Here is a 72,089-nt window from a genome sequence, read left to right as displayed (position 1 = left end):
GCAAGAAATCCAGATCCAGTCTCCTGGGGGGCAGATTTTCTGACTTGTCCTGGTTGGAAAAAAAAAACAAAAAACTGACTAAGCACAGGAATTCCGGCGAGTACAGAGAGTCACAGCTCAATATGTCAGTCAATCATACGACTGCCTTCTCTCTGTGAGGGCTCAGATCGCCTGGGATACACCGAACATCCTTTTTTTCTGACTGTTTCCTGTTTTTTGACGAAAAAAAAAACTGTCAGAAAACAGGAAGTGCTGAGTTTTCCATGATAACGAAAAAATAAATGAATATAAATTGCAAACTTGCTTTATATCACATCTACTGTTGTTTTAGATTTTTAAAGTTATAACGACAGTGAGACTTTAAGAAGTCAATCTGCTCAGCTGCTATGATGCTTGCAGATTAGGTTGCATTTTGATGGTGACAGGTTCCCTTTTCCCAGTCTCATATGTACCACATCACAGTGGATTTCTCTGTGTTCTGCAGCGAAATCCTTTGCGTTGTTCTGTAGTGTAATTTCCCATGTCTGGCAGCGGTGGGTTAAGTGGGCAGGGGTTCCATTTTCATTCCGCTGCATGAATGTAGATTCATAGGAAAGGACACTACAGAGCATCGCTGTGGAACTTGCAACATGAAATTCATTGAGGTACATGTGAAACTGACCTAAAACTGGAAAAGATTTTACCTATGGAAAAACTGAGTTAGGGGGCATTCACACATTTTGCGCATGGTTTATAAATACAGATGTCATACGGAACGGAATTCAGAGTTCCTGGTATCATGGTTCATATTGATTCCAGGAGCTTTGAAACTGTTTAAATCTTTGCACTACTGTACTGACTCAGCTCTTTAAAGGAGTTATCCTAAGCTCAAAAGCTATTGGTGTAGGTGATAAAGAGCTGATTGGGTCCAACTGCTTAAAGGGGTATTCTACCAAAGAGCTAAAAAAAAATGAAATTCTCCCAAACCTAGCTGGACTTAATCACCAAGTCCCCCTGCGTATTTATGAGCAGTTTCCCATCTTTCTAGCTGCCACTGTTCCTGCGCTGCAAGTTTTTCTAAAAGCCAGTCTATATCCAAGATGGCTCCAGCTGGGAAATTGCATTTCCCAGCATGCTTTGCACCTTAGAGCCAACTGCCAAGTATCCACCTCATTTTGTAGTATCTTATCGCTGGCTCAATCTGCTTTTGCTTTACACTATAAACAAAATATCTATCTATTTTAATCTGTGAAAGGATAGAGAGATAAAACAACTGTTTCCTTTCCTCTATACTGCACAGAAGGCTGTCGCTGTTCTGTTGTTTTCCTGCCCCTTGGCCTGGTGCTCACTGATTGGTGTGATGTTAATGGTGGGCGAAATTACAGATGAGATGTTCCAGCTTGCCTGACAACAGGAGAGACAGAGGTCATGTGACTTGTCTCAGAAGCAAGAGGGAGGAGACAGAGTGGAACAGGCAGTGAGGATTTTTAGCAGCTTTCAGGGTGTGAGTCAGGATGTGCTACAGACAAATGGACCAATTTATGTAATAGAAACCTGTTACACACAAACTTAGGTTATGGGTGGGGATTGAACGGGGTTAAATCTAAGTGGAGTTCCCCTTTAAATGCATGTGATCAGATACTAGAGGTCCCTTGTCTAGGTGCATGGAGTGATGGCCAGGTGTGTGAATTGCCACGCCATTCAAGGGACCTTCATTCTTGTGACTGGTGGGGGTCCCAACAGTCGGACCTCCACCAATCAGCAAGTTATCTTGTAGATAGGTGAAAGCTTACAATCAGAGATGACCATATAACATTCATCTATGTGCCACCACCTCCTGTAGTTGCCATTTTCAAAGCAGAAATTAAATGTCCTTTTCTGTTCATTTCCAAAATCTCAGGTGACGAAACACAGACTGGAATACAGTGACTCTGAGGATGAAGAGGAACACAAGAATTACTATGGGGAATCTGGTAAAGCACATCTTATGCTATTTAACATAAAGTATAAACTGTTACCCCAGAATCAACCTTTTTCCTTAAACCAGTCTGGTGGGAACATACATGTTTTTTTTATATACTGTATATAGTGTGTGTGTGTATGTATATAATATCAGTGTGTGTGTTTATGTGTATTTGTAAATTGACCACTAAATATAGATCATATAAAATCATAAAAAAACTGTAGTGGTCGCTCCCCCATGTCAACTTCTGTGTGTTTGCATACAATATGTTCCCAAACTACATTTTCATGTATATAATTACATTTCCAAGTACTCAATCCTTTGTTGGAATCCCAACAGATGAAATGAGGATTATTACACAGGTAGTGTGATGGTTGTAAAATGACATTGACCTGGGATGGCTTACTAGGACTCAGTTTCACTAATGTAGTAGGGATCTCTGAAGGGGTTTCAGGGAAGCACAAGTGCTCTGCAAGACTTCTAACATCCCCTAAGGTTCAGCTTCTTATAGGGTGGCAAAAAGAGGGTTGCGGAGGCAACCTGAATAAGTGGAGGACCAAGTGTGACGGAAAGAAGCCCACGATGCAAAGAAATAGCAAGGTACACACCTCATGCTCTAAAGAAGGGTGTAAGGCCATATACTATAATGTTAGCTCAACTTAATGAATTGGGTGGGACCAGCTGTCTTTCCAATGAGCATGGAGGCCTGCTGACTCCCCCGATGGTAGATCGTGGAGGAAGAGGATGATTGCGGAATTCGATTTCAACATGATCCTGTTTGATCCTTTTGTATTTAGAGTAAACGCCTCCCAATGGAGAAAGAAAACCCGAAAACAGGCATGCCCCTCCAAATATGCTAGCAGATAGCCACCAGCCAAAAAAAATCACTTGGCCGACTGCTACCTAATGTTTACGGCCAGCTTATCACATGTATGAATGTGAAAGTTATAATGAGATCACTAAAAGTAGGTTCAGTAAAAGAGGCATTTTAGTTTGTACCAACATAACTGAAAGTTGAGCAAGCGTCCAGCTTAACATTGTTACCGCTATCTAGTAACTACAGCTTTTTATTAAAGGCCTAGGAATAAATTGAGGATTTGTCGTCTTTTAGATGTTTAATATAACACAACTATAGCTCTAGCTAGTAGCAGGGTGGCCCTCCTCATTTATGGGCATATGCTGCTGTGCCCATCCACAACTTTCCGCAAATAAAGCCTTTCTGATGGCCATGAAAAGTGTAGAAAATGGTCAATAAGGCAGCACTTTTTTAATTGAAATTTTAAAGGGAGTCTGAACAAGGCTCTCTGCACACTGGTAGTATAACTTTCACATTATAATTATAAATCCGTCTGTAAAGAGGGCCCTGAAATTGAGGTGGTCCCGAGTATAGGCTTCCGCTGGCCCTGATTTACAAAGTATTTTCATTATAAAATAACGTGGAGAGGAAAGCGGGCAACGAGCTAGGTTAGAAGCGTGCCGGAGGAGACACCGTAAGTCCTTGTCAGTCCATTTTCTGGCTGCCCCTGATTTGATTGATCGATCACTGTATATAGTAAAAGATCGAACAATCGGTGGGAAGGGGAGAAGCTGCCAGGGACTGCCTCAGTGGTCATAATGCTGGCTGGAATGCTAAAGTGTTTCAGAGGGAATCATGTATCACTGTACAGAAGGAGCCTGCCTTGGTTAGGACTTGTTCCCTTTTTTGAATTGGTTCTTGAGGTTTGGAGAAAATGCTGCCAGTAAAATTTTTTTTATTTGTAATTGACATATCTGATCTAAAACAGACCTTTTTAAAATAATAAAGTAGTAGTTACCGTGACCGTGGCTTAGTCCATATTGAGGTTCGACAGCCTCTGACAGTATGCAGTGCCAAAGGACTAAAGCAGAATGTTTACAGTAAGTTGGTATATAGACATGAGCGAACCTCAGGCGTGGGGCATTTGATTGGCTGGATGCAGCCCTAAGGCTCAGTATTTTGCAACCAAAACCAGGAGTAGATTGAAAATACAGAAAGGCCATGCTCACTCCCTGTAGAAACTGAGTGGATGGCTGCCATTACATGGCAAGTAAATGCTGTTTTAAAACAACGGCCGTTGTTTTGAAATAACTGTAATTATGTCATTAAATGACGGCCATCCACTCAGTTTCTACAGTGTGTGAACATGGCCTTTCTGTAGTTTCAGTCCACTCCTGGTTTTGGTTGCAAAATACTGAGCAAAAATGCTCGGTGGGAACATAGCCCTAGACTGTAACCATGGTTTCCCGGATTCCCTAGGGCTGACTATATGGGGATGTCTGATATCAGGGAAGTATGAATTAAACCTTTGCTATACTTCACCACAGTACATAGCTCAGATTTACCAAAAATAGATTTCCAAATGTTAGTAGATTATAAAGGGGACTAAAACACAGATTGTGGGGGTCAAGCTCTTTGGTCTGGGCTGATTTTATTTTATCCTGATTACTGGTGGATGTCGGGCAATGTATGCATTGGCCTGTCTCACACAGACGTCTCAAAGATTTTGATTGGTTGGAGTCTGGGTGTTCCGCTCTTCACCGATTGCTAGCTAGAGCTGGGAGAAGCCTGCAGCTGAGCGCTTCATTCCCTGACGTACTGCTGTATCATTCTCATTGCAGAAGTCTGGTTCTAAGTTTATATGGATTGACTCCTGCATTGAGTGATCAGCTGTGCTTCTTCCAGCCTTGTTTAGACCCCCACCGAATCCCCGACCAATCACAACTTTTGACATGTAAAAAATTTATTTTTAAGGTGATTTGTACAAGGAGTTATATAACGCAATCTCTTTTTAACACTACTGTGAAGGCCACTATATAGAAGTGTTCTTATTTATTTTTGTGTTTTATATTCTAAATAAATGTATACTTTATTTTATAGGCTCTGTAAAGAAGACAGATAAATCATGCAGAATATCCTGTGCCAAAATGGGACGAATGCTGAAGCGAATTCATCGGGACAATACTCTACTGAGTGAGAAAGTTCTGCATGTGGAGCAGCAGTCCTTCCAGAAACTTTCTGAAATCTCCACAGTATTGACCAGTTTAGCTACTTACATGATGAGCATGCAAAATTCTCAAAGACCCGGACGTCCGACGACTTTGGATTCTGCGAGGAGCCATGCGAATGATAAATACAACTCCCAGAGACATAGTCACGGATTGTGGTCTGACGCAACTAAGAAAGAGTATGACTCGTAGCTTCCATCCTGGACATATATATGACTATACGTGCATTGGACATAATCCTAATCAATATGTGTCATAGTAGGCACCGTGTAAGTCTTTTAGCTGTATCTAGTAGTAGTGATTTTAAACTTGCCAGAGAGCCAGTTTTCAGCGGATTGAAAGGCAAGAATTGCTTTCAATGGAAAGAGTTGAGATTTTAATACGTAACTATATGCAACAAGAGAGAGGTTTATCCTTCAGTGTTGGTCATCACTGTGGAAGGATGGCAATGGACAAGGACATAAGACAGTATGGCTGAAAGGTTCTCCTGCAATGAAATCCTCTTAGTCCTGCATATATGGAACATAAAATCGGGAAGTACGCGATAGCCCAGAAAGAAGCCGTGCTACAGCAGGAATAAGCCAAAACACTACGTAGAACTGGACTGCTCTGGCCACCTGAGGTCCTCTACCCATGAGATCTGCCCTTCTTGTTGTTTTAATGTTCTGATAATCTGGATGGTGTCTGGTCCCATTCATGCATGATTATCAGAGTTTTATTGTATTCACATGCGTCAAATCAGACTGTCCTAGTGGATGTTTTACAATGCTTTCCTACACAGTAGTGAAGTTTTTATTTTGTAATTTCTTAGTTCATTCAAGACTTTTTAGCTTTGCAGCAGAGCTTAGACTTGAACGATTGCGTTAGTTACATAATAGATAAGAGTATGCACTGGACTATACGTCTCTGTGGTACTGTTGTTTATCACTGCTTATCTGATGCATATTATGTAGCTCTATCGGTTCTGTGGTTGCTTTCTGGACACTATGCCCATAAAAGTGTTTTATTATCCAGTTAGTATTTTTTTTTTTCTGTGGTATATTGAAGTGCGTAGATTTCTTTTGGAATGGATGAAGTTTTGACACTGGCCACACACAACCTGAGTTAAAGAGGTCCAGAGGAAAAAAACTTTTTAAAAATCTCAAGTCTTCCACTACTTATCAGCTGCTGCATGTCCTGCAAGAAGTGGTGTATTCTCTCCAGTCTGACAGTGATTTCTGCCACTACCTATGTCTGACAGAAACTTTCCAGAGCAGTAGAGGATCTGGACAGTTACTGGTACAGACAGAGGTAACAGCAGAGATCACTGTGTCTGACTGGAGAGAGTACACAACATTCTGCAGGGCATACAGGGGCTGATAAGTACTGGAAGACTTGAGATTTTTGAATGGTAGTAATTTACAAATCTATATAACTTTCAAATATCAGTTGATTTTTTTTTTTTTTTCTCCAGAGTATCCCTTTAATACGACCTATTTCAGCAATCGCTGCATGGTCCTTAAACGACTGTGAAGTATTCCCTTTTCATCCTACATAAAATACTGAAACACTGGATCCCTGCATTGCATGGGGCATTTGAGAGCAAACAACCTTGGTAAATGTTTTACCTATCCCAGTTTCTTACCTTCAGTTAACAGCTTATTAAAAGAATGCAGAGCATTGTATATTAATCATCATCGCTTTACAGCGTCTGCACTATTAGTGTGGAGTTATCATAATAAGAAGTTAATGGGGGTTGTCTGAGGACAGGATTAGATAGAGCACCCTTTAATGCGACTCTGTACCCACAATCTGTCCCCCCCCCCAAACCTCTTGTACCTTCAGATAGCTGATAATCCAAGATCTGTCCTGGGGTCCGTTTTGCAGGTGATGCAGTTATTGTCCTAAAAGCAACTTTTAAACTGGCAGCTCTATGTCAAATTGGCGTGGCCTAGAGTGTCTGTGCATTAGACTTGCACCAGCCCTCCTCCCTGCACTCTTCATCATTAGGAATGCCCTGGGCAGGAGTTCTCCTATTCATCACCTGTCTGAACACTGCACATGAGCTGGATCGTTAAGGCATCTGTGCAGTGTTCAACAAGTGATGAATAGAAAAAATACTGCCATGAGGCATTCCTAATGATGAGGAAGGTGGGGAGGAGGGATGGAGAGGTGGTGCACACACTCTAGACCACACCGATTTGACACAGGGCTGCAAGTTTAAAAGTTGTTTTTTTAGTACAATAAGGCTGGGTTCACACTACATTTTTGCAATCCGTGTTTTTCATCCGTTTTTTTTGCAAAAAAAAAACTGATGATGACAAAGGATGCATTTGAGTGCATCCGTTTTGATCCATTTTTCCATTGATTTCCATTATAAAAAAAACTGATCCGCTTTTGATCCGGATTGCAAAAACAAAGTGTGGCCCTAGCCTAACTGCCTCACCTGCCAAATGGACCTCAGGACAGATCTTGGATTAACCCCTTGCCGCAAAATGACGTTCCTGGAACGTCATGTAAAGCAGGTAGTTCCCGCAACATGACGTTCCAGGAATGTCATGGCTTCCCTGCCTCCCCCCGCTGTCCCTATGTAAGATCGGGCAGCAGGAGGAGGCTGTGTCACACAGCATCCCCCTGCTGCCTCTGCCCGGAGGGGAGCCGTGCTCCCCCCGGGCAGTTAACCCCATAAACGCCGCGGTCAATGCGACCGCAGCGTCTATGGGGAGATTTGTCATATGCCGGCGATCGGGCGGCGGGGGGAGGCTGCAGCACGTTGCCTCCCCCTACCGCCACAACTAGTATGTCCCCCGTCCCCCCTCCCCTCGTCCCCCGATACCGGAGATCACCGCTATTACCGTTATAGCGGTGATCTCCGGTACCGGGAATTACCGGCGCCGCCGAGAGCTTTCATCTCCCCCCACCGTGAATCCATGGTGGGGGGAGATGAAAAATGTCCCCTCAGACCCCAGATCAGACCCCAGATCACCGTACCTGGGCGGCCATCAGATCCAAGATGGCCACCCCCATCCCTGCGAACAAACGATGTTTGTTCGCAGGGATGGAAATAAAATAATGATCAAAGCCCCATGCTCTCCGCCACCGGAGGTAGCGGAGAGCATGGGGCAGTGATCGGGGACCCCCCCTGTGTGGTCCCGGAGCAGGCGATCGGCGGTATATACTATATACCGCCGATCGCCTGTTCCCAGTGCAAAGAAGCACTTTTTATCCCCTGTCACCATAAATCATTGGTGACAGGGGATAAAAAGTGATGTCAACCCCCCTTCCCCTTATACGTTACCTGATCCTGGAGCTCCTTCCCCCTCGACTGGCTGGTTATGAAGTGCACATGCGCTTCACAACCAGCCAACTCTGAAAATTTTAAGTGAAAGAGACCAATTTGATCTCTGTCACTGAACTATGATTACTGTGATAGAAAATATCACAGTAATCATAGTAATACAGTGAAACTAATGTGTAAAAGTAAAAAAAGTGACAAACACACAAAAAAATAAAACACACACTTTTTTTTTTATTATAGTAATAACTGCAGTTTACTCCCAGATTACCCCTAACCCCCCCAGATTACCCGTAACCGCCCCAGGTTGTCCGTAATCACGCCAGATTGCACGTAACCGCCCCAGATTGCAGGCAACCACCGCACGTCGCCCGTAACCACCGCACGTCGCCCGTAACCACCGCACGTCGCCCCTGACCACCGCACGCCGCCCCTGACCACCGCACGCCGCCCCTGACCACCGCAAATTGCCAATGACCCCCTCCAGATTGGCCGTAACCACCCCAAATTGCCAATGACCCCCTCCAGATTGGCCGTAATCACCTCAAGATTACCCGTAACCACAGCAGGTTGCCCGTAAACCACCCCGCATTACCTGTAATCTTTTTTTTTTTTTTTTTTTATTGTATTTTAGTAACTGCGCTATTCTAATAACTATTACTAGCTGTGGTTTTGCTCCAGCAAATTGGCGCTCCCTTCCTTCTGAGCCCTGCTGTGTGCCCATACAGTGGTTTATGCCCACATATGGGGTACCGTTCTACTCAGGAGAACCTGCGTTACAGATTTTGGGGTGAATTTTTTTCTCCTATTCCTCGTGAAATTTAGAAATTTTAAACTAAACCAACATATTATTGGAAAAATTCGAGTTTTTCATTTTTACTGTCTACTTTTGAATACTTTCCTCTAATACCTGTGTGGTCAAAATGCTCACCACACCCCAAAATGAATTCTTTGAGGGGTGTACTTTCCAAAATGGAGTGACTTTTGGTGAGATTTTACTCCGCTGGCACTACAGGGGCTCTGCAAACGCACCTGGCGCTCAGAAACTTCTGCAAAATCTGCACTGAAAATGCTAATTGGTGCTCCTTCCCTTCTGAGCCCGGCTGTGTGCCCATACAGAGGTTTATGCCCACATATGGGGTACCGTTCTACTCAGGAGAACCTGCGTTACAGATTTTGGGGTACTTTTTTTCTTCTGTTCCTTGTGAAATTGAGAAATTTCAAACTAAACTAACATATTATTGGAAAAATTCAGGTTTTTCATTTTAACTGTCTAATTCTGAATACTTTCCTCTTAACACTTGTGGGGTCAAAATGGTCACCACACACCAAGATGAATTCTTTGAGGGGTGTACTTTCGAAAATGGGGTGACTTATGGGGGTTTCTCTCTGCTGACACTACAGGGGCACTGCAAACACACCTGGCGCTTGGAAACTTCTTCAGCAAAATCTGCATTAAAAAAGCTAATTGGCGCTCCCTTCTGAGCCCTGCTGTGTGCCCATACAGTGGTTTACGCCCACATATGGGGTACTGTTGTACTCAAGAAAACCTGCGTTACAAATTTTGGGGTGCTTTTTTTCTCATGTTCCTTTTGAAAATTAGAAACTTTAATCTAAACGTATATATTATTGGAAAATTTAAACTTCCATTTTTTTACGGCCTAATGGTGAATATTTTCCTCCAGCCCCTGTAGGGTTAAAATGCTCATTATACCCCTAGATTAATTCTTTAAGGTGTCTAGTTTCCAAAATGGGGTCACTTATGGGGGTTTCCAGTATACAAGCCTCCTGAATCAATTTAAAAAAAGAACTGGTCCCTAAAAAAATCCATTTTGGAAATTTCATGAAAATTTGATATATTGCTGATAAATTTCTAAGCCCCGTAACACCTTAAAAAAGTAAAATATGTTTACAAAATTATGCCAGAATAAAGAAGACATATTGATAATGTGATTTAGTAACTAATTTATGTGCTATGACTTCCTTTTTTAAGAAGCAGAGAATTTCAAAGTTCATAAAATGCAAATTTTTCAAATTTTTCATGATATTTTGATGTGTTTCACAAAAAAAACACAAAGTAGTGACCAAATTTTGCCACTAACATAAAGTGCCATATGTGACGAAAAAACAGAATCGCTAGCATACGTTAAAGCATCACTGAGCTATAAGCGCATAAAGTGAGACAGGTCAGATTTTAAAAAATTAGCCTGGTCATGAAGGCCCAAACAGGCTTTAGAGGCAAGGGGTTAAAAGCAGCTATCCAAAGGTAAAAGTGGTTGGGGGGGGGAGATAGATTGTGGGTTCAGAGTAGCTTTAATAAAGTTTTTTTTTCCAGGGGAATGGTAGTATGGTTCTCTATTTGATGCTGCGCGAGGACATGCCTAGGTAAGTTTTAATTGATGAAATTTAACTTTTATGCTGAATCTGCCAGATTTTAGGGAACCCTGTCTTAAAGGGTTAGTAGGTCTAAACATATTTCTCTCCTCACCTTCACGACGGCACCACAGGAGTTAACTCATGCCCTAGGGACAGGAAAAGCACAAACACGAGAGGTTAAAAGCCCCTCCCCTTCCTGCTAGCACCAGTGCTTTTCCTGTCCCTGTAGGGCAGGCACGAGAGGTGGGGGATCCATGGTGAAGCTGAGAAGATCCCCCTGTTTGAAGATTTATTTCCCCTTACCAGCAGGGATCGATCGGGGTTTAACCTCCTTCCTTCCCATGGAGGCGGCTGGCTGATCTTCGGATCTGGGGTAAGGGATGGCCCGCTGGTTCTCCTCGCGCCATCCCTGACGTGGCGGGGGCGCGCAGAGAGTTTCCGTTGCTGCAACCTCCGGACCTCTCCTTTGCATACGCGCGTCCTGGGACTGGTCGTGCTGTGGCAGACGCTGTGGCCTAGTGGTCCGCGTTTGCGGCCTACTTCCGGCCGCAATGTACGGGCGTTCGGCGGAGGTCAGGCCTGAGGCCTAGTCTTTCAGCAGTGCCTTCAGTGGGGGGAGCACGCTGACGCCATGTGCCGGAAGAGACAGAACTCCTGGTCTTCCGAGGACGCCGGGCGGCAAGTTTGGAAAATCTGCAGAGTTGTGTGTCATCAGTCTTCTGAGGTCTGATCGACTGCATCACCTATGAGGAATTCTGCTGCAGACTAGCCTCCTCTGCCGCTGCCGGTGGTAAGTGTGCTAACTAAAGTCTGCTACACTTGGGGGAGAGTGCTAGCGGTCAGCTTGTATAGTTCTGACTCTCAGTTTTCTATCTCCCTCTCTTCTTCCCTATACCTTTCAGGGTGATATATAATTACTCTGTGTGGGCACCAGCGTGCTGTATTCACCTTGGTGTTTAGGCCTGTGATATATATACTTATGTATGTATGGATAAGGTTTTGCTCCTAGCTTTATTTTGCGAGAAGGAGTTTTTCCTCTTAGGAGATTTACCTGTTACTATGCGGGCCTCTCTCCTTTATTAACAAGAACATAAAACATCCTGTGTTTAATGTCATCATTATAGAGGATGTTTAAATGGATGGAAGATCTGGCCAATCAGATGTTGCATTTCACCTGTTAAACACTTGCATAACTTAATGTAACTGTCATCCTCTGCGCTGTTTTCTCTCCTCATCTTCCTTCCTATCTGTTCGGTCAGATAATGAAGGATGATATGGCAGCTGCTACACCTATTGCTATACCTTCTTATGGCTTTAGCAGCTTTCAGCGTACCAGAGGTACCTGTTAAAATCTAGGAGTCACAGGTCCTGTCCTTTTGCTTCTAGGCTTGAGTCTTGTACATTATCTGATTCAACTATTTGAATCCAGTAATTTATCTCTAGGCTTCTCTGCTCTATCAGATTGATGCACAGAGTCTAGGGAACATATTTTGCCATTTGATCTTACCTTCTCTCTGTCAGACTTCCACTGGGATGGAGGATACACAAGAGGTGTGATCTATTGGAGATGAGTTGTTTGCTGGGGTTAGCATGTGGAAGCTAGTTCCTATTCAGCAGACCTTTCAGGCCTCATCACTGATGATTAACAAAACCTGGGAAGAATGGGATTTAGACACCCAGGTGGTTAGTTACTAGCAATCACCTTGCCATTTGTAGGCTCTTCAACTGAGGCCAGGAGGATTTGTACAAGTCTTATAGACTGTTACTTTTCTCTTGTGAGAGATGTTGCTGCTACATGTGTTCTTGTGCAGTACATATGGGAATCAATCAGAGACGACCATCAAAATAAATAAATATATATAAAGGTTCCCTCGGGAACACATTATTGATGTGTCTTTTCTTTGTGGCAATTCCTTAGCCTTCTTGGCTGATTCCTCAGCAGTGATGGTCCATATGGTTGCCAGGAATTGGGTTCTACCTTTTCTGCCATTAGTCACACAAAAAAAAAAAAAAAAAAATCTGACAATCCCATTCTATGCAAGGTCTTCAGTTTGCCCTTTATAGTATCTGGGAAATTCTTCTGTTCTAATAGACCTTCAGTAGTTAAGAAGTATGGGTTCAATGTAGCACCATAGAATTCAGGAGCATTATAGGAGGGATGTCTATTGACCTCTCCCAGGACTACACCAGGTCACTATCCTGGAGGTGGGGGGAGATTCTGGAGTTCAGGAGGCTTGGATGTGTGTCACCCAAGTCATCTGGATCCTGGACGTTATTCTCCAGGACTTCAATATAGTCATCTTCTCCCCCCAAATGTTTCCTAGTCCACCTACCTTCTCAGCTCCTTTAATCAGGACTCTTCTACAGTGTCTAGAAGCTGATAAAGCCCTGTGTTGTGACCTCTGTCCTAGTGCCAGAGTTAGAGAAGGGGCACTTTTCAGCTATTCCTTATTTAGAAACTGAACGGAACATACAGGCTTAGTATAAACCTGGAACCCATCAAAATGTATCTGATACAGAGGATTCAAGATGGAATCCATGTAGTCTACTACTCAACTTAATCTATAGGATGCTATGAGGGCGTTAATTGACTTAAAAAGATGCGTCTACTATGTTTCAACTCTTGTCTTTAGTAGTAGTTTGCATGGGCAGTTGTGTCCAGCATTATCAATGCAGTGCTCTCTCCTTCGGGATTCATCAGCCCTTTTGCATCTTCTTTAGTTTATGGGGAAGTTGATTCCCTACCTTCATCGGTTTGGGATAAATATTCCGCCTGTCTGGTTGAGTTTTCATCTTTTGACAGATTCCACATAGAAGCTGTTCAGAAAATAACGACAGCCAGTGGGGATCTTTATTCCTGGGGGTGTCCGATAAACAATCAGTAATCGGATCTCAACCCAGACACCCAAAATATATTTGGGGATTCTCCGGATTCCTAGGTAATGTCCTCTCTCCCCTCAGATTGGGTATCTCTGGTGGAGAAGACTAGACTGTTCCCAGGGAGGCCTGGTTACACTTGAGGACTATGTCCATTTGGAATCCATGACTACTTATTCTCCAGTGACACCTTAGAATCAGGCTCATTCTAGATTCTTACTGTAATAAACCAATAGACTTGTCATTCTGAATCAGGCACAGATATCCTTTTCTCCACAGGTCTGGTGGTCTCTATATGCTGGCCTACATGGCTTACTTGAAGATGGGGTTATCTTTGTATCCCTCTTCCTAAGATAAGATTAGTCACAGACGTTGGCCAGTTTCTGCTATCTCCAAGGACAGCAGCAAGGTCTTCAGGCCTTAAAGAGCTGCAGGCAGTCGGGTGCCTTACAGCAGGCGAATAATATCTGGAATCTAACAATTCACATCTTATTGGACAACAGTACCACTGTGGCACATCTGAGACACCAGGATAGTGCAAAGCAGAATCCACTTCAATCCATTCAGATTGGATCTTCACCTAGGGGAGCGACATATTTATCCCCAACAGCCACATATCTTACAATTCACATGGTTTATCTTAGCAGTCAATCCATTTTCATGAGTGAAGGGTGTCTCAAGGAGGAAGGCCCAGATTTTATCCCTCAATTGGGTCTGCCTCTGATTTGTTCGCAGATTTATCAGAACAATTAGGTATAGAAGTTCTTTCCAAGCGATGTTCCAGTGGCGGTGGATGTACTTGAACAGCCTTGATTTTCAGTCTTGTATACAATCCTTTATCTTTTGGCTCTTTCCTGGGACACTACAGGAAATCCTAACAGTGGAAATGGCTGTAAGAAGGTAGTCAGGCCTTGTATGAAGACTGGTCCTGGAGCCTCTGGGCTCTTCAACTTTTGGATTTGAGCCTTCGCCTTCTACTTCTTCAGGGACCAGTTCCGTCCGGATCTGTCAAGACTCAAGATGTCAACCTGAATCCTGAGTCTATGTTTAGGAGCAGAGGCCTCTCTGAGGCTGTAATTCCTACAGTCTAGGAAAATGAGGCCATTCTCTTCTAGGATATATCAGAAGGTCTCAAGTTGGCCACTTAGGTGCATGTTGCAACCTTATCCGCTATTTATTGTTATATGATATATCATCTGCTATTTATCATATATCTTCTGCTATTACTCATTATATCATATATCATCTGTTATTTATCATTATATCATATATCTGCTATTAATCATTATATGATACATCATCTGCTATGTATCATTATCATATATCATTTGCAATTAATCATTGTATCCATATATCTGCTATTTATCATTATATTGATCATGAATCATAGATGTGTTTAGAACTTATGATGAACGCTTTTAAACAGGAATCCTACTTTTAATCGACATTTCCCTTGGGATTTTAACTTTGTACTTGAAGACCTTAGTCGTCTTCCTTCCAAACCTATTTGGAGTACAGTCTCAAGTTCCTGTTCTACAAGACAGCCATCCTGTGACCATAATCTTAGATAAGACGAATCAGAGACCCACACACTGATTATCCGTGACTCTTACTGTCTTTTCCAGAGGGACAGAATAGTGTCACACTGATCCCGATTTGTTTCCGTGGTAGTTTCATCTTTCTTGGTCTTATGATCATTCTGTATCAACTCCAAAGATGATTAAGGATGGAAGTTTTATTCCTGGACCGTAGGGAAACTGTAATATAGTTCCTGGAATCCTGTAACACCTGGATTGATCTTCATTCAATTCCAGAGGAAGAATATACTGAAGAGATTTCCAGCAATTTGTAGCTGGTGGAATCCGGAATGCTGTATGGAAGCGTAGGTATAGGACTTACCTTTACCTTTATTGATCAAGGCCCTTTCATTCAGGGCTGCGTTCACTTCTTGGGCGGAGAAGGCTTACACATCTTTAGATCAGATTGCAGAGCTATCACCTGATCTACTACTATTGCCATGTATCGTGGTTGGCAGTTTCAGCTCAGTGAAGACCTGGTTGGTAAGAAAGATCTTCAGGCTGTGGCCCCGCCCTAGGGGAAATTGTTGGTATTTCTCCTGTGGTGCCGTCGTGAAGGTGAGGAGAGAAAATAGTATTAGTCTTACCGGTAAGACGTTTTCTCCGAAACCTTCACGACGGCACCAACATCCCTCCCTACATTGTATTGTTGAATATAATACTCACGTGGTGCTCAGAAATTGTTATAATGCACTGGTGCTAGCAGGAAGGGGAGGGGCTTTTAACCTCTCGTGTTTGTGCTTTTCCTGTCCCTAGGGCATGAGTTAACTCCTGTGGTGCCGTCGTGAAGGTTTCGGAGAAAACGTCTTACCGGTAAGACTAATACTATTTTACGGTGTTAAAATACACACAGCTCAAATATACAAGTCGGGCTGGCCGATATATCCTAAAAATAAAATCTTTTTTTTTTTTTTTTTTCTTTTTTAGATGGATAGAGTTTTTTTTTTTTTTTTTTCTTTTTTAGATGGATAGAGGTGAACTGCAGTCAGTTCAAAAGTCTTAAGTCAAGCCAAATTGAGTAGTCTTTTATGCTGCGTTTACACGGAACGATTATGGTGCAAATTTGCATGATAACGATAGAATTCGAAAGATAATCGTACATGTAAACGCAGCAAACGATCAAGCGACGAGTGAGAAATTGTTCATTTTGATCTTTGAACATGTTCTCAAATCGTCGTTGGTAATTAGCAGATCGTTCCATGTAAACAGTGGTTCACCGATTTAACCTTTGTGCGAGTTAGGCTTAAGTGATCGCAAAAAGATTTTTCCATACGATATATTGTTCCGTCTAAATGCTGATCGTTATAAAAAAAAAAAATAATTACTTCGAAACTTGTAAATATAGCTGAGAAGAGCCTCATAGCTTTGAGGGAACTTTTCAAAATGTTTGGGTTCGGCAATGTTAGCCAAACCCTCAGCATTTGATTCCCTGCAGCTGCAGAAGTTGGATGCTGCCCTAGGGCGTCCTGAAAAACATGGATACAGTCTGTGGCTGCATCCTATGTTATTCAGGACTCCCTAGGATGTCATCTAACTTAAGCAGCCATGGGGAATAAAACACAGAGCATTTGGGTTCGGTCAACGTTGCCAAACCTGAACATTTTGACAGCTCCACACAACACTACTTAGACTTACTTTAGCGGGTCAGGAGATACAGCTGGGAGGTGAATGGTGCTGCTGCTGCACCCTCCCTGGCTATGCCTTCTGATCACAGCAGCCTTCAGCAGTAAAACCCGCTACGATCAATAACTTTTGACATCTTTTCTGCTGAGCTGACAGGGCTGTCATGAAGCTTTAACGGTTTCAGAGCTCCCAGCATCATAATAAATCATCATGCAGAGAGTTTCATAGGAGGTCAAGGCCGTGACATACAGTTCACTTGGAGACTACATATCGTGGGCATATACAGTGGTGTCTTGGATTACGAGCATAATTTGTTCCAGGACCATGCTTATAATCCAAATCTACTCTTGTACCAAAGCAAATTTTCCCTTAAAAAAAAAAAATCACTGACGCAGACAGTTGGTTCTACCCCCCCCCCCCCATTTTTTTTTTTTAATTATTCTGAATAACTTAGAATAGACTAAACAAACTATGAGAAACAGCTGAATGTGTGATTATTATAAGTTACTGTACAGTATAGCAATCAGCATGTGGAGTATAGGAGGACAGTGACAGAAACTTTATATACAGGAGTGTGAATGGCTGAGTGTAAGTGCAGGCACATTATAGCAGTTTGTATAGCGGAGTGTGAGTGCAGGCACATTATAGCAGTAGTGTGTATAGCTGAGTGTAAGTGCAGGCATATTATAGCAGGAATGGAGAGGATGGGAAACACAAGGGCTGACAGAGACTGCAGGGAGAAATGAACAGGACATATCTGGGCACACTCCACAGTCCTGTCCCCTGATGAAAACCCCAGCCTGAAGTGGATCTGCTATGATGTGGAAGGTGAGGGGGACTCCCTGGGTCAGAGTACAGTGCTGTAGACCACACTATGCAAACCCTGCCCCTCCCACCCAGGACAGGATGCTCCTAAACAAAGTTACAATTTTAAAAAACAGCTCTTCTTGCAAAACGCTCTTAGGGTGCCTTCACACCTACCGGATCCGCAGCAGATTTTTATGCTGCGAGTTTGCAGCTAAATCAGCTGCGGATCCTGTACTTTGAAGCTCAATGGGTCCCATACACGCAGCGGATCTGCTGCCTGCATGGGACCCAGCCCCTTTAACCCCTGTGCTGCTGGCCGCCCGCAGCTTACAGCCCCGGCCCCCTTAAACTTAAAATTAGCTGGGAGTCAATGAGGAAATAAGACATGCTCTACCTACATGGCATTTTGTTTGTGGTGGTGGTGTGGCAGCATGCCACAGGCTCAGTGCAGACTGCTACACCAATGCACTTGAATGGAGTCTGACAGACCGCCCCCCTCCCCCGTTGACTTTAATGGGGTCTGTGAGGTTTTCCGCTTGTGCCCCTCATTTTAACGGAAGAAACGGGAGCACTGTTTCTTGTCCATCTCCCTCTGTGAAGGAGATTTTGAGTGATCTCTGATGCAGTGTAACCCCTAGCCTATGGGGCCATTCACATGTTCCCAAATGCAGACTGCACCTCTGTTAATATTGGCACTACTGTACTGACGTTGTGTCCTTTTGTCATCCAATTAAAACAGATGTCATTTTGATAGTGTGTGAACATAAAGTACTCATGACTGTGGCCCATCATCTGTACATATGCACTTTCGGAGGGGAAATAGTTGATGCTTTTTTAGAGATGAGGGCAACTTGGGCATGTTCAAGTCCGATTGTTCGGCATTTAAATACCAGTGGCTGAAGAAGTTGGATGACTCTTGCTTGAGTTGTGCTCTAATGCTTTTAGTGAAAGAGTGAAAAGGTCACACGTTAACTTTTGTGTAATGATCTCTAATATTTGCACTACACACAGCAAAGCTATTTTTTGATTATGTATAAGGCCGGGTTTACACTATGTAAAAAAAAAGTCTGTATTTCATAAAACTGGCCATAGTTGCGCTAACAATGGCCGTTATTTGTACAAATACGGCCGTTTTTACGAAATACGGACGTGTTTTTTACGTAGTGTGAACCCGGCCTAAATATGCAACAATTATACACCAAAACCATTCCTAAATTCCCTTGTCCCTATACAGTATGTTAAATAAAAAAAAAAAGGTCACAATTAGACTCAATAGTCAGCGACCACATCAGCTCCCTGTTTTGACCACCTCCTGATGTAGAGCCTGAGTGAGCAGTGTAACCGTGATGTGAATGCAGCTAATGGTGGCTCTCACTGCTTAAATGGTGGTGAATGCAGCTTATGGCTCTCACCACATTGCTGGTTTACATCCCCGCTAGAAGAAGATGCTGTCACATACTGTGGCTTTCTGCAGCCGACCACTTACATTTCGTTGGCCCAAGTGACTATAGTCGGACTGCCTCCTGTATTCTAGCAGCCCCATTCAGTCCTTTAAATGAGCGTTTACCCAGGGCCGTATTACCAGCTGCTGCTGCCCTAGGCACTAAACCTGCAGACGCCCCATCTTCACTCACCAATTAGCATCAGGATTTTCTAGTTTCTTAGCATCATATTGATATCTGATCAGTCTTAGGCCAGGTTCACACACACAATGTGACACTGGAGTTGTCACAGAACGGCTGGAGTCAGTGAAGTTCATCCCGCCAGCACTGCATTACTGGCCAGATGAACTTAATTTCTTTAGAACTGGGATGCGGGCACATTCAGGTGTGCCCGCATCCCAGTTACCCATAGCACACTATGTAAAGTGCGGCCACAGCTGCATTCTGTATTGTGTGACCTGTCGGCGTTCATTGCCGCTTGGAATCCCGGCCAGAGGGTATACTATTGGGGAGATTTATCAACGGGTGTTAAATTTAGACTAGTGCAGATTGGCCACAGCAACCAATCACAGCTCAGCTTTCAGCTCAGCAGTTTGCACCAGTCTAAATGTTGTGTGTATACACTCTGGCCGGGATTCCATTGACTTCAGTGCAATGTAAATTTTCAATAAATCACATCCGGTCTTGCAATTTTCAACAACGGCCGTGATTAGTTGAATATTTACGTTATGTGAACATAGCCTTAGGCTGCGTTCCCACATTTAGAATTAGGAGCCTGGTTTCAGCCACATGCATTTTTATACATGTAGAAACATTGTCTGAATTGCGTTTTTCATGTTTTTAACGGCTTTAAACATAAACAAATTTCCACATGTGATTAGAGCCGTCTGCATATTGTCTGACCAAATTCTCCCCACTGGATTGGTAGGTAATAGCTCCAGGTGTCACATTTACCACTGCCACATCAGACCTGACCAATGCTACCATACTGTGACTGGATAACACCGCCATACCAGACCAATACCACCATACTGTTGCTGGATAACACCGCCATACCAGACCTGACCAATACTGCCACACTGTGACTGGATAACACCTCCATACCAGACCAATACCACCATACTGTGACTGGATAACACCGCCATACCAGACCAATACCACCATACTGTGACTGGATAACAACGCTATACCAGACCAATACTGCCATACTGTTACTGGATAACACCCCCATACCAGACTAATACTGCCATACTGTTACTGGATAACTCCGCCATACCAGACTAATACTGCCATACTGTTACTGGATAACTCCGCCATACTAGACCTGACCAATACTGCCACACTGTGACTGGATAACACCCCCATACCAGACCAATACTGCCATACTGTTACTGGATAACTCCGCCATACCAGACCCGACCAATACCACCATACTTTGACGGGATAAAACTGCCATACCAGACCTGACCAAAACCGCCATACTGTGACTGGATAACACTGCCAGACCTGACCAATACCGCCATACTGTGACTGGATAACACCGCCATACCAGACAAGACCAATACCACCATACTGTGACTGGATAACACCACCATACTAGACCTGACCAATAGTGCCATACTGTGACTGGATAACACCGCCATACCAGACCTGACCAATACCACCATACTAGACCTGACCAATACCGCCATACTGTGACTGGATAACACTGCCCTAACTGACCAATACCACCATACTAGACCTGACCAATACCGCCATACTGTTACTGGATAACACTGCCATACCTGACCAATACCACCATACTGTGACTAGATAACACCGCCATACCAAACCTGACCAATACTGCCATACTGTGACTGGATAACACCACCATACCAGACCTGACCAAAACCGCCATACTGTGACTGGATAACACCTCCATACCTGACCAATACCACCATACTGTGACTGGACACCACCACCATACCAGACCTGACCAATACCGCCATACTGTGACTGGACACCACCACCATACCAGACCTGACCAATACCGCCATACTGTGACTGGATAACACTGCCATACCTGACCTGAGCAATACTGCCATACTGTGACTGGATAACACCACCATACCAGACCAATACTGCCATACTGTTACTGGATAACACCGCCATACCCCCCCTGCAAAAGTTTTTTTTTTTTTTTTTCCTTCCCTTTGTTCCCTGGTGCTGCATGGGGCCACATGCCCAGTGGTAAATACGTCCCTGTATACACCAGTGGGGGTCAGGCTAAGCACGGGGTAGTTACCAGCTCTCTTTGCTGTAAGACCCCCTGGGTTGTCCATAGCAACCAGTTAAAGCTCGGCTTTGCGCTAGTAAAATGAAAGCTGAGCTGTGATTGGTTGCTATGGGTCCCAAAGAGAATCTTACTTCAGAACTGGTTACCAAATCTTCCTCCTTGACACTATGGAATTACATCCGGGCCATTAGTACGCCATGGTAGACGTCTGCATCACTTTCATAAACGCAGTGTGAACACAGCCTAGTGGAGAGATTTGCCCCTATTTCTGTGAGAGCCCTGCGCCCTACTCTTCCTGTGTCCTGGACCACCCCCTCCCCCACAGCAGCTCACTGTACCCCCAGCTTCAGTCATTTCATTGGCCATAGTAATTCCTGGCATCTATCCAGCTGTCCAATCAGCAGCAGTGGTCGCCGAGAGCCCGCCCCCCACCTGTCCCTCCACGTGAGACAGTTCCGTTATGTAAGGCGGGGCTCCGGCCGCTAGCCGTCTCCTGGCTCCAGCCAGTGTGAGCCGGCTGCGTCACCACGGAGGGGCGTTCCTTAGAGGCAGCGTCGCTAAGGTATACAGTTCGCGCATGCGCTCTGCGTACGTCTACTTCACTCATTCTACGGGCGACATTGTGTTTACTTCTCAGCGGACATCGGGACAATGAAGCAAAACTCCAACGTTCCGGCGTTCCTGAGCAAACTGTGGACGCTGGTGGAGGATTCCGACACCAACGAGTTCATAACGTGGAGCCAGGTAATGGCCTGTGGCGGTGGGCGCGGATGTGGCACGGCTACTATGTTGGGGCACAGGCCCGACGTGACTGCCTGCCTCTGTGTGTGTGAGGGGAGGCCGTGAGCCGCCATCTCCTCCAGTGCTGGGGTGACGGCTGATGTCTCTATAATAAGCTTCCTCCATCCCGCCCATATAAGGCACAAGGCCGCCCGCTCTACCAGGGCGCTATGTCCCCATTCACACCCCGCGCTACCGTGTAACTGGTGTCCCTAGTTCTGTGCGGTCTTAAAGGGGTAGTGTCACAAAATAACCGAATGCATTATGGTAAATGAAACCTATTTCCATTGTACAAGCAGTGTTATAATATATCACCTGAGAGATATAGGGGGAGCGTTATCAAACATGGGGTAAAGTGAAACTGGCTCAGTTGCCCCTAGCAACCAGTCAGAATCCACCTTTCATTCCTCACAGACTCTTTGGAAAATGAAAGGTGGAATCCGATTGGTTGCTAGGGGCAACTGAGCCAGTTTCACTTTACACCATGTTTGATAAATCTCCCCCATGTGCTGCTTTGTTTTTATAACCTTGGTTATGGCCCACCAGGCATTCACTATCTTGGGTCACACATGCTCAGTCACATGATCTGGCCTATTAGTACTGGCAGTTGCTTTTCACATGACATGTAGCAAGGGGGATTGTGGGAAAATGGCTGCAGATTCGCATGGCAACCGCAGGGTGACCGTTCAGAGAGGAAACCAGAAAGTGACTAGATCCATGAGGGAGAAAAATGGTACAGTGATGTAGGTTACTTTACTAAAATCACATATATTCTCTTTCACATATATATGTGGTCCACGTCTGATTTACCTCCTTTGCTTGGTGACACAACCTCTTAAAGGGGTTATCCAGCGCTACAAAAACATGGCCACTTTCCCCCTACTGTTGTCTCCAGTTTGGGTGGGGTTTTGAAACTCCGTTCCATTGAAGTAAATGGAGCTTAATTGCAAACTGCACCTGAACTGGAGACAACAGTAGGGGGAAAAGTGGCCATGTTTTTGTAGCGCTGGATAACCCCTTTAAAGGAGTCCCTTTTTTTTTTTTTTGCTCCAATGTTATCCTCTTTTTCAGTTTCTTTCTCTAGCTATAAGCTTTAGGGTATGTTCACACAGAGTAAATGTGGCAGAACCCCACCTGCCTCAGTGTCAAGCTGCATCTCTATGGGAGGGCTCATGCGCCTCCGCTCTCCTCCACTGAAAGAGTCCTATTACACAGAGCTTTTTTTAACGATAAACGATCGCAAACGAGATTTATTGTTAACCTGAAATCATTCACAATATTACACAGAACGATTGTCATTAGATACGATCGTTATTGCAATCGTTACTATGATCGTTTATTCCTTCTGATCTCAGGAAAACAATGGGCAATGTCCAATTACACTGAACGATTAGTGAAAAAATGCGGAACTTGAACGGACGTGGAATTACAGCGAACGATTAACGATGATTTTAGGTTCAGATCTAGGTCAATGACATACGAACGATTTTTCGATCATTGCCCGCAATTACACAGAACGATTATCGTTTAAATTCGAAGGATATAACTATTTTTTGCATGATAATCGCCCCGTGTAATAGGGCCCAAAGAATTGACATGTCAACTCTGTGAGCGGAGGCGCGTGAGCCCTCCCATACAGATGCCGCTTGACACTGAGGCAGGTGGGGTTTCGCCACATTTACTCTGTGTGAACATACTCTTAAGCGACTGCTTTTGTCTTATAAATTCCCTCCATCTATTGTCCATCTATTCATTTTCCGCTCTATTTCAGAATGGCCAGAGCTTTTTGGTCCTCGATGAACAACGGTTTGCAAAGGAAATCCTGCCCAAGTACTTCAAGCACAACAACATGGCTAGCTTTGTGAGACAGCTTAATATGTGTAAGTCTTCTGTCTGTATATCTGTAGTGTAGCTGGATATCAATCTACTATCTTGGATCATACCTATCAGCCATTGTTCTATCCATTTCTCAGCTTGTTCCCCCTGACTTCTCTCCCTTTCTCTCTGGCAGATGGCTTTAGAAAGGTGGTCCATGTGGACTCCGGGATTGTAAAGCAGGAGAGAGATGGACCAGTTGAGTTTCAGCATCCGTTCTTCATTCAGGGGCAAGATGAGTTGTTAGAGAATATAAAGAGGAAGGTAAGACTTGCTGTATTTCATTGAGTATTTACACAAATCTTATGTCTGCCATTGAAACTTGGAAAAGTGGACAGATCAATGATGAGTTCCATTGACATTGATTTCCATTGATTTGTCACAGTTTCCCTTTAAAGGGGTTGTCCAGCGAAAATCTTTTTCTTTCAAATCAATTGATATCAGAAAGCTGTGTAATTTGTAATTTACTTTTATTGAAAAATCTCAAGTATTCCTATACTTATCAGCCACTAAATGTCATGCAGGAAATGTTTTATTTCCAGTCGGGCACAGTGCTCTCTGCTGACACCTCTGGCCGATACAGGAACTCTGTCTCTGTTTTCTATTAAAGAGGATGTACCACCAGGCACATCCTCTTTAACCTGAAGACACGGATCGAACGGCGCCGGCACAGGGAAGCCGGTGCCGCGGTCAGTTTACCGGGCCTCTGTCCGGAAGACGGACCGCGGCAACGGCTTCCCCGTGCCGGCGCAGTTCGATTCGTGGCTTCAGGTTAAAGAGGATGTACGTAGTGGTACATCCTCTTTAATGCCCATAGAAAACCTCTCCTGCTCTGGACAGTTCCTGTCTCAGCCACCCTGGGACAAGATTGCATGGAGCCAATTAACTATGATGGCAGCCTGGGTCCCGCACTATACTATTACAGTAATACTTATGAGCAATTGAGCAGTTGTTAATAGAATTTTTTTGTATATATAAATAATACCCTCCCTAATTAAAAAAAAAAAAAAACAACAAAAAACACCACTTCCTTTTTCAAAGAAAAAATGTAACCAAACATATTTGGAATGTTGTTTATTCCTTATGGTAAACGGCAACTATGTAAAAGGGGGGGGGGAGCCAAAATTGCGCTTTTTCTTTTTAAAAAAAAAAAGAAATTAAAATTCCCATCTGGATTAAAATGATACTAATAAAAAAAAAATACATGGATCACGGGGCAAAAATGAGCTCCATAGGCGGAAAAATAAAAAAGTTAAAGGAGTCAGAACAGGTGAATTTTTAAGGGTAACTTTTCCTTTTTAAAAAACTTCTGACATATCATAGCGACATGTCAGAAGTGCTGATCGGTCAGGGTCCATCTGCTAAGAACCCCACCAATCGCTAGAACGAAGGTTTGTTCTAGTGATCGGCGGGGTTCTCAGCAGCCGGACAAGTTGTGTGTGTGGTATTCAGATCCGTTCACTTCTATGTAACTGAGCAGCAAAACACTCACCCAAACTAAGGACAAGAGTGGTGCTGTTTTTGTAAGAAAACGGCTATGTTTTTTTTAAGCCTTGATAACCCCTTTAAGTGGTTAAAGGAGAAGTCTGGAATTTTTTTTTATTAAAGTATTGTATTGCCCCTCAAAACGTATACAAATCACCAATATACACTTATTACAGGAAATGCTTATAAAGTGCTTTTTTCCCCTGCACTTACTACTGCATCAAGGCTTCACTTCCTGGATAACATGGTGATGTCTCGCCCCGACTCCCAGAGCTGTGTGAGCTGTGGCTGCTGGAGAGGATGATGGCAGGGGGACACTGAGGGACACAGGGCACTGGAGGAACACTGAGCATCCCTCTGCCATCATCCTCTCCAGCAGCCACAGCCCGCACAGCTCTGGGAGTCGGGTCGTGACATCACCATTTTATCCAGGAAGTGAAGCCTTGATGCAGTAGTAAGTGCAGGGAAAAGAGCACTCCTGTAATAAATGTATATTGGTGATTTGTATAACTTTTAGGGGGCAATACAATACTTTAATAAAAATTTTTTGCCAGACTTCTCCTTTAAATAAGATAAGGTCTGTTAGGACAACCCCCTAGCCCAGGGTTTTATTGGGCACGTATAAGGATCTGCCATTATACTGTTATATGATAACATGTTTAGATGGTATTATGGTTTTCTGTATGTACTCAAATCTTTTATACTTTCCTAGGTATCTTCTACAAGACCCGAAGAAGCAAAAGTGAGGCAGGAAGATATATCCAAAATCTTAAGCAGCGCTGCTAAAGTTCAAGTTAAACAAGACACCATTGACTCGAGATTATTCACGTTGAAAAGGTAAAGTGACTCTGCTATAAAGACTTTGTAACATTCCCCTTGTGGCGTTATATGGAGGAGGCCCCTCTCTTTGCTGTAGAAGAGAGCTCCTAGAGGGCATTTCCCACTTCAGTGGCTGCAGAACCAGTCTTGTATCGTCGACCACTTAATCTCCAGTGACAACTGTGAGGTGGTATGAAGCTGCTATTTACATCCACATGAATGTGATGACTCACTCCACCGCTCACATAAATTATCGGATTAGGCCATCACCACCTTCCCTTGCCCCATGGTCCATTCCTGATGCTCCACTGCTCCCTAATTCCTGGAGATTGAGTATTGTCTTCATATACCCATACTAATGTTTTATTGTGGATATGAATGAACAGTTGCAATATTGTCAATGACTTTATTTAGCCTTTGCTTGTAGTCCACTGTTGGGCTGATAGTTTTGTATTTTCCTTGCAGGGAAAACGAAGCGTTATGGAGAGAAATTTCAGATTTGCGAGCGAAACACTCTCAGCAGCAGCAAGTTATTAGAAAGGTAAGATTTTATTTAGAATGCTTACTTTTTTTTTCCTAGAAGATCATTACAGTTTGGGTATCAACTTTTCCTTTTTTTTTTTTTTTTCCTCATTTTCAGATTGTCCAGTTCATTGTGACCTTGGTGCAGAATAACCGCTTAGTGAGTCTGAAGAGGAAACAGTAAGCAAAGTTTTACAGTTTGTGTGTTGTGTCCTGAGAAGGTTGACAGCAGTAACTGATGTTTTGTATTCTCGTTTTGAAGGCCATTACTTCTGAACACAAAAAGTTCCCCAAAAGCCACTATACTACAGACAATGGTTAAAGAAACTGGAGAGGACAAACGGCATGTAAGTGTTTAAAAAAAAAATTAGATAATTAAAGGATTAAGATGACTAAAGTATACCTACAAAAAGAAGGAAAGCGCAACAGCAACCTGCAAGTGTCAGGACATGCAGCACACACTCCCTCTAGTGTGCACATGTTAAAAACCTGTTCTAAAGATTTTTTTAAAATGAGGTTCTTAGGTTCCTTTTGCTACTTAAAGCATACCTATAATTTAAACAAACATCTCACAAGTAATAGCGGCGTGTCAAAAGATTGTATCGGTGGGGGTCCAGGTCTAGGACCCCTGCTCATCACTAGAACGATATAGCAGATTGGTCAGAAGCACGTGCTTTGCCCCTTCATCTCCCCTCTAAACTGCTAATGCGGGCAGTGTATAATGGAAGCTCATAAAACTTCTGTTATACGGAAATTCCTTAGTTATTAAATATAATTCTGTAGACTGCTTGTATTGTCAATTTATAGTAGAGAAGAAGGAAGAGCGCCTGTGCTGTTGAGCACATCTGCCACTTCGTTCTAGTCTCAGCACCCGGACCCCCACCTCTACAAACTTATGACATTTCAGATGTTTAAGTGATTAATGGTGTTTGCAGCATTTTTTGATTCATTAAAACCATGGTTGGGGGCAAATTTGCTAGATCCAGTGCAGTGTCCCATTACAGCCTATGGGGCAATGAATGATATGTTCAGTGCAAAAGATCCAGCTTGTATCAGACGTTTAGATGTGTGCAGCAGTTAGTTTTGGTTGGAGTCGGGGGTTAAAAATACACCGGCTCTTACTCCAGTTTAAAAAAATATATATATTTTTGAATTTTGTAAATGCTGATTATGAATACATTTTATGTTCTATAAATCTAAAGCCCTTATTTATAAACAGGAAAACTTTCTCACATTTAGTTAGAAAGGGTGAAGCATTTCCTCCATATATCAGGAATAAAGTGCTGGCCCTATTAGATAAGGTCAGGGAAAAGTTGGCGGTCACTATTTGGCAGTTTGTGTTTGAGCTGGAAGAGTCCATTGTGTTGGGGGAGATCTGTGCTGTTCCTTCCTGGATGATTATATATGAGCAGCAGTGTAATATGGAGGTATTCTGTGTGGAGGCCACACGGTGGCTCAGTGGTTAGGACTGTAGCCTTGCAGCGGGTTCAAATCCCACCAAGGGCAACATCTGCAAAAATTCGTATGTTCTCTCTGTGTTTGCTCCCACACCCAAAAAAACATATAGATGGGTGAAGTGCTGTGGAATCTGTGTGCTATACAAATAAAGCATTATTATAAGGAGCAGGAGAAGCGATAAGTAATGCATCAGTAAACTCTGTCCTCAATGTGGTGTTTCCTCTGAGAGAAGATTGTGTGATTTTTCTTCAGTGTGCTATGGCTGCAGCAGGCTGTCTGTGTGTGTGTTTGAGGCAGAAATTAAAAGGGGTGTTCTGGGTAACAATAAAAAATTCAGAGGGGACAGGGTAGTGGGATCATAACAAAATCCTATTCACCTGTCCCTGCAGTGCAGTGTGTCTGACCTCTATATCACTTGTATCTGGTATTGTCAGCAGTTTTCCTTTGTGTATGGTGAATATTTCGTTTGTACTGAGTTCTTCAGTACATGGTGGCTAGAAACTAGCTACATCCACTGCGCACAGACAGAGGAGAATCTGCTTTATATCTTTGCCTTATTTACTTTAGAAGTTGTCCCAGGATCGTGTAAGACATTAGGAAGAAGCTGCTGAGCCAGATCTACTGTACACCAGTGTGATAAATAACTCCCCTGGTGTCTGACTGGCCATTTATGAAGGAGCTGGAGTCAGTCGGTCCCTGATAAAATTCAGGCGTCTGAGCTGCTGCTTACTGACTCCACAGCCCTGTTGTGCAGGCCTTTAGGGTTAGGAGAGTCTTGTATTTTAATAGTACCGAAATGTTTTTCAGGTCCCACTTAGGACAGAAGCTCTAAACCGTGGAGAGATTTCTGACGATATAGTAATCTATGACATCACTGACAACATGGAGGATGAAGGAGACAAAAACCATGCCACCCCTGAAAATTCAAACACTCCCTCTCCTGAAACAAAGTAAGACCTCTTAAGTTTAACCATACAAGATAGATTTTTATGTTGGGAATTGCATAAAAAAAATCTTTCATGTTCCTACTAGTGGCCACTTTTCACCTGAAATCGTAATAGTGGAGGATGACAGTGAAGATGAAGATGTCCCAGTTATTCAGGAAGATAGAACTGCAGAAGTAGTTGGGCCCTTGAGCCCAGTCCGGGAGGACATTTCAAGCCCGTTAATGTCTGGTCCTCTGCAATTGAATAACCAGTCGTCACTTAGCGCAGAAGACCCTGTTACCATGATGGATTCTATTCTTAAAGAAAGTGGTGTCATTTCTCAGAACATCAATCTCCTCGGAAAGTAAGTATTACTTCTAATATGTTGAATATAAAAATGAGTAGATGATTGAGTGCTTAAAACTGCGTTTATTACTGTAGTGCTGTAAAGTGTTAAAAATCGTGGATTCCATTGTGTTAATTATAAAAATGTGCTACAAGTTAAAAACAATGGAGTCTGTGACTTATAGGCCATTTTATTAAAAGGGTCATTGCATATCCACAGAATAAGGGGATAACTAGCAGATTCATCTGCTGGGACCACTACTAATCCTGAAGTCAGTTGTCCTCTAAATGAGTGTAGTGGTGGCGCACCTGCCCTTACAATGTTGTATTCATTTACTATATGGCTAAGTGCTTGGTAGCCCCATGGAAAACGAATTCAGCAGCTTTGCCTGTCCAGGTATGATGGGAATTGTTCTGCCACAACTGGAGGGCTGCAGGTTTGGGCAGAGGTGGTGATGTCACTCAGGGGCAGGGCTAAAGCTCAGAGATCCAGAGCCTCCGAAGGCTGAGTATGCTGTGCTGTGCTGGCACAGAGGGAGTAGGCAGGTAACTGGAGGCAATACTGCAATGAATTAACTACACTGCTTCTTGTCAGGGGTAAACCATGCACAGGCTAAAGCAGGCAGAGTTCAGTACAGTTTGTGGTGACACTATATTAGAAAGGTATATATCCTGGGGTGATTCTAAAAAAAAAAATTATAAAAGTTTGATAGGCCACGTTCACACTTTGTAACAGAGGCTGTTCTGTGACACGGCTGCTGTCTGTGAAGTTCACCCTGGCTGGTACTGCAGTACCGGCCAGATAAGCATCACTTCTTTGGAATTGGAATGTGGGTGCATTCAGGTGTGCCCACACTCCAATTAACCATTGGAGATGTGGGCACATCTTTACCAATGTAAAGTGCGTCAAAATTAACATGTCAACTTTTTTTTTGCTATTAGGTCTTATTCGCATGTAATTGCGGACAGAACATGGGACCAATACATTTCAATGGCCCCATTCACACGTCTGTGGTCCGCAATTATGGGTTTTTAGAGTTTGATCATTTACCATTTTATAAGCTCTAAAGTTACACGTATACATGGAATAGCCTTTGACCAAATGTTTGTCTGGTCAACAGCTAATTTCTCATGATACATCTGTATTCTTGAACCATTGCTGAGCAATCAGGGATTTTGCATGGAGAGGGGAGAAGGGGATATGCCACCGTTTTGCCTCTCTGAGAATGAAAGGACCAGGCCATTGAAAACTAACACACCTAGTCATTCTCTTCCTCAACATCTGTCAGGGGAGAGCGGGGAGGCCCTATACTCTTTAGATAGTTGACCCGTCCCATTTTCGGCTATAATTGATAAGTGTGTGGGAGCCTTAAGACCAATGTGATATAGTACACAAACGAACCATGTGGATAGGGTAAATTTCCATCCAAGTTCTGAATAATTAGGCTAAGGTTCTATTATATTTACTAAACTTTTATATATCCTTTTCTTTTGTTTTACAGAGTGGAACTGATAGATTATCTAGACAGCATTGACTGCACATTGGATGATTTTACAGCGCTACTTTCCGGACGTCAGTTCAGCATAGACCGAGATCTGCTGGTAGATGTAAGAATATATATATTTTTTTTCCCTTTGTCGACCACTGTTGGAGGAATGTATGTGCGGGTTGTGCGGTGCTTTCGTTTTTCCGCTTAATTAACATACATTACAAAGTTAGGGCTGCCGCACTACCCCTTTATCTCACCTGGGGCCCGTTCCCGTCCTCCCCGTCTTCTGTCCTGGTGTATGTTAACTTGCCTGCGACGTGCGGAGGCCGGGAACAGGTGAGTTAATTATTATTTATTTTTTTTTTTATTTTACAGTGGTTGCCCCATACTGTGGGGGGTGTAGCCATTTTTGAGACCCCAGCCCCCCTTCGCCATATGGGGTGACCATACCCGGCGTATAAGACGACCCCCGACTTCTGAGAAGATTTTTCGGGGTTAAATAGTTGTCTTATACGCCAGAAAATACGGTATATATTGAAGTTTCTGATTTCCAATATGGAAACTACAATATTCCAATAAGCAAAACTAACAGCTAAGTGATGGCTCTGTATTAGGCCGGTTGAATCGTGAAAATTGATACTGATACAGGCTGCTGCTATTGTATGCCGGCCTGTGTCAAATAACAGATTGCAGGACATTTGGTTTCTCGCTTCAAGCTGTCTTAGTGGATGGATACTGCGCATGATAGAACATATATATTATTTATACCAAGGGATTTGGGCTTCTTCGAAGGCTGTGTGCGGTTATTCATTGCAGAAAAAATGCTTGTTTTACAAAAGGTAACGGTTTAGGTGTTTTGGGACCTAAACATTTTTATGGATGTTTTGAAAACAGAGTTGTTGGCAGAAAAAGACCACTTGGTCCATCTAGTCGGAAAATCAAAAGTCTTCCAGTACTTATCAGCTGCTGTATGTCCTGGAGGAAGTGGTTTATTCTTTTAGCCTTTCATGATGCTCTCTGCTGTCACATCTGCCCATGTCAGGGACTGTATTACTCATAAAGTCATTAAAATTTAAGTCACAAAGCTGGTGAATAAATTCACCAATGGATCCATGGGCAGCAAGCAAAGCAAAACAGAAATCAGACAAAATAATATTCTGTGTGTTTATTATACACCCCAGGTTAAATAGTACCCGTCATTGAAAAAACAGTTAACATGTCAGAGTCGTATGAGAGAAGTTTTTATCTGTTGGTGTCTGAGGAGAACGACCAGGGAGAAATGCTTGGCCGTGTGCCTCTCCCCATAGACTTACATTATGTAGCTGTCTCAGCCATGTGAGACAGCAGCGTGTGGACTTTTGGCTTGTTCGTCTGAAGGTTTCAGTCTGAACACAGACTGATTTAATATCTATAAAAAAAATAATAAAATTTTTATTTATTTACATTTGGTGGCTGTGGCCTTTTAAACTTCTAGAGCATGGGTCTCCAAACTGCGGCCCTCCAGCTGTTGCAATACTACATTTTCCATCATGCCTGGACAGCCAAATCCAAAGCTTTAGCTGTCCAGGCATGATGGGAATTGTGGTTTTGCAACAGCTGAAGGGCCGCAGTTTGGACACACATGTAGTGCATCAAGTCACAGCTTCCAGCCTAGCAGCACAAAGTCTTAGCGCTGCCTGTGGAAAGCTTGAGATAAAAAGATATTTATTACAAAATTAGAGGGAAAATGCTTTAAAGGGGTTATCTACTGTTAGAAAAACATGGCAATTTTCTTCAAGACCGCACGACACTTGGCTTCAGTTTGGGTGGAGTTTTGGAGATTTGGCTCTATTGAAGTGAATGGAGCTTAAAAGGGCTGTCTGGGATAATTTGATAATTTTGGATCCTGCCAGAACTGTGGAGGTAATGTCAGTAATGTATACAGCCTGTCCCGTTCCGCCCCCACTCTGCACAATTGTCTTTGTTTTGGAAACATCAGGTGCTGTTCCCTCTGTATATGACCGGGTAGCGTAGACAGTATAAAATCTTTGCTGACCTGCCATTTCCAGATGGACCAGGACATTGCCGGATGTTTCCAAAACACAGTGTCGCAGAACGGCCAGCCTGGGAGCGGTCAGGGGAGCGGGACCAGCAAGACTCATTACTAACATGTCACCCGCAGCCCTGGCAGGATCCGCAGTTATCACATTACCCCAGACAACCCCTTAAAATGCAAGCCACACCTGAACTGGAGACACGTTGTGCCTCTGGAAGAAAGTGGCAAGTCGCATAATCCCAGGTAGTGATAGATCCTCTAAGTCTATTGCTGTTTATAGACTGCATGATGACTTTTATCGGTAGTGTGCCTTACAAACCACACAATCTGGCATGTGCACACTACAGAATTGGGGTGGGAATTTCAAGTGGAGTTCTCCAAGCGGTCTTCGCTTGAAGTTCCACCTGTTCCATAAACTCAATGATATTCTTAAGCTCAATCCATCCAAAGAATTGACATACCTCAATTCCGTAGTGTGCACATACCCTAAGGGTAGCTTAAAGTAGTGGCAGAGGAGCTGAACAGAATGATGTATCACTTACATTGTAATGTGCAGCTGATTTCAGAGAGATCCTCCTGATTAACATGGACAATAAGTAGTCCTCTGCATTATGTGCATGAGCCCAGTAGTCCATATTATTCATGAGAAGAAGAAAACTCCGCCCACCTGCTGCTGATTGGCAGTTGTCTATCCATGCTGTGTATAGGCAGTCACCTGTCGATCAGCAGCTGGAGGGGTGCAGCAAGAATCCTATTCTCCTGCATATTAGGAGAACGGCTGAACAAAGTGATGTAAGTAATACACCAATCTGTTAAGCATTTATATCAATAGTTTATGCTGACTTCATTTTAGGGTCTTTACAGACTCGCTGCGTAAAACTCGCACAGAACTTGCATCAAACTCGCATGAAAGTAGCTGCGTTTTCTGTGGTGTTGAACTTGCCTGTGAAAATCAAAACTCGCATGTAAAAATCGCACCAAACACGCAGCGAGAATTCACATACATTGACTTGATAGCAATCAGTATCGCTGTGAATTTATGTGCGAGAAAATCACAGCGATAAATACGCAGCGAGTCTGTACGTGTGAACAGACCCTAAGGAGGAATAAACCCATTAACAGATTTCCTTTCAAGAAAAAAACAAAAAACTTAAAACAGATTGATTTTATTTTTTTTTAACAACTTTCCGTTTTTCAGATTTTCTCCACTAATGTCCAAATGAGTCCTTCTGACTATCTAAATGGTCCAAAGGTATGCATCTAAAAAGAGAAGTGGCCAGTATTCCCTCACTATGCATTTAATGGCAGTGAAGTCCTAATGGACGTCTGGCTGTGTGGCTAAGTGAAGGCTTTCTACAGGGAACACTTGGTTTCGTCATGAATTCTACATGGTAAAATGGAAGTCTGTGGATTCTGAATAATAGATATGGGCTAGGGCAATAATAGACTAAATCAATATCACGGTTAAAGTAGCCGCGGTAATGATAATTGACCAATAATTATGACACACCCCTTTTTTAAGCCACGCCCTCTTGGTTATGCCACACTATATTTTGTTGTTTTTTTTCTAGGTTAATGGCACTAAAGCTGGGAAGCTGCTTCTAATAGACTGCATATATCTCTCTGATTTTAAAATAATTTAAGGAAAACACACACACAGACAGATTAACTATGTATTCCCCCACCTCCATTCCACCAGCACTAAATGCCCCCAACCTGTCCAAGCACAGTGGAATAGTGGCACTCTGGCATAGTGACACAGCTAGAGCTGTCGCTAAAAACCCACATTCCTCCTTATAGCCCGTCTGGCACATAGTGGGCAGCAGGCTAAGCACACAGCAGACAGAATACTAACAACTCTCAACATTGCAGGTCCTGGACAGACCCTTCCCTCAGGAGTTATCGGGCTCAGGATGCCGGAGTTCGCTGCTTCCTCTAGCGCCCTCTTCAGCCCCCAGTTGACAGGCAGACTGAGGCTAAAGTTGGTGACTTGTGATGGCGCCGTACTGGGGCTAGAACAGGGTGCTGCTGCTGGAGAGCGGCTGAGACTCATTAAAACGCGTAATTAGGGGAAGACTGGACAAGCACAGTGGTCACTACTCGCAAAGGAGAGCAATGCTGCCAGGAACTCCTGTCTCCTGACCACGGAATTGTTTGACCCAGGTCCATCCAGCAGGGTAGGAGGATGGAGCAGCCATTAGAGGGGGCCGGGAAGACTGGGAGGTAGAGGATATACCACAAATACCGTCCTGGCAAAGTTGAGGTTGGTGAACAAACGCTAGAAATGGTATCAGTGTTTTTATGGTATATTGCCCAGCCCTAGTAGTGGCTGACTTGGAGTGCCAGGGAGAAGGTTTGTCGTGTCTCGGGATTGGACTGGAGTAACAGAGCCTGCAGCTAGATATTATTAGTAAATGACCTGAGGCATGGTGATTCTCTTCCCTGGCACTACTCTCAACCAGTATGGTCACGAGAGATGCCTCTGCTGTATATGTCTCTGATACAGGAGCTTCACAGGTGGCAGGATCTTATAACACGTCTGTGTTAATAAGATTCTGGAGGCCTTTCTGTACAAATTAAGTTATGGGGCTGTTCACATGAATATTTAGGATCGTATCATATGTATCAGATCGCAGCGGATTTTGCGCTGCGATCCCCAGTACTTTCATTTTACATAGGTTTAGAGACTCTCAGCAGATTTTTTCATCCCACTTAGAGTATGTAACCCGCTGCGACCCAGTGAATAATTTACCCATCCACTCTCCGGCTTGTTTCTGTGGCTCCCGACTCCTTAATGTCCCGCTCAGCCAATCAGTGCGCTGTCCCACCGCAGCTGCTGGCTAAGCAGGACTGTATAGGTATGAACCTATACGAAATGACAGTACCAGGAATCACAGTGGATTGCAGGTACTTGTGTAAACTCACCCTTATGCTACATTAGGGTTTTGATGTTGGAATCCTGGCGAAAAAGTATTGCAATGTGTACTATCAGTGGGTCCATTTAATGGTCTATTTCCTGTGTACTTTGCAGAACTCAAGGGTCGTTCGCGGCACTGACAGTATGCGGGGTTATACTTTGGTATTCTTTATATATTATTGTGATAGTGGTGTGTATGTATATCTCTATACAGCTACATAATAGCTATAAATGTATACGCCAGTAACCTAGACAATGAACTGTCAACAATAGGAGGAAAAGAGCAGCATATCAGGAGAAGGGGCAAGTTTGGTAAATTTATTTTAAAAAATATTTAAAGAGGACCTGTCACCCCCCGTGCCGGGGCAGAGCCCGGATGACCCCCTGCTAGAGACACCTTTTTATACTTATACGAAGTCCTGCTCCTGGAGCTGGTCCCGCTGCGGAGATATCACCGTCGGAAACCTGGCGTGCGCTCATCAGGGATGAGTCCGACGCTCATAATGGCCCCATCCCCACCACTATAAAAAAAACAAACAAACAAAAAAAACACTTAACTCACCTAGGGCCTGTTCCCGGCCTCAACACTCCTCCAGTACAGTTCCTGGCGCAAGCAGTGTGACGTACACTACCTTCGCCGGAGACTGAGATCGACGAGCCTCTCCCGTGCGTCTCATCAGAATGAGAGAGGCGCTGGAGCGCCTCCGAGCCTCCCTGATGAGACGCACAGCTGCTAGGGAGAGGTTCGGCGATCTCAGTCTCCGGCGCAGGTAGTGTACGTCACAGTGCTTGCGCCAGGAACTGTACCGGAGGCGCAGGCAGGGGTTAACATTTTACAGGTTCCCTCTAACTCCAGTGAACCTCACATTTGTGTCAGGTTCCATATATTAGGTTTAGAAGACCCATGTCACTGTATTCATTCATGGCTAAAAGACCTCATGGAACGTGGAAGACCCATCATGTCCATGCATTACACGGTGGCGTACACAGCTGAGGACTATTGTGAAACCTTTTGTCCTTCTACCAAGTAGTTCTTAGAAATGTTGTCTCTGCGTTATGATGTGTATGCGTATGTGAAATGCTATGATCATATTCTTTATCTGTAACTGGATTGGCGAATACTCTGTTCCTTTCTAAATATAGGTGGACTAATACTGCAGTCCAGGTCAAGTGATGATTTTTTTCTTATTGTTTTACAGCTGGAGACTAAAGGAATGGAGACTTTTAGAAATGGTGACACCTTTCCTGAATCCCCTAATTCCACAGCGGATACCAGGAAATCGGGTACGTTGGTTAGAGCTCAAATACACAATTGAGTGCATTGTGGGAAGGGGGTATATAGGAATGGATTTACTACTAGTACAGTGGAGTTTCACAATCACTTATGAGAATATAATATCCCAATCAGGTTTCAGTTGTTTTCTAATGGTCCTAAAATGGAAGATGTATCCTAAATGGCTGCTATGTGTGAAGCCCCATCCACTTCACTGTGGTGGTTGCTTCGGCCTGTCAGTCCTTGTCCTGGAGAGACTGGATGACTGTTTACCTGTTTGCTGGTGTAATACATGGTACCAGTATTGAACAGGAGAAATATAAAAACATCTGACTTTTACTGCCTGCCTGGACCTGTAAGGCTGTGTCTGAAGGTGGCCTTAAAGGAATTATTGACCAAAAATGTTTTTCTTTCAGATCGAATGGTGCCAGAGATTTGTAATTTGTAAAAAAAAAAAAAAAAAACCTCCAGTACTTACCAGCTGCTGTATGATCTGCAGGCAGTGGTATTCTTTCCAGTCTGGAGAACAGAATAGGTTTTCTATGGGGATTTGTTACTGCTCTGGACAGTTCCTGCCATGGACAGAGGTGGCAGCAGAGAGCAGTGTGTCAGACTAGAGAGAATACACCACTTCCTGCAGGACATACAGCAGCTGAGAAGTACTGGAAGAATGGATATTTTTTTTTTTTAATATACGTAAATGACAAATATCTGGCACCAGTTGATTTGGGGGGAAAAAACGTTTAGTGAACAAACCTGCTGGTATTCTGCACATTCTATGGCTGTGGCCATTTAAAGAAGCAGTTCACTTTTTATTTTTTTCGCCCCCCCGGGTAGCCGCTGTCAAGTATACTTACAGAAGATGATCGGTGTCCCGTTCCCTTCAGTCAGTTCCGTCCCGCAGTGCCGTTCACATCGGGCGCGCGCTCACTTCCGCCGGCTGCTGCGAGTCTTCTCTGCCCAGTGATTATACGCCGGAAGTCACTCGCTTCCATGCATTCTCTATGGAAGCGCGTGACTTCCGGCGTTCAAATGACAAGGAAGAGAAGAGGAGTCACAGCGCCGGCGGAAGTGAGCGCGAGCCCGATGTGAACGGCACCGCGGGACGGAACTGACCGACGGGAACGGGACACCGATCATCTTTTGTAAGTATACTTGACAGCGGCTAACCGGGGGGGGGGCGAAAAAAATAAAACGTGAACTGCTTCTTTAATAACTTTCTATCCGGTATTACAGATCTTCATCACAGATGAGTATCCCCTGTAGCTTATTACATTTATGAAGTCATTCTTTTTAACCTTTTAACAACTGTTTGTCGTAACCTGTAGCGTTTGTGTTTGCAGACCACCAGCTGGTGCAGTACACCACCTTTCCACTTATGGCTCTCCTGGACGGTGATTCTGGGACCTTTACATCGGACTCACAGACTAGTAAAACAAGTGAAACGGACAACCTTTTGGAATCTAGCCTGGACTCTCAGCCGACACAAAGCAAACTAGTGCGTCTAGAGCCACTGACTGAGGCCGAGGCCAATGAAGCTACTTTATTTTATTTATGTGAACTTGCCCCAGCACCCCTTGACAGTGACATGCCTCTGCTGGACAACTGAAGTGCTGGAATACCACACACCTGTATATATTCATCAAAATGATGAACTATTTATTTCAAGTATCATTTTGGTACTGTTTTTCCCTTTTTTTTTTTTTTTAATTTTTAAGGATTTTACGTTTTGTTTATGCACACCAATAACTAGTTTGTTTAAAAAAAAAAAAATCATAATCCAAGTTTATTTTTGCTCTAATTGTATGTTAGAAACTGCGCTCCAATATACCCTTTTGTTTTGAGATGTAATGTATATAGCCTGCTCTAATGGTGTCAAAAGGTGATTCTGCCACAAGCACTTACAGGACTGCACCATCATAACATAGAATGCACAGTGCATTTTATGTCTCGTAAGCATCACTATATGATGTGCAGTGTGCCTTGTATTAGATCTGGAGCAGGAATGTATATGTATATAAACATTATGTTGGAATTATATAATGTCTGTATGGATAGCTATGGAAAGTGCAAGAAAATGTGAGCTAGGAACTAAAGTGCCTGTCCTTTTTAGTGTGCTTTGAACAGCCGTTTTATTTCAAGGGACCAATGAATTTCACTGTTGCTGTAAACCCATTCATGCACTACTTACAGAAGGTGGCTTTACTATGGCAGTGATTTATTTTATCTAAATAAACAGATCTGTCCATTACTTGATATCAAAACTGGAATCCTGCTTAATAGCAATGCAAACAGCCTCTGACTGAATATCTCATGGAAAACTTTCCTTGTAGGGGGCACTCACGTGTTCCGTGCATGGTACATAATTAGACGATCTGGTATGGAACAGAAGTCAGGGTTTCCAGCGTTGTCAATCATTATGATGCCAGGAGCTCTGAAATTTGTGTTTTCGTTTTCTCCTCAAGTTTAAAAGTCCATAGAACTTCTATTTTGTCCCCTACAAACCCACATGAGCCCTAATTTTACTTTTGCAACGGCAGACTTAATTTTTGCATAAAATACGCTGCAAAACCAGAAAAAAAATTACATGTGTGGTTAAATTGAAAGAAAAAAAAATGCAATTTTTATTTTGGGGGGGCTTTGTTTTTACACCATTCATCCTATGGTAAAACTGACATGTTATATGTTCCTCAAGTCAGGACGGATATGCAACTTGCATAACTTTTATATTTGATGGCTTTTAAAAAAAAAAAATAACCTTTTACAGAAAATAAACGTTTCCTAAATTAGCTCTTTTACCATGATTTTAATGCTCTTATCCTTTGGGGCTGCTTGAGGTGTCATTTTTGCGCTATGATCTGTACTTTCTATTGGTACCTTGTTTGCATATGTAACTTTTTAATCGCTTTTTTTTTTTTTTTCTTTTTTACAATTTTTCTGGATTTAATGTGACCACAAATGCACAATTTTGCACTTCGTGTTTTTGTGCTAATGCCATTTAACATGTGAGTTCAGGAATGGAATAATTTAACAGTTCGGGCAATTATACACACGGCGATACCAAACTGTTTTTTTTTTTTTTTTTATAAAATGGGAAAAAGGGGGGGGGGACTTTTATTAGGGGAGTTTAAAAAACAAACACTTTTTTTTTATTATACATTTAATTAGAAGTCCCCCATGATCATAGGGATCAGTGTAGCATCCTTTTTATACAGCACCGATCAATGAGATCAGCACTCTATTGGTCTGGTCTGCTGCAAACCAGATCAATAAAATACCAAGCCGGGATTCAGCATCCATTCCGATACTGAGCCCTGGGGCGTTTAAGATGAAGGGATCTCCACGATCGCATTGCAGGGGGAGATCCCCCATTAGACACCAGGGAAAGGCGCACAGAAGACTTTTAAATGCAACTGTCAAGTTTCACAGCTGCATTTAATGGTCTTAATTAGCGGCGATCGCCTGCTAATAGCCGCGGTCCAGGGCTGTAGATAGCAGTTACGTTTTCTGCAGTTCTCCCCTAGCGACAAGATGGCGTAAATGTATGTCATCCGTTAAGGGGTTAAATCTTTGCTACTGTAATAACACTCTGCTGTGTTTTTTTGTACAATTCTGTTCAAGGTGGTGTTAAAGGGAACCAATCACACTAAAATTGGCCATAAAGCTAAGGAAACATGCTGGTAGATCAGCCAGCACGCTTCCTAAACATCCTCCTGTACCCTCCGTCCCCTGTACATACAGCCCGCAAATTTAGTTTACCAATCTCCCACGCTCTATGCAAATTACCATCTAAGTAGTCACTGTCCTGGGCCGGCTCCGGCGCTGTTATCACACCCCTCTGGGCGTGTGTGGAAAGCGCCGCATGGTGACGTCATAAGGGGGGCTGGCATTGCATGTCGACGTCTTTACTAATGCGCAGTGCAGCCGGAGAACACACTGCTGTACTGCGCCTGCGCGGCGTAGTACAACAGCGGCTTCACCCACTGTACTGCGCATGCGCAGCTTAGGAAAGACGTCAGCGTGGCCGACATGCAACGCCGCCCCCCCCCTAAAGGTTACCATGCGGCGCTTTCCACACACGCCCAGAGGGGCGTGATAACAGCGCCGGAGCCGGCCCAGGACAGTGACTACTTAGATGGTAATTTGCATAGAGCGTGGGAGATTGGTAAACTAAATTTGCGGGCTGTATGTACAGGGGACGGAGGGTACAGGAGGATGTTTAGGAAGCGTGCTGGCTGATCTACCAGCATGTTTCCTTAGCTTTATGGCCAATTTTAGTGTGATTGGTTCCCTTTAAGTAGAAAAAGCTGTGCTTCCCTACCACTGGTATCACTGAGCTCCTGTACCCACTGCACCACACTTCTGGGTTCAGCATAAGGACTTGCCCACTCGGCCTCTAAGTGGCTATGGTGGAACTCTGCTGCGGACAAGACTTTGTGACTGTGCAATGGAAACCAGAGTGATATATCTGCTGCCGTTGAGGAAGTTAGGTATAGGGATTTTTTTTTATTTACCACCTTTCTGAGCAGAACTGTAATAGCCCTATTTCACGGAACGATTATTGTGCATAGACTTGCTCCAACGACCGCACCTTAATGAGCACTTAACGATTTTTTTTTTAAGCAAATAACACAATACGTGTGGGAACATGAACGATATCTGTAGTGTAACAATTTTTTTATGGTCGTTTAAAACGTGGGGAAATATAGGTAGACATTTCAAGAACGATTGAGATTTTTTATTCAACGAAAAGATTAGCAAATTATTGTTAAAAGACCAACGATTTTTTTTCGACATGTTGAAAAAAAATAGTGAACGACTCAACGACGATTTTGCTGTTGTCGTTCGCTCGTTTACAGCTATTCCACAGAACGAATATCGTTAACGAGCGGTTGTTTGAGCGATTTTATGAACGATAATTGTTCGAAAAAGTTCCGTGGAATAGGGCCTTAAAAAAAAATTTCACCAGATAACCTTTTTAAACGAAAAGCATACTAACCTGCTGATAGCTCCTTACCGCTGCAGCTCTTGTGATCCTTGTAAATCCTACTGCTTTCAGCCTACTGCCATGCTCACACGTACTGCTGCATATTCCTGCCAGCCTGCTTATCTGTAGGTGTGAGCATTGGAGTTGGTGGGCTGAATGGTTCTCTGGGAAGGAGGGGTTGGTGAGGAACATTCCCAGTGCTCCAAAGGAGCTAATCTACATATTAACAGATGGCCTTAATAGTTCCCAGTAACACCCTCTCCAGCATGCTCTTCCGATCCTTGTAAGAGGTTTTCCTTTAATTTTTAAAGTTCTACACCATAAGCTTCAAAGCAGTGCTGCAATACAGTGATCCCTCAACTTACAATGGCCTTAAAGCGGCACTGTCACCCCCTATTTGCATTTTGACTGCTTTCCACAGGTGTAAAGGGTAAATGTTACAGCTTTCATTACTTATTTTATATCACACCTCATGGTGCTTGTTCTGGTAAAAAGTAATTTTTATCACCTGTGGATTGGTATGTGGGCGGGGCCTCACGGCCTTTGTGCCACTTAGCCCCGCCCCTATCAGTGACATCATCGCCACATAGGCCCTGTCCCCTCAGCAGCCATTGGTGTGGGACAATCTAGGGGGGTGGGGCCTAGAGTTTTAGGCTGGCCCTTCCAATGGCTGCTGAGGGGATGGGGCGGGGCTAAGTGCCACAAAGGCCATGAGGCCCCACCCACATACCAATTCACAGGTGATAAAAAATGACTTTTTACCAGAACAAGCACCTTGAGGTGTGATATAAAATAACTAATGAAAGCTGTCAAAATGCAAATAGGAGGTGACAGTTAAGATACAATATTTTCAACATACAATGTTCCTTTCTGGACCTTGAGACCAGACTCAACATACAATGTTATGGACAGTCAGGACCTGTGGCACATGTAAAAAATCTAGATCAACCAATTAAAGTGGCCATTTTACTGGTTAAACCCCAGTATTAGTGAAGTGCCTGCACTGGTCGGCTGTCTAGTAGTGATTCTCTAGAGTATAGTGTCATACTACATGTCCTGTGCTGCTCTTTACCTGGGCCAGTTTTCCATAAAATTTAGGTCTCAACATACAATGGTCGTCCTGGAACCAGTTAATATCGTATGTTGAGGGACCACTGTGTTATAACTTTTTCTGCCATCTTTACCTTCAAAACCTAGAATGGTTGTGCGTTCAGGGAATCGTACACAAATAGAAATACTTGCTATCAGACAATCTGGTAAATTTCACCTACCGAGCATATGTAATACCTGCTTTGATAAGCATTGCAAGAATAATGTTCTGCGCTGTAATACATGTCTTTGCTTTATTTAGTAAGACAACACATCAAATATTTTCACAGTGTTACATAGGATCAAAGTGTCACAATGATCTGGGCAATCAATTACACAAATAAAAATAAGCCTGAAAAAAACAAAAAAAACATACACTATACATATACAGGCTCTATTGTAACAAAAACATTACAGATAGGTAATATGGGTTTACAATACTGACCTATATATACAAGTGACCTCATTGTTAACACTTCATGTACTATGCTCGGTATGTCAGTGACAAGTGCCCAAACAACCTTTCACCAAATTATCCATTCTTTAAGAAATGCCAAGAATTAGATGATTCTCCTGAGTTGTCACACCTCATCCAGGACAACTGTATGACAAACTCCTGTAGTCGTCATATTTACACTGCCATACTATATGCTGATAATGAGCAGCGCTGTGATGTCTCCTCCACAGTCCTTTACCTTGCCTCGGCCTGCTGACTTATGTGCCAAATTGTTATTTTACAAATATATATTTTCTTACCACACTTTGTCAAACACCTCAGAAGCAATGTCTTACACTAATAAGGGAAAATAGGAATGAGCAATGCCTGTTCTATGGAGTGCAGCTTTAAATTACTATTCTTATAGAGCAAGCTGTGGCATCATGCAAGGGAAATACTAAAGACGGAACATGCAAAACTGACAAATGGTACTAGAAAAGCTTAGTGCTCCTGGCACGTGGTGACAAACTGCATACTAGGTGGAATTCATTTCACTAGTCAAAGTCACGATTGGTCAGCACCAATGGGGCAACCAGAGTCCAAACATACAGAACAATGCACACCCAGCTTGATGAAATTTTCACCCAAACAGATGGCCACTTGCTAGTCATGGTCTCGTAGGTAGAATCAGGGCTAGAAAGGGGAGAAAAATAAAGTTATGTTTATATCTAGTTTCATATATGATACATAAAACGTCTTTCCATTATGACTCAAAATCAATATTAGACTTGTGGGTGTCTCATGTCTGGCACCTCCACCAATCAGTGCTGGAGCCTCTTAAAGGGGTACTCCTGAACAAACCTCTCTTTCAAATCAACTGGTGTCAGAAAGTTATATACATTTGTAATTTGCATCTATTTAAAACCCTCGAGTCTTCTACTACTTATCAGCTGCTGTATTTCCTGCAGGAAGTGATGTATTCCTTCCAGTCTAACACAGTGCTCTCTGCTGCCACCTCTGTCCATAATAGGAACTGTCCAGAGGGGGAAAGGAGATTTACTACTGCTCTTGACAGTTCCTGTCGGGTGGCAGCAGAGAGCACTGTGTCAGACTGGAAAAAATACACCACTTCCTGCAGGGCATACAGCAGCTAATAAGTACTGGAAGACTTAATATTTTAAACAGAACTAAAATACAAATCTATATAAAACTTACGGCCACTAGCTGATTTACCAAGCACATTGTACATTTAATGTACTGCCTCTTTAACTAGTATTTCAGCTCGTCGCATCAAAGTAAAATGGGACAAGCTGCAGCAACAGGTGCAGCCACTACTGAACAAACAAAGCTGTGCCTAGTAATAAAGACGTTGTGGAGCTCACATGAGCGCTGCAGTCCCTTACAGCTGAGGGGTGTTGATGACCAGTTGGATCCCTATCAATGTGATATTCATATCTGAAGGAAGGGTCATCTATATAAAAAGTGTACCGCTAAAACTTGCCGTTCATATTAAAGAGCTGTTTACTTCAGAAAAGTTTTCTTTGAGAGTCCTCCGATAAGCTTATGGGACCGCCACTATTCAGTCGGAAGCTATGGTGGACGCTGTCACCATTAAATGTTGCATTCATATGCTGTAGATGCTTTTTGTAACCACTTTTCTTATTGACAGGTAAAGGTTGTGAAGTAGCTCTCCTCCAGAAGGTAGCGTACTCTGAACACATAAGAGCACCCTGAGACAATACTCTTGTGGCAATCTTAGCCAATGCATATTTTTTAAACTAAGCTAGTCTGCTCACTTAAAGACCAGTCGCCCCGGCTGCCGAGGTGAAGACCACCTGACCCCCCCCCGGTGGAGCCTCTTACCCCTTCGTCGAATTCCCGGACCACATCCCGTTGCCGAGAAATGCCCATCGGAAGCCGTGCGCGCGCTTACCAGAGATGTGTCCGACGCCCGTAGAGAGTGACTGCTCCATTTCTGGTGAACGCACGTACGGCTTCTGACGGAGATTTCTTTGCGGCAGGACGGGGTCCCGGACTTTGAGAAAGGGGTAAGTATAAGGGGCTCCACCGGGGGGTGGGGCAGGCTTCACCCCGGCAGCCGGGGTGACAGGTCTCCTTTAAGGGTGCGTTCACACCTACAGGATCTGCAGCAGATTTGTAGCAGATTTCAGGCTGTGTTCAGTTATTTAACTGAAATCTGCTGCAGAAAATCAGCTGCAGATCCTGTAGGTGTGAACGCACCATAAGGGTGCGTTCACACCTACAGGATATGCAGCAGATCTGCAGCAGATTTGATGCTGTGTTCAGTTATTTAACTGAAATCTGCTGCAGAAAATCAGCTGCAGATCCTGTAGGTGTGAACGCACCATTAAGGAGTATTCCCATTTTAGGTAGATACACACATTACTGGTCAGAAACAACTCTGCTCATGACAAATCTGCAGCCAAAACTCATATGAACATGGCAGACCTCAGGGTTCCAAACTTTCCCGCAGAACAATTTATGAAACTAAAAAGATCTAACCCAAAGGACTAGCACCCCACTGAATTCTGTTCTTCAAAGTGGTGACCGGATATCTCACAGAATATTCTTTATTTTGGCTTGTTATAATATGTGTTCTATTGTATGGCGGGTGATTCACTGGTCTGATACACAAACATGTCATAACATGAAGTAGAGAACAGTCATCCTACTATTTCATGGCAGTTTAACAGAACCATGCTGCAGGTCCCCCATACATCCCAGTGAATAGCCAGCCTTAGCTACAGGATAGCATAGTATAGAAATGTTATATAACACACCTGTACCAATTGGTGAGGGTCATCATGATGTAAAGAGAGGCCAAGAAAAGCATGAAGTGAAAGAATGAATAGCTGTAGGTTACGCCATCTCGCTCATTGTCAACAGCGCGGTGCACATCATCAGGATCCCCCAGCGGGCCGTCACTTCTGCTCCCATCTTCTATCAGCGTGGATTCATCACTAGTCAGGGTCAGCTTGTTCACCTGGCTATTAGTTGATGTCCGAATACTGTAAAAGTAAGTTTAGGAAATAAGGTAGTATCTGTTAAATGTTTTAGACAATATACTGAGAAATGAGCGCCAATACACCTCTTTATGGCGGCCTTCAAGAGTACTTATTCTAGGCCACTGCCGTTTTACGGTAAGCTCAGAAATAAGGCAGTGCAGGTTCCCAGTTGTATCCACCATGAACAGAGGAACCACTGTTTCTGGTAAATTAACTCTTCACATGCCATGGTCTCTAAACAGTGCAGTACTTTCCCATCAGATTTCGGGAGGCCACAATGATTTGGGCATTAGGACCCAAAATTTAGGCTGGGGAAAGGGGTTAAAAAAAGACTGTATAATGTAAGTGTATATACCTGGAGTATAAGACGCAAAGCAAGAAGAGAACAAGTCCAACAATTCCTTGGGCATCCCACCATTGCACTACCTGAACCTGACCTGGAGTAGTAGTGGAATTGTAACCAATGATGCTCAGCAAGCTGGGATTGCATTTCCGATCTACAAAACAAAGTGAAAAACATAAAAGGTTGTACTCTAAAGCATACCCACTACTATCTGCTTGTACTCAGAACCCTTTAAGGACCCTGGAATGTTAAAATTTACCAGTGTTTGCCCTCTAAGAGGCATAACTTTTCCATCTATAGATCCATATAAGCACTTGTTTATTGCAGGGCAAAATGTACTTCCCCTCATTTTGCTATGAAACTAGAAAAACAATAAATAAATAAAAAATAAATTTATATATATATATATATATATATATATATATATATATATATATTTATTTTTTTTCCTTTTTTTAATGTACTACGGGGGGCGGTGTTGTTTCTACATCAATCATTGTGTGGTAAAATTTACATGTCTGTATTTCTCAGGTTGGTGTGATTACAATGCTACCCAATATTTATAGTTTTATAGGCATGTTTTACTATTAAAAAAAGACAACAAAAAAAACTGTCTAAATCGTCATATTTTGACCCCTATAACTTTTTTAGCGTTGATACTTGATAACAGGAAAAGGAAGCACTGTTGTCTGATAACATTTATTACAAAGTTTCCTATGTTCGCTAGTATTTTTGACTGTTGAAGCAACAGTGTTTATTTCACAGCTCAGGACCGCATAAAGTTTACATACCGGGCTCATTGGTCATGGCAGACCAAGTCAGATACATAGTATAAATGGTTATCACTGAGGACTGCAGCAAGCCAGATCTGGGCTGAGATTCCTATAAAGGAAGAATAATAAATAATAAGTGATACGTTCCCAAAAATTCATTCGTACACCATCATCACAAGCTATGAGAACGGGATGGCATGTACAAGTTTACAATATCTCCAGTGGTTGTCAGTTAACCAGCTTAAAGGGCATGCGTCATCAGAAAATTAGCTATTGTTTTGTTTTTAGGGTATATTCACACGGACGGGCTCGCAGCGAGATTCTCGCTGCGAGCCCGGCAGGTCCTGGCAGTTCCCATACACTACATACTTGCCGCAGCGAGTATGTAATTATACCGCCCTTAACCCCTTCTGCTCCCCCGCTGTAAGCATACTTTACCTGTCCTTGCTGCACGGGTCCTGCGTCCTGCTCTCCCATCCAGCCAATCAGTGGCTGCGGCTGGGCAACACACTGATTGGCCGGACAGGAGAGCAGGACGCCAGACCCATGCAGCAAGGACAGGTAAAGTATGCTTACAGCGGGGGAGCAGAAGGGGTTAAGGGCGGTATAATTACATACTCGCTGCGGTCATTTAGACCGCAGCAAGTGTGTAGTGTATGGGAACTGCCAGGACCTGCCGGGCTCGCAGCGAGAATCTCGCTGCGAGCCCATCTGTGTGAATATACCCTTACAACAGATTTTTACTGTCAGTGCAGCAGAGCAAAGATATAACCAGTTGCAGAGTTCTTGGCATCATAATGATGATGCCGGGAGTTCTGAGGTCCAGTCCACAATATACAGTCCATGCATGGACATGTGAATGGTCCCTTAGGGTGCATTTTCTCTGCCTTTAACAAAGAAGATAAATGAAAAATCCGCTTGAAATATTTATGGATACTCCTATTCAAATATATGAGTGATAAAAATATGTTCATTTGGCCCACTGTGATTCACTAGCCACATGTTATAGAAATAAGTTCTAATTTCTAAGACAATAAAGCATTGCTTCCCTACAACCACATGTGGGGTCCTGTACTGGGAGGGGGACAGTCAAAGTGCTAGGCTGCTCGTTTGACTTTAATACTATACATACATCCACAACACAAGACACCTTAATCATCCAAACATATTATATTTACCTGGATTTTAGGTAGAACAGACATTATAGAAGCTCCAAGACAAAGAAGCAAATTTACACTGATAAACGCTTTATTTTCAGAGCAGCCTTCTGGATGAGTGTAGTAGACGTAGAAGAGCACTATCGCTACCAGGGACAGGGCATAGTTAATAGCAGTTGCTGTAAGCAGAGCTAAGGGAATAAAGAAAGATATATATAATAAATATATTTTCACATTAATGTCAAACGTCTGTGTCTGTGTGGGTCTGAGTGCTGATCGTGAGAACAAGCCAGGAAAAGACTGCGCTCTGCAGCAAGGTCCGCTCCCCGCTGTGTCACTGAAAAGAGTCAGGCTCAATAGACTTACATTATCAGTTCAACTCATCACGTGACACAGAGCCGGGAGAGGACTGCACATAGCGCTGTCTTCTCCTGGATCATTCCTATGATTGGTCAGGGTCTGTACACTTATGTCTCTCTTTTTTTCTAGGTACTTTAGGCGCATCTTCTATCCATTAGGGTAGTTTCAGGTTTTACACATAAAGGGAGATTTATCAAACTGAAAGGACAACTCCCACGAAATTTTTTTTTAGCTTATTTAACACACATTACAAAGTTATATAACTTTGTAATGTGGTTAAATACCCGGTCTGGCCCCCTTCCCCCACTTTCGGACCCCCGACCCCCCCGCCCGGAAGTTAAAGAATATATACATTACCTATTACGATCGTCACGGTCCTCTTCTCCCGGGCGGCATCTGGTGACGACGACGTCAGAGCCGGGGGGCGGTCCGGGTCTTCTTCCTCCTCAGCGTCTTCATAGAGAGTGAATGGGACGGAAAAGGCTGCTGGTGCACATGCGCACCAGCAGCCTTTTCATTGGCTGGAGCGCATCACATGGCTTCCAGCTTGCTCAGCCCTGATTGGCTGAGGTTGCTGGAAGCCATGTGATGCGCTCCAGCCAATGAAAAGGCTGCCGATGCGCAAGCGCACTGGCAGCCTTTTCCATCCCCAGGACCCGGAAGTCAGAGACATCGCTGGACGGCGGTGACGGTGAGGCGGACGGCGGGCAAATGGAGTGGCGATCGTCACCGGAGGGATGGTGAGTATGGTGTCTGTGTTTTTTTTTTTTGGGAGGGGGGTTCCGCGGGAGTTGTCCTTGAAGTAAAGTGACACTGCCTCAGTTGCCCCTAGCAACCAATCAGATGACACTTTTCATTCCTCCCAGATTCTTTGAAAAATGAAAGGTGGAATGTGATTGGTTGCTAGGGGCAACTAAGACAATTCCTCATGGTGTTTTTCCAGGAAAAGCACCTCTTTTTTTAAGAGTGTTTGTGCACAGTATTGAGTTTTGAGTATTTTTTCTTTTTTTGGGCCAACATTTATCTAGGCAGATTAGCTAGATTTCTAGAGTTTATGCCACATTTGCCATTTCTGCTTTTGCTCTAGCAGGGGGCAAGCTTTCAGAATAACTACCTTTTTCATTTATCATGTGCAAAATTTTAAATTGTGCAAGTAGTACTCCTCTTCTACCCTAGCGTAGTTTTCTTAGCCTTAGGGTTAACTACAGCCGCTGCTCACCAAAGTGCGACTGTAGAAGATAGACAAGTCCATTTTTTCCTAAGGCCGCATCAATAACGGCCGTAGTCCACGACGTGTGTGAAAGCTAAGGCCCTTGTTGCATTGCCAGCTGTGTTCACTGCAGCGACAGAAAACTACGGCCGTTGTTTTGAATAAAAAACACAGCCGTAGTTTTCAGATTTTGTTACGCTGTGTGAACATAGCCTTAGGAAACAATTACGCCTAATGATAATTTTTGTCCAACTGTAAAATTTTGTGCAGCTCATAAAAAGTACCACCTGCTCAAAAAAATTCTGCAGATGATACACTGCCCCTCCCCCCCAATGTGCCTAGAACATTGTGATTAGCAATGAACCCGCAATGACAACATTGCCTAGTAGTTTATGTTTGAAAGAGAAGCCAAAGATTAGGGGATTTATTCCATCAAATATGTGTAAATTTTAATAGTAAAAGCTAGTAGACCATATACTACTTAAAGTGTACTGAGCTATATACTAAACAGTAGAGGATAAATGTAACTCACCTGCATACCAGCAGCGAGAATTCCCTTCCTCCATCTTTTCAACCCAGGACTCATTCCAGGAATGGGCAAAGTCAATCAGCAAAACAAGCTGGATAAGTATGAAGCAGAATGCACCACCCATACCAACATAGAACCACACTAGAAGAAGAGAGAAAAACATTATTATATTTCCCTGTATCACGAGCATGGATCAAGGCAAAAAAAAGCACAATGTTCATGGAACCAGCCTTGCAGACGCTTAGATACAATGTAGCCATCACTATGTAAATACCAGTTACAATATGACTGGTTGCTGCTAGAGATGATCAAACAGGTTTGTACGAACCCGAACAAATGGCATTTGACTCCCGCTGCCTTTCCGTTCCGTGGGGAAGGTGGAGACAGCCCGAGTACCACCTGGAAAACAAGGATACAGCCTATTACCTAGGCTGTATCCCTGTTTTCCAGGCGGTACTCAGGCTGTCTCCACCTTCCCCTGATGAACGGGAAGGCAGCGAGAGTCAAATGCCAATTGTTCGGGTTTGTACGAACCTGAACATCGGCCCTGTTTGATCATCTCTAGTTGCTGCCTCGCCATGGTATGTACACAATACTCATTTAGCACGGGCAGCTTAACCAACCTGACAGTTCCCTCTTGTCTCATTGCTATTAGACATGCAATAAATATCTTTGCCAAATTCTTTAATAAGTGAAATCTCATATAAAGAAAAAGGTTTACCGGTTGTGAAAGGCCCTTCAGGGATAAAAAATGCTCCAACAGTAATTCCAATGGCTGCGGCAAATTTGAAGAACCAAAAGCTGTAAAGAGAAAGTAATTAATAATCATCCAAAGTAGTTTATGTCTACCGAAGGATCCCAAGATCCCCATACATAACAGAGAGGCCTATCTAGAAATACTTTTACCTGGAAGAAGAATCACTGGCAGAAAGAGTGACAAATTTGTTAGTAGAACCAAACATCAGCTTATTATAAGCTAAGAATCGCTAAGAAACAGATCATCTATACTTCCTACACCTCCCATGTTATCTCATCCAAAAACAGAATGCACCAAAGGTCCAATTTATGGCAAATGGCCAAATAAATTATTCTGCTTAAAGGGGTTATCCAACACTACAAAAACATGGCCACTTTCCCCCCCATTCTTGTCTCCAGGTCAGGTGCGGTTTGCAATTAAGCTCCATTTACTTAAATGCAACTAAGCTTTAAACCCCAGCCAATCTGGAGACAAGAGCGGGGCAAAAGTAACCATGTCTTTGTAGAGCTGGATAACCCCTTTAAGAAATCTTTGGCCAGTATGGATTCAGATGAATGGATGTTCTTGTGATACAAGGAGCGGCTTGTACTGAGCAGCTCTTATTTCTGGCTCACTGGGGAAGATCCTTAGCAGAAGATCCCACTTTATGATATTCATAAATCCTTTATAGATGAAGATGCAGCAACTGATAAATCTGCCATCTAGGAATCTAGACTAGCTGAGTAATATAGCCTATTTGGTAACCGTAACGGCAGCACACTGGTTGTCATCCACATTTTACAAGTCTACTAGAGATGAGCCTCAACTTGAGCCTGCTCTAGTCCGATTCGTTAGGCATTTGAATTCTGAAGAAGCTGGATGCAGCCCTAGGGACTCCTAGACAACATGGATACAGCCATAGGACTCCCCTAGGGCTGCATCCAACTTCTTCAGCCACCGATAATCAAATGCCAAATTATTGGACCCCAGCATGCTGAAGTTGTGCTTGTCTAAAGTTTACTTATTTTCAGCAAACAGATAGGCCTTACCCGTTATGCACTGCAGCACGTGGATCCTGGCTACTCTTTACTTTGATCATTAGAAGGGAAAAGAGAAGGAAAAACATAGCCATTCCAAAGCACACGCGATACACTGCTTTGTAGCCAACCAGCACGTCACAGTTCACATGTCCGCTCACTCCGGGGATTGTCGATCCCATTCCTCCCTCACAGAAGCCCGGAATCTGAAAGGATTTATATTTAGCATCATTATTACATAAAACATTGTCAACGCGATACACCCTGACACGGATAGTACTGTGTCTTCTGACCTTTTTCAGATGCTCCTCCATTCCTGGAATCAACATCACGCAGGCAACTCCAACCCCAAGTAGTAAAAAGAATGCATAGATGAGCCGGGTCACTGTTGAATTGTTCCCACTTGGGCAGCAGCGACACAGGAGACATGGTGCGCTGCCACAAAGGCAAGGGATCTGAAAAAGAAACATTTATGACCATTAACGTATACGGATTTCAGGAATAAATGTCCTGTGTGTGTACATGAGGGGCAGCACTATTCCTGGCCATTACATAACTTGTATATGGTACAGACAAGAAGAGATAATGCTTCCCTATATCTCTAGAACACATCCTTACTGTAGATGTAGCACGGAGAACTGATAGAGAAGTTCTCAGCAGTATAAGCTGTGACTGGGGTTGAGCAGATCTGTCAAAATGTTAGGGTTCGCCAATGTTAACTGAAGCTTCAGTATTTGATTCCCACTGCCTGGAGAAAATAGATGCGGCCCTAGGGAGTTCTGAAAACACTGTCTATGTACAATCTTGGGCTACGTTCACACGTAGCAAAAGTGGCGGAATGCCGCCAGCCTCTGTCATAATGACAGTCTATGGGAGGCTTGCACAGCTTCTCTCTCCACATGTTCATTCTTCAGCGCTGAGAGAGGAGGCGCACGAGCCTCCCATAGACTGTCATTATGACACGGAGGCTGGCGGCATTCGCCGCAAAATTCCAACGCTTTTGCTACATGTGAACGTAGCCTTACAGTAGAAAGTATTTAAGAAATAAACAGGGGTTAAGTTTTCTATGTTTAAATCAACATTATACATACAGCTAATCTGTGCTCCATGCCAATATTTTGTCTTATCTCTGATCAAAACAATAGACCAAACACAGGAAGTCCCAGTCCTTTGCCGCTCACACAAGGAAAGACACCTGTTCATCATGCAGGTTGTATATCAACTGGGTCCCAGATCGCGCCGCCCAGTACACCTGTTCCACCGCCGCTTTCTGGCGTGAGATTCCACATGAGACGTGACATCTCAAGGCAGCTCAGCCATTCTGCGGCCGTAGCAAAGTCTCACCTCGACCGCTGAATGGCTGAGCTGCCTTGAGACGTGACGTCTCATGCGGCAGCTCACACCAGGAAGCAGCCGCAGGACAGGTGTACCGGGCAACGAAATCAGGGACCCAGCGCTGGAACGGGGTAGGTAAGTGACCTCCGCTGTCCATAACCACCCCATCCCCAACTGAAAAATAACCCCGGGACGGAGTACCCCTTTAACTTTTGCTAGTTATATTCTCAGCTCTGCAGCTTACCAGGAGACAATGTAACAATTCAATCAGTATAATGTCACTGTGTGGTTTCAGAGGTTTTGGTGCTGTGTGACAGGAGAGCTGACCATACAATTCGAGTACCCCTAGGATTCTATACTACTGCAGCCCCTGTACACATGAGCAGTAAAGGGAGACACCTAGTGGCCATATGTATACTGTTGATTCAACAAAATAGAGTATACTGCAAAACTGGTTGGGATGACAAGTCCTGTTGATTTCTTAGAAAATAACTTCTGCCTCTTGTATGGATAGGAAAGGCTTACACTGCTAGATGCTATGTAGCTGTGGGGAGCAGCCAGGGATCCAAGCAACCCTCCATCCCCATCAATGGCACAGCCCAGGATCCCATCATGCCTCAGCTTCCTGCAGCTCCCTCTGTATATATAGGTGTCCGCTATGACGACGAGCTACAACGGCCATTCCCCACCATACAGGAAGAAAGAAGCCATGTCACTGGCACATGCCGGAGCTCCATAGTGGATGTGACACCGCTACAATCCCCTATCCCATACCCAATACAGCAGCTCGGCCCACCCACACTGCACACCCCAGTAGTTACCCAGCTGGCAGCGGAGCAAAGGCCGAGGACTCCCCCCATTGTGGCCTCGATGTGGTACAATGTAAAATGGAGCCCCTGCGATAGCTCCTTGTTTACAGCCCTGGCAAGTAACACTACGTCATCTCCGCCTCTGCTTTCCACCCAGTCAGTGCGTGAGAGGAGTGGACGCCATTTTACCGAAGACCAAAATGTTATATTCGGGCGTCGCTGTTCGCTGAGGAGACACAACGACTGGAGGCATGTAATACTCTTGTGGGCAGTGGGAATCACGTGATATCAGTGTGACCTGTGTTTGTTTACCTCAGCATGACAGTGGGTGACGTCACTTTCCTGTATGATTGCGGGGAAATGACTTGTATACTGTATGTACAAGACTGCAAAGGATTTTAGCCATTCAGAATGCTAATAGTTTTTTTTTATTATTTATTTCTGCAATTTTATAATTTATAACTTGATTAATTTTATTTGATGGCGCCAAATAACACTGTATGGGGTTTATTGGATTTACTTTACTATTTTTGTTGGATTTTATTGGATTTACTTTACTATTTTTGTAAGTAATATAGGAAATGAATAGTAAATCCTACACCATAGGATGCCATATCTGTATACAGTAGTTTGCTTTATTTTAGCACTTTTGTACAGTAAAAAAAAACAAAAAAAAACACAATAAATAAGTGGACATGGTGCTCAGAGCTGATTATAGCTTTTCTGCTGCCTTAGGCAAAAACTGATACCTCCCATATCACCAACTACATATTATCACCACATATTACCATACTGTTGCCGCATAAAACCCAGTATACGAAAACCAATAATACCACTATAGAAGAGACAAATAATACCACCACCACAACCTGACCACATATTTCTTCTGCCTAATGATTGTATATAACCACCATACTGTTATTAAATAAACCATTGTATACAGACCAACATTTCCCTCATGTGGCTACAACAGGATGAGGGTAAATACAGTGCAGTTACATCCAGTGACTTAAAGGTGACGTCTTCTCTGGTCAGAGCTTTCCTCTTTCCTTTACTTTTCCATTGGGGTCAGACCATCATGATGATTTGTTCTAACCACCACTTCTCTCCACAGGATCTGTTGGACAAACATTTTAGGTTCTATACTTTTCCAATGCCATTTTCACCTTTTCCCCCACCTATAGTGTCCTGATTAGTCATAAAACCACTTAGTAGGTAGGTGTCCATAGTAAGTAGGTAAATGCCCCTTAGCGAGTAATGAGTTAGATCAGAGTAAGGGTAGCACTGACTCCAGTAGGCAGAGCTATTGACCACAAGGCATAGCTCCCAACTGTCACGGATCCGGCGGGACAGTCCCGATTTCGGGGTGCTGTCCCGCCGTCCTGGATCAGCTCCCATGTGTCCCGCTTCACCTACAGTGTCCCGCAATATGCTGCAGGGAAGTTGCTGCCAAGTTTTTTTTTTAATTCAAATATTTTTTTTTTTTTTCCAAAATGTACATTTAACAATTCATTATACATGATTCATGGGTTACAATAAATTATTCAATACATACATAATACACATACAAAGACATGTATCACAAATTTTCAGTTAATCCCATGTAAACTAAATAAATCTTTATTAACCCCTATAAAACCCCACCCAACCCCACCCATGCCAAGTTGAAATCATCAGACCATCATGGTCCAGCCTCCACCAATCACTGAAGGTGAAGTTTATCCAACTTTAGCAGCCACCGCTAATCAAATGCCGAACGCTCGGGTTCAGATCGACTCGAGATGAGGTTCGCTCATCTCTAGAGATTACCTTTGTGGAGACACTGTGAGGGGTCCCTGGGGGGTGCTGCGGCATCCTGACACCACTGGGGGCGGGTCCACATCACAGTGCTTTCTGAATGCTGACTGCTATGCATTCCAGCTGGGAGGGGGGGATGCAGTCAGACAGCAGAGTGATCAGCAGTGTGTATATACTTCTCCATTGTGTGTAGTAATCAGCAGTGTGTATATAGTACCTCTCCATTCTGTTTAGTGATCAGCAGTGTGTATATAGTACCTCTCCATTCTGTGTAGTGATCAGCAGTGTGTATATAGTACCTCTCCATTCTGTATACAGGTAGGTATACAGCGGTGAATTATATACTTATTATCCTCCTCCTGTATGATTGTGTATATATCTCTCCATTCTTTTTAGGTGATGTATGTCTTATGTGAAATTTATGTGTATGTCTTAGGGTGTGGGTGGGGTTAGGGGCGTGTCTTTGGGTTTGGTTAGTGGTTAGGGGCATGTCAATGTCCCTCTTTCCTCTCAACCAAAGTTTGATGGTATACAGAAGGTATGGCTGCTGCCTAGTAGCTACGGAAGTCCCCAGTACATAAAGTAATTTTCCAGTAGTAAGATCTGTCCCCAGTAGGTACAGTTGCCCCTAGTAGCTAGAGCCGGCCCCAGTAGGTATAATTGACGATAATATAGCTGCCTTTAACAGATGTAGCCAAGTAGGTATAGTCCCCCCAGCCAAGTCGTTGCTCTCTTGTAACCAGGGCTGCCCCAGGAGCTTAAAGGGAACCTGTCACCACGGACACGGGCACAGAGCCCGCCCGACCCCCCAGTGCAGCCGCCGGATACTTACCCTTTCTGGTGAGTCCCGCTCATGGAGCAGGTCCCGGGACGAAGATATCAGCGCCTGAAGACGTGTGCGCGCACTGCAGAGGTGATTCTGATGCCCATAGAGAATGACGACTCCATTCATTCTCCACTGGGGGGTCGGGCGTTCTCTGTGCCTGCACTGGGGGGTCGGGCGTTCTCTGTGCCTGCGGCCCTGGTGACAATTTCCCTTTAATTTGTCCCTATTAGCTCGCAGTAAATAGAGAGCTGCTCTCTTATCGAAAATAAAAAAGCATATACTCACCTCTCTTTGCAGCATCTCAGTCCTGGGGCCTGGAGCATGCACCTGCCTGTCAGAGAACAAATATGCTGGGGGCTGGAGGAGGAGCCAGGAAAACAGACCCAGGGGACGACTGCATAGAGAGCCACCAACTCTGTAAGGCTGGGTTCACACTACATTTTTGCAACCTGTTTTTTTCGTCCATTTTTTGCAAAATACATTTGGAAAAAATGGCTGCATTTTTGTGCTTCCGTTTTGATCCGTTTTTCCATTGACTTCCATTCTAGAAAAAAAAGATCAAAACACATAGTTTTTTTTAAACGTACACAAAAATGTAGCTGACCTTACTTTTGTGTATGTTAAATAAACTGATGCATTTTGACCCTTTTTTTTAGAATGGAAGTCAATGGAAAAACGGATGCACACAAATGCATCAGTTTTTTTCATCCGTTTCATCCCAGCTGCCTGTCTGTAGCCTTTGATCAGGTTCAGGTCCTGAACCTGATTGGATACAGCAGCAGGAGACAGGCGGTAGGGACAGGTGAGAGAGAGGAGGGCACTAAGAAGGTGTCCACTCCGCTGTAGGAACACATCGTTTTGGTTGACAGACGGGCTCAAACTTACATACTAAAATTACACGGCCAAAGTTGCTGCCCCCTAAGGTTCCCTAGAATCTGCTGCCTGAGTCGGAATACTCATGGCGCCTCATAGCAGAAGCAACCCTGATGGTACTACACCCAACACCTCATTACTAGAGATGAGCAAATTTGCCGAGGTTCGGCTTCGTATGAACCTGAACTATCGGTTTCTGATTCCCGCTGTCTGCAGCCTCCGTAAACAGGGTGGATACAGCCTAAGGACCGCCTGGAAAACTGGGATACAGCCTATGCCAATGTCTGTATCCCAGTTTTCCAGGCGGTCCGTAAGTCTGTATCCACCCTGTTCACAGAGGCTGCAGACAGCGGGAATCAGAAGCCGATAGTTCAGGTTCATACGAACCCGAACTTCGGCAAATTCGCTCATCTCTACTCATTACAGCTGTAATCACATTGGGTTATCAGCAAGTGCTGTATTTTTCATACCAAAGACAGGTTGGACACCCATTGAAAATGGAAGGAAATCCTTCCCTAAAACTTTCCATTAGGGATGTTTTTTAATATACTGTGCTTACAGTTACTGATACTTTTGAAAACATCAAAAGGTCATACACATAATATAGAAGTAGGTTGATGGTTGAACAACCCTTAAACAAATGACCTGATGACACAGCCATACACATATAAAGAGGTATTCCCATCTCATCTAACATAGTAAAGCTTGAAGGTCTTGTCAAGGTAAATATTATTTAAAGGGAAAGAAACTATCAGCAGGTTAGAAGCAGTTCGATGCCATTTCTGTGTTATTAGGAGTTTAATATTTATGCTAATTAGGGGGCGTGGCTACCACCCCCAGTGCACCAATTTTCTTGTCGCTGACCCATCCCTACTAATGAATATCAGCGCTTGGTGTTAGTCCTGCCCCCATGTAAGAAATTTACCTTCATTCTCTGCGCCCTGTGCACTATAGGGACATACCAGCAGGTTAGATTCTTCTAGCTTCTCTTTAAATACATGCCCAGTCTTTCCTTTCCATTGTTGACAAGGTTACTGACCACTACTCTAAAAGCCGTGGTTTGGCTGGGATCTACATAGATATGATGTATATATATATATATATATATATATATATATATATATATATCATCCAATATATGTATACTATATATGGGGTGGATCAAGCCCCACTCTGCTGCTTAAGGCGAACCACAGAAAGGCCCAGGATGTTTAGCAGGTGGTCATGGCTGGTATTTGAAACAGTCATAAATCCTGTGACTTACAGTTGACATCTTCTCCGATCGGAGTTGCTAACTTTTCTTTTGCATGCAGAATGAGCCACCACTGCAGTATCTGCCACAGAAACAATTTAGGCACCTTGCTCTAGCACATAGAGTAGTCTCCATGTAACAAACAACACCCCCCCCCCCCCCCACACACACACACACACCTTGAAGTAGGCATACCCCTTTTAGTTAGCACGCCCCACCCCCTCCCAGTAAAGTGTATCTTCCATGTATGTAGGTATGCTCCTGTAAGTAGTCCCTCTAAATAATACACTCAATGTACATAGTCCCCGTTCAAGTTGCCCCCACCACCACCCCAGTCAGTAATATCCCAATGTAGGTACAGTAATCTTTTTGTAGGCAGCCTCCCATGTAGTCATCCCTCTGTTGGTAGTCCCCCTGGCAGTCCCCCCAGTAAATAATATGCCACATGAAGGTAATGTACCTGTAGGTAGGCCCCTCCCATGTGGGAATCCTTCCCTGTACATTACCCCATGTAATATAGTAACATAGTAAGGTTGAAAGAAGACAAAAGTCCATCAGGTTCAACCTAGAGAAACTCTAATGTGTTGATTCAGAAGAAGACAAAACCCCTATGAGGCACATGACAATTGCCCCATCACAATCGCCAGTCTGTTAATCCACTATGCAGAAAAAATAATTAACCATGTCAGTTAAAAGGGTATCCCACCTACGGAATTTGGGCGGAAATTTCAAGCAGAATCCATGCGGTGGTCTCCACTCCAAGTTCCGCCTGTTTCATAGGCTCAGTGATTTTCTAAAGCTCAATCCACCGCAAGTAGAGGAGAGGCTCAATCCACTGTAAGTAGAGGAGAGGTGGGTACTGGGCACAGGCTTTCCCCTCCATGGGCACTGGGGGTAAGTCCCCACCTCAGGGAACACTGCTACCGCTCTCCCTAAGCTCTGGGGACCCCTCTCCAGGCTACTGATGTTCCTGTCTCTCCCTGCCACAGCTGGTCCGGGAGAGGGGGGTGACAGAGGAGGGTTGTAGCTAACAGGGAAGGGTGAGGGCTGACAAGGAAGCATGTGGGCTGACAGGAGAGTGTGCCTGACAGGGGAGGGTGCAGGCAGGTGGGGGAGATAATGTACAAGCGGGGGCACAGCTTCTTACTTGCACTTGGACCACAAGCCTAGGATCAGGGAAAGCTGCTCATTCCTCTGTCCCTCCCCTCCTACCAGAGAAGTGGATCCTCCATGTCTGCAGTGGGCAGGGTTAGTGCTTACAACCCGGCCCACAACAATGATGAAGGACATGGGATCCACGTTTGGAAGAGAGGGGAGGAGAGTAATGAGCAAGACGGAGAGGACTCCATCTAACAGTTTTTTAGCGTTGGGAGCGGGTGAGTCACCTAGTAAAGCTCGTATTATTGGCTGCCAGTAGATATGACCACCAAGCCAGTTAATAATAAAAAAAAAAATGCCACAGCAGGTTTATTATAAGGTAGCGTCGCTACCTTATAATAAACCTGCTCTGGCATTTTTTTTTATTATTAACTGGCTTGGTGGTCATATCTACTGGCAGCCAATAATACGAGGTTTACCATTGACTACCTTGCCTTCATATATACCTGCGCTATGCGGTTGTGAGGATCCTCTGCTGAGCTGCGGTATTGGCATTACGAGTGATATAGTGTTGTGCCTATCATTGCACAACACTAAAAGGTGAGCACATTGAGTGATTTCTGCACTATTGCTCTTTAGTAACCCAGGTATTGCACTAGGAGGCGCCCTTTCTCCCTCTTTTCTTTACCTGGTAAAGCTTGCAAACGGTGCAGAGACTTTAATAACATCCTATTGCCGATCTATATAACTTACTGTATGTAGTACTATTAAATGACGAAAATAAGTCTTCCAGTGGAATACCCTTTTAACTTACATAAGAAACTGGTACATTATACACACAGCACACTATCTTCTTGAGTTACACATAGCCCTTCTTCTGTGTTTATACATTCAGTTCTGGGAAATATAGCACTATGCTCCTATAACAAAGGAGGAAACAGAGAAACCTTATGTTCTTTAAGACTTGGCATACAGAAGCACTCCTGGCTGATCTCTTTTTCTGGGCAATTCAGCTTGATCATTTGTATATTCCTTCCCTTGGCCGAATATCTGAAACATATTGGACATCCCTGCTCTGTTGCATGTTCACGCATACATTGTGGGTGGATTTGTGAATCAATACTTGGAAGTCATTCAGGTTTCACTAATGCAATTCTAATCAATTTCCTAAGGGTGGCCAAATATGAAGTAGTATTTTGCCATGATGTGCGATTCCACAGTATATTTGGCCCTGTGGCAAAAAAAAGCAGTTACTGACCACGCAGTACACTACTATTTTTTGGACAAGCATCTTGTAAAATATTTGAATGATAAGATATAGCTACACGTTAGTAATAATGCTTTTCTTTCTATAGCACCAACTGATTCTTCACTTAAAGTGTCACTGTTATTATAACTTTCAAAATCGAAATCATCAGTAGATGTGATATAACCAAATTTTCAATTTACATTCATTATTTTTTTTTTCATGGAAAACTTGGCACTTCCTCTTTTCTGACTTTTTTTTTCCCTCAAAAAACAGGAAACAGTCAGAAAACAGGAAGTCCTGTGTTTCCCAGGTTATCTGAGCGCTCACAGAGAGAAGGCAGTCATGTGATTGACGGACACATTGAGCCATGACTCTCTGTACTGGCCGGGACTTCATTTAGTCTGTTTTTTACAACCATCAAAAGTCAGAAAATCTGCCTTCAGGAGACTGGACCTGGATTTCTTCTAAGTTCAGCTTTGTTTTACAGCATGATAACAACAAAAATAATGAATTCATATTGCAGACTTGCTTTTTTTCATATCTGCTGTTGATTTAGATTTTGAAAGTTATAACGACAGTGACACTTTAACATAATTTGTCAAATTATTTTTTAAATTTGGCAAATTTGGCAAACTGAAGCGTGGCCAGGTAATGTATTCGCTTGTAGGTCCGGCAGATGCTGAGTGAAATTTACTGTGAGAAAGTAGATCTTATAGGCCATAACAGTACACTCTGGAGAGTAAATAGGCCATAACAGCACATTCTAGAGAGTTTACTGCTGGTGGAAGCTTTGTGGCATAAGTGCAATGGGGCAAAAGTGAGTAGTTAAAAAACTGCAGTAGTTAAGGTAAGCTGTGTGGGAATATAGTATCTGCTCAAACAAAACTTTTAATTGGTTGCTTCCCTTGGCAAGAACAAACAGCCTATTCTTACCTTTCCACTCTCCCCGGTGTCTCCTATGTGACCTTTGGGTCCCAGCAGAATGATTCTGCCTCCACTTTCTAGAGGAACTCATCTCAGCGGTTGTTCAGTCAATCACTGGCAACAGTGCTGTCCAGTCTCAGTCACTCACTGACGGAGCAGGTTTTCACCACTGAAACAAGTCTGTCAAGTGGAGGCAGGATTGTTCAGCTGAGACCCAAAAATGACGCAGGAGGACACCAGGGGAGCGTGGAAAGTACTCTTCAAATACAAAATGTATGGGCCCTGCCACTTTACATCTCCAGCTGCTCAATTTCTATGATTATACAATTTTGTATTTATGAAACTAAATTTCATTTTACATTATGCGTAACCTGATTTTATTTATAAGGGAGTTAAAATACTTTACATACTAATAGTTTCTGACTTTTTTTTTATTGATTCCAACACTGAGGGTTTTTTTGTTTTCAACATCTCAGTTGGAGATCAGTTTGCATTCAGTCACTCAGTTATTTTTTTTATTTAAATCATTCAATGCTTTTGCTATATTCATACACAAATGTGGAAGATGCTGTATAATTCATTTAAGAGTTACAAAAATTGTAAATGAATCATAAATATTAGTCATCTGACATCTGGGTGCATTATCAAGGCAACTTCTTGTTGTCCCTGTGGGGATGTGGCGTGTAAGAAAGTGAGAGGGGTAATAGTGGTGGTAATACACTAAGGCTGGATTCACACTGCGTTTGTGCAATCTGTTTTTGCAAAAAATGGATGAAAAAACTGATACATTTGTGTGCATTCGTTTTGATCCGTTTTTCCAGTGACTTCCCTTATAAAAAAAAAATGGATCCTTTTTTTTTAATGGACACAAAAATAAGGTTGACTCCATCTTTGTGTACGTTAAAAAAAACGGATCCGTTTTGATCCGTTTTTTTTTATAATGGAAGTCAATGGAAAAATGGATTCACACAAATGCATCCATTTAAAAAACAAAAAACAAAAAAAAAAACATGAAAAGAACGGATTGCAAAAACGCAGTGTGAACCCAGCCGTAGATATAGGGTATAACCAGCTGATAGCTCCCTATAGCATAGAGGTAGCTGAGGATAAAGGGAAATCTCTTACCCTCATCCTTGGCGGGTTTCCTTGCAGTCTGTAGTTTAACCTCCTCACGTCTACAATATGGCTATATATGCCGATGCCCCCTTGCAGCAGGAACGTATGTAAACATTTGTGGCCATAAACAACATTTTATGTGTGCAGAGCCGTTTCAATGTGATTGGACTTGCACACATTAGTGTCCCCGTAGCGGAAGGAAATCACGGCAGCAGGACCACGGCAGCCGTGACGGCGCCTGCCTGCCATAACCCCTTAAACACTGCGATGCGTACCCATAGTGGAGTTTAAGGAAGTCAGGAACAGGATAGGCACCTGTCACTGACTGATTGGGACCACTGCGGTCCCGATCATGTGCACTGACAGACAGAGAAGATCTCCTTACCTCTGTCCTGTTGGATCGGCCATCAGGACAATATAATAAAAAAAAAAAAAAAACACGTAAAATAAATAAAATAAACCCCGAAAAAAGTTTATAGTGGTGTTCCACCTAAAATATATAAATATGATAACAAATACCAATTACCTGTCATGAGCCGTTTGGGGGTTATTTCTCCCAACTCACTCCCTCTCTATGCAAAAAAAATTAGCTTAACAGAGTCCACACACACGCTCCTTCGCTTCTCACCGGCCTCATCCTGATGCACCCGGTCAGCACCACCACAGCCTCCTGCTGCTGCCATCGCCACAACCCAGCACCCCTTCAGCTACCAACTCCCTCATGTGCCAGCCCCGATTGGCCCCTTGGTCCAGGACAGATCAATGCCGCAGACTCCTCCTGCACCCTCCCCGCATCACAGCTCTCCCCTCAGCCGCCGGCTTCCTCTAGTGCCAGCCCCGATTATCCCCCCGGACCAGAATTGCTGATTTTTTAAAATTATATATCAGAAAAAAATTAATAAAAAGCAGTCAAAATTTTTCTTGTACACCAACCAGCTCTATAGCTGGAAAAATAAAAGAGGAGGATCTTGCTGCTTCATCGTGACTAGAGATGAGCGAATTTGCCAAGGTTCGGCTTCTGATTCCCGCTGTCTGCAGCCTCTGTGAACAGGGTGGATACAGCCTAAGGACCGCCTGAAAAACTGGGATACAACCTATGCCAATGTCTGGATCCATGTATTCCACATAGCCTTAGAGCTTTATCCAACTTTAGCAGCCACCACTAATCAAATGCCGAACGCTCGGGTTCGGATGAACTCAAGCATGCTCGAGGTTTGATCATCTCTATTAAGGTCCTTTTAAACAGCCTGATTAATAATTTGGCCAATTAAGTAAATAGTTTTCGGCCGCACAAACGATAATCGTGTAAAAGGGCCATAACTACTTAATCTGCACACTTGTGCTGAGCATTGTTGTACTTCTTGGGAATCCTGTGTACTTATTTGCAATGTGATATTAATCATCGTTACTTTAGTATTGTGGCCTGCCATTCTTATCTTGTTTATCTCATGCAAGTATATAGTTTGTTTTGGTGGTATATACCCATTGCATTATATATTTGTCTAGTAACTAGTATATCAAGTAACTTCTCTTATCCTATGCATGCTTCCTGACGTTTGTCGGTTGTGACTCATCTATTTTTTTTTTATGTGTTTTTTATCTAATATAATATTTTGTGCAATGTATTGAAATAAAGTTTATATTTTAATATTTATATGGTTGAGCAACCTTTTTTTTCTTAGTGTAATAATATAGAAACCAGCATAGATTTTGTTGTTAAGTCCCTGAACGTGCACTTTCAAAATCTGATGAAAAGACTTTTGACGTTTTGCAGTGAGATTGAATACATGACATTCTTAATCCATGCTAAAAATACAGTCTGTAAGAAACATGAGGTTAGCGGATTTTGTTGTAATGTTACACAGAACTCTAAAGAGTGAATTAACAAAGAGATGGGACTAATACCAGATCAAAGGATTAATCTATTGTTGGACGTTTATTATAGGGGAATGACAAAGATATTGCAAAAAAATAATCTTTTTTGCAAATAATAAAACAAGAAGTGAAATTAATAAAACTTTTTTATTATTGTTATTTATATTACCCTAGAAATTTGTAAGTATGTTACATGATCAGTTAAATCATATCTATTATTACCTTAATACAGCTAGGCTGTATGTCAGGGTTGAAATTTAAAGTGGCTAAGCCCACCAGGCTGCAGATAGGTTTTTAGTGGCAGTAGCTATAATGATTCAGTTTTGTAAACTGCTTATATTACGTGATTACAGTGCAGTTATATTTAGTGACTGACAAGTGACAACTTCTCTCATCAGAGGCATTTGCCTTCCCTCTTCTGCATCTAGCACAGACCACCATGATGATTTCTTCCCAGCCATGGCTCATCTATGCAGAACTTGCCAGAAAGACATCTTAGGCTTTATGAATATGCAAAAGAAGAGCCTGTGGATCCTCATTAAAGAGTCTCAAAACATAGGACTAGCCAGATATTCCTCCGGGAAGGACCCAGCCAAGGGGTGGCTCCTGTAGGGAAACCAACAAAACCACCATATTAAGTGGCCCTATAAGTCAATGTAATCGCCAGGGAAAAACCAAGGCCAGGTATCCATCCACATGCAGGATTCAGGCTAGGTGGGAGCAATGCCTAGTAGAGCCATAAGAGAAACTGATTTCTGATCTCAGAGAGACCATCCAAACGATAACACTGCTGGCTGCTAGTGAAAGCGCTCAATGCAGTTAAATCCTAGGTGCATTGCTCCCTGGGAAACATGAATATGCAAAACTCCACAGGCTCTTCTTTTGCATATTCATGTTTCCCAGGGGGCAATTCACCTAGGATTTCACTGCATTGGGCGCTTTCACTAGCAGCTGGCAGTGTTGTCGTTTGGCTGGTCTCCCTGAGAACAGCAATCTGTTACTCTTATGGCTCTACTAGGCATTGCTCCCACCTATCCAGAATTCTGCTCCACATTGATGAGGGGCATCATCCCAAAAAAGCTGTATGTGAATGGATACTTGGCCTTGGTTTTCCCTTGTCATTACATTGACTTATAGGGCTACTTAAAATGGCGGTTTAGGTGATTTCCTTACAGAAGCCACCCCATGGCAGGGTTCTTCCCGGAGGGATATCTGGCTAGTCCTGTGTTTCAAGACTCTTAAATGAGGCTCCATGGGCTCTTCTTTTGTATATTCATGTTTCCTAGGGGGCAATGCACCTAGGATTTCACTGCCTTGAGCGCTTTCACTAGCAGCCGGCAGTGTTATTGTTTGGCTAATCTCCCTGAGATCAGCAATCTGTTTATCTTAGGCTTCAAATCTTTTTAGCACCCTTCTCACCCTCCTCCATTATGGGTGAATCCCTGAGTGAGGTTGTCCAGTTCCGAGTCTGTAGTCTTCCAGGTGGGCACAAGAGAAGTTTACTTTCTACATTGTTCTCGGCCCCTTTTCAGCAATCCTGTTGGGTCTCCCATGGCTGCAGCTCCATGCACCTAGCCTGGACTGAGAAGACCGGGGAGATCTTTACCTGGGGTCTGGATTGCTTTGACTGTTGTCTGCACACTCCTTACAGCCACTCGTCTTTGCCTCCATAAGACACTTCAAAGCCATAGCCTGGTCTCCCAGCCTGAAGACCCGCGCCCCCTTAGACTTCACTCCCTGTGGCTTGCGCCATCGCTACCATCAGTTCATTGGATCCAAGTCTCCAGTTGTTACAATTGGAAGCACAGTTATTGCATATTTTTCAGTGCAGTCATTTTTTTTACTAGAGATGAGCGCAACTCAGTCAAGTCCAGTTGTTTGCCATTTGAATACTGGTGACTGAAGAAGTTGGATGCAGCCCTAGGGAGTCCTGGGAAACATGGATACAGCCATAGGCATGCCTCTTTAGTCATATGTGAATTGGAGGTACATGTGGCACATTACTTTTGGCCTTAGCAATGATGTGTGCTAGAGATGAGTGAACCTTAAGAACACTTGAGTCTGTCCAAGCCCAAACGCTCTGCATTTGACCAATAGCTGAAGAAGTTGGACGATGCTTGATTCCAGGAGAAGGAGATTCTTGATTCCAAGAGAATGAAGCATTTTTGTTTGATAAGATATATTACAAATTTTCCCATATTTGCTTGTACTATTGATCTATACAAAGTTTGTTGAAATTACAGTGTTTAACATGTACATTAATTTCCATTCTAATTGGCCTCCTTTTCATTCCCTCCAGGCAACTTGCCATAGCTCTCAATATGCTTGAATGCTTACTCATAACAAGTAACAACAAATAATTCTTGAATAAGTTGTAACAAATTCTGCAGTTGACTGAGCTTATTTAGCAGATGTAGTAACATGAGTAGGCCTTTAGGTTTGTAGCATTGTATGAATAACAGAAATAGCTGCAATTTATGTTTGATTGCTTAAGGCAGATAAACTATAGGTCACTATAGTCAGGTACATAAATCCATTAGAGTTTGTTGGGAGGTAGTATTAGTGCAATTAATTAGAAGTAATTTGTGAGCTAGCATTAGAGCAGATATAAACAGAAGGACCTATTCATGCCCTGGAAGAAGTTAAATAGATAAACACAAAAGAAATGCATTTTGCCGGCAGATTAAATGGCCAAGCATTAGAGAATGCTTATATTCGGTCAACAGCCAAACAAGAAGACAGGGTCCTTAGTCTATAGTTGAAAAAAAACATAAATGGTGCTGTACAAAAAATAATATTCAACAGTTTTTAAAAACTAAGCAGTGGAATGATTTAACGAAACGTATTGGATAGTAATGTGAAGGAACACATAGACCGTATACCGTAGACTTTCATAGACCATATACAACATTGTCTTTTTTCCCCTTTTTATTATTATTCTTTTTATTATTACCTGTTGATCTTGTTGTTTGATTTATATATTTATCTATTTATGGTGTAACCTGCTTTGAATAATATATATAATACATTGATTGTTTAATACATTGTTTAATATAATGTCACAGTGAGCAGCTCCTCTGTATATATGTTACAGTGAAATTATATGGCGGCGGGGGCGGGCGGGAACTCCCGGCAGGCATGGTGGTGGAGGCGGACAGGGGAGCAGAGCAGCAGACCTCCCCGGCAGGCATATGGCGGCGGGGCGGACGGGGGAAAAGAGCCGCACACCTGGCAGGCATATGACGGCGGGACGGACGGGACCGGAGGCGGACGGGGAGCTGAGCGGCACACCTCCTGGCAGACATATGACAGCGGGGCGGACAGGCAGCTGAGCGGCACACTGGGCTCCAGGCAGGCATACAACGTGGCGGAGCAGGCAGGCCGGGGGAGCAGGAGGCGTGTCGCAGGGCGGGGCAGACGGGAGAGAAGGCGGACGTGAAGTAGATCGGCACACCTCCTGGCAGACATATGACGGCGGGGCGGACAGGCAGCTCAGCGGCACATCTCCAGGCAGGCATATGACGGCAGGGCAGGCGGGGAGCAGAGCGGACAGGCTGGGAATACGGTAAGCAAATTCTATGTCGCAGGGGGAAATAATAGAGTTTATTCTATATATATATATCCTTGTCACAGGTTGAGTGGTAATCAGTATCTCCCTCTACCTGAGGTAAATACTGCCACATGTAACTACTGCACCTACATGTTTGGTGATGGAAGGTATTTGTATTTCCCCTGGGGCTCCTCTGCTACTGCTCCCTGAGGTGGTAAAGAAGAAGATCTTGATGGTAACAGCAGGGAGTCAAAGCTGTGAGGTGGAATAATGACTGTTACTTACATAAGAAGTATATAACTTGAACAGTTTCTTTATGCTTAATATCTTTCAATATGGGTGACTGCCAGAGATTGGTCACTGTCGTTACAATGGAGATTGTTGGTGTATGTGGAGTCGCCTTTTTGCACGTTGTTAGGTAGTGAACCACTACCCAGTGGAATGGAATTCCTTTAGGGTTATCTGGGCCGGACGGTAAGCCACAACATTTCGGATCTTAGAAATTACTAACGTCAAAAAGTTGCTCCTTAATGTGAATATCTTAATGAGTACCCTATTTTCCGGTATATAAGGCGACTGGGCGTATAAGACGACCCCTGACTTTTAAGAGGATTGTCAGGCGTTCGCCTTATATGCCGGAATATGTTAACCCCTGCCTGACCGCAGCCCTGCTGTAGTCAGGCAGGGGTTAACTGCAGCTAAATTAAAAAAAAAAACTTAACTCACCTGGGGCCCATTACCGGCCTCCGCGCGTCTCCTGGCCCGTTCCCGGCGCAGACAGTGTGACGTACACTGACTGCACTAGGGATCCCTAAAGCTCTGCCGAGCAGCCGAGCGTCTTATTGGAGGAGCTTGGAGACACTCGGCTGCCGGGAGAGCTTCGGAAGAACAGGGGCCAGGTGAGTTAATAGTTTTTTTTTATTTTTATAATGATCGCCCTATACGGTGGGGTTTCGGGGTTAAAAAGTCATCTTATACATCGGAAAATACAGCAAGTGGATTAGGCTTGCTCTTTTGGTAGGTTAATCAGTAAAATAGGCTCCTTGGCTCAACAACTCCCATGGGTCACACTGTCTTCTTTAGTTGTGGTGCTGACTCCTCACAGAAATCTTCTCACAGGCTGTAGTCCCTTCAATGGATGTTACTTCTGCTACAGCTGCACTCAACTACTAACTAACTTCCTGTGTCAACTGCCTCTTGAAGGAGGCTCATTAGCTCCACCCTCTTTCTGGACCTTTCTCCTAGCTAGTGTAGTACACTAAGGAGGCAGTTGGTGTTACTATGGTAACTCCCCAAGAGTGGTGTGTGTGAATAATAAAAATGACCCATCTCCAGCATGGCTCCGCTCTACAATATAATAAAGAATAACCAATACATTAATAAATCTATGTCAATACAATATAGGGCCCATTGTCTGCTCAACCTTAGGGAAACTCCTGTACACTACACCTCCACAAGTCATCAAAGAATTACCTTAGATATGTTAAGTTTACCTGTCATGACATATAAAAAAAAAAATCTCAGCAAATATATAGTTAATGTATGCTATCAGTTTTGGAAGCAATTTTATTTTTCCAGCTCCAGTGGTCTGTACCCCTTTCTGCTGTTCATGCTTTTGCTTATTACTCTGAGTTGGTGAGCAGGCCCTGTTATAAATATTATTTGCCTTAGGCCAGTTGATCAGTTTGATTATTCAGCTGCAGCAGAGCATAGGGGCGTGTACAGACGATGACCAATCAGCATTCATCTTCACTGGGCTTCATTGTGCAGAGCAGAGGGACAACTGATATCACTTCCTGCATTTGGTCTCTTTTTGCTGTTAATAAAGACCAAATAGCCCTAGTGATGGAGCCTCCACTGCAGTCTTCTAGAAGGTGAGACATCTAGTGGTCAAATTTATAGCACTGTATTTCATATAGCAAACAGGAAAAAAAATCAGTTAAAGGAGAAGTCCTGCGAAAATTTTTATTAAACTATTGTATTGCCCCCCCCCCCCCCCCCCCCAAAGTTATACAAATTACTAATATACACTTATTAGGGGAAATGCACATAAAGTGTTTTTTCCCTCACTTACTACTGCATCAGGGCTTCACTTCCTGGATAAAAAGGTGATGTCACGACCCGACTACCAGAGCTGTGCGGGCTGTGGCTGCTGAAGAGGATGATGGCAGGGGGACACTGAGTGACACAGGGCACTGGAGGGACACTGAGCATATCCGTCTACCATCATCCTCTCTTGCAGCCACAGCCCGCACAGCTCTGGGAGTCGGGTCCTGACATCACCCTTTTATCCAGGAAGTGAAGCCTTGATGCAGTAGTAAGTGCAGGCAAAAAAGCACTTTATGTTCACTTCCCGTAATAAGTGTATATTGGTGATTTGTATAACTTTTGGGTGATAGTACAATATTTTAATAAACATTTTTGCTGGACTTCTTTAAAGGAGAAGTCTGGTGAAAATTTTATTATAGTATTGTATAACCCTTCCAAAAGTTATACAAATCACCATTGTACACTTAATATGGGAAATGGTTATAAAGTGTTTTTTTTTCCTGCACTTACT

At 43.4% G+C, this 72,089-nt stretch overlaps 3 protein-coding genes across 7 annotated transcripts in view; 2 read left to right on the top strand and 1 right to left on the bottom strand.

Moving 5' to 3' along the window:
• The window catches only part of LOC138794799 (heat shock factor protein 2-like), a 38,328-nt gene extending 32,349 nt beyond the window's left edge, over positions 1-5,979 (top strand). For 2 of the 4 annotated variants that reach the window (XM_069973674.1, XM_069973675.1), the window contains 2 exons: positions 1,880-1,952; positions 4,839-5,979. In XM_069973674.1, the coding sequence (XP_069829775.1) occupies positions 1,880-1,952; positions 4,839-5,158 (393 nt within the window). In that variant the 3' untranslated portion in view covers positions 5,159-5,979. Of the gene's footprint in view, positions 1-1,879; positions 1,953-2,437; positions 2,543-4,838 lie in introns of all 4 variants that reach the window. The other 2 variants (XR_011363501.1, XM_069973676.1) reach the window with 2 other exon arrangements.
• A 15,706-nt stretch (positions 5,980-21,685) lies between these two features.
• Positions 21,686-39,406, top strand: LOC138795599 (heat shock factor protein 2-like). 2 transcript variants are annotated; one of them, XM_069974896.1, is made up of 12 exons: positions 21,686-21,961; positions 23,769-23,877; positions 24,009-24,136; positions 26,070-26,194; positions 26,642-26,717; positions 26,817-26,878; positions 26,961-27,045; positions 28,964-29,106; positions 29,189-29,446; positions 30,930-31,035; positions 37,069-37,153; positions 38,486-39,406. In XM_069974896.1, exons 1-12 carry the CDS (start codon positions 21,869-21,871, stop codon positions 38,749-38,751), a joined length of 1,536 nt encoding a protein of 511 aa, XP_069830997.1. In that variant the 5' UTR covers positions 21,686-21,868; the 3' UTR covers positions 38,752-39,406. The 2 variants fall into 2 exon arrangements, with proteins under 2 accessions (XP_069830997.1, XP_069830998.1); XM_069974897.1 differs by lacking the exon at positions 21,686-21,961 and adding an exon at positions 22,709-22,730.
• A 4,047-nt stretch (positions 39,407-43,453) lies between these two features.
• Positions 43,454-55,113, bottom strand: SERINC1 (serine incorporator 1). Its single transcript, XM_069974895.1, has 10 exons — positions 54,982-55,113; positions 53,119-53,280; positions 52,838-53,031; positions 51,774-51,853; positions 51,056-51,193; positions 48,975-49,144; positions 47,815-47,905; positions 47,036-47,177; positions 46,456-46,683; positions 43,454-44,347 (listed from the first exon to the last, which is right to left on the bottom strand). The coding sequence occupies exons 1-10, from the start codon at positions 55,018-55,020 to the stop codon at positions 44,209-44,211; spliced, it is 1,383 nt and encodes a 460-aa protein (XP_069830996.1). The 5' UTR covers positions 55,021-55,113; the 3' UTR covers positions 43,454-44,208.
• Positions 55,114-72,089: the final 16,976 nt, after the last annotated feature.

Source organism: Dendropsophus ebraccatus, chromosome 6 (genome assembly GCF_027789765.1).
Source record: "Dendropsophus ebraccatus isolate aDenEbr1 chromosome 6, aDenEbr1.pat, whole genome shotgun sequence".
Classification (NCBI taxonomy): domain Eukaryota; kingdom Metazoa; phylum Chordata; class Amphibia; order Anura; family Hylidae; genus Dendropsophus; species Dendropsophus ebraccatus.
Note: the sequence above shows the minus strand (reverse complement) of the source record. Positions and strands in the feature narration are given on the sequence as shown.

What these genes read in the sequence shown, in the direction of transcription:
- LOC138795599 (XM_069974896.1), top strand. Translation starts at nt 21,869, where the DNA reads ATGAAGCAAAACTCCAACGTTCCGGCGTTCCTGAGCAAACTGTGGACG. An exon ending in AGATTATTCACGTTGAAAAG is followed by an intron (nt 26,195 to 26,641) that starts GTAAAGTGACTC and finishes TTTTCCTTGCAG; the next exon opens with GGAAAACGAAGCGTTATGGA. An exon ending in AGCGGATACCAGGAAATCGG is followed by an intron (nt 37,154 to 38,485) that starts GTACGTTGGTTA and finishes TTGTGTTTGCAG; the next exon opens with ACCACCAGCTGGTGCAGTAC.
- SERINC1 (XM_069974895.1), bottom strand. Translation starts at nt 55,020, where the DNA reads ATGGGGGGAGTCCTCGGCCTTTGCTCCGCTGCCAGCTGG. An exon ending in CGTGCTGCAGTGCATAACGG is followed by an intron (nt 51,854 to 52,837) that starts GTAAGGCCTATC and finishes TTCTCTTTACAG; the next exon opens with CTTTTGGTTCTTCAAATTTG. An exon ending in CTTTGCGTCTTATACTCCAG is followed by an intron (nt 46,684 to 47,035) that starts GTATATACACTT and finishes TTACTTTTACAG; the next exon opens with TATTCGGACATCAACTAATA.